The 72,089-nt window shown below is 42.3% G+C and overlaps 2 protein-coding genes and 1 non-coding gene across 3 annotated transcripts; all 3 read left to right on the forward strand.

Moving 5' to 3' along the window:
• The first annotated feature begins 22,407 nt into the window (after positions 1-22,407).
• On the forward strand, positions 22,408-41,256 carry LOC118669251 (cytosolic 5'-nucleotidase 1B-like). The gene is made up of 9 exons (XM_036335273.1): positions 22,408-22,542; positions 22,876-23,058; positions 23,635-23,769; positions 25,109-25,684; positions 26,052-26,219; positions 28,036-28,165; positions 31,382-31,504; positions 31,904-32,085; positions 40,867-41,256. Exons 1-9 carry the CDS (start codon positions 22,408-22,410, stop codon positions 41,188-41,190), a joined length of 1,956 nt encoding a protein of 651 aa, XP_036191166.1. The 3' UTR covers positions 41,191-41,256.
• Positions 27,042-27,145, forward strand: LOC118669520. The gene has a single exon (XR_004971998.1). It is a non-coding gene; the product is annotated as a U6 spliceosomal RNA (small nuclear RNA).
• A 2,892-nt stretch (positions 41,257-44,148) lies between the features above and the next one.
• Positions 44,149-48,948, forward strand: LOC118669252 (retinol dehydrogenase 14). The gene is made up of 2 exons (XM_036335274.1): positions 44,149-44,630; positions 47,894-48,948. Exons 1-2 carry the CDS (start codon positions 44,229-44,231, stop codon positions 48,509-48,511), a joined length of 1,020 nt encoding a protein of 339 aa, XP_036191167.1. The 5' UTR covers positions 44,149-44,228; the 3' UTR covers positions 48,512-48,948.
• The last annotated feature ends 23,141 nt before the right edge of the window (positions 48,949-72,089 follow it).

A 72,089-nucleotide genomic window follows, 5' to 3' on the forward strand; every position in this document is an offset into this window, starting at 1 on the left:
CTGTGCACTATGACTTTAAGGACTGGTAAGCCTTAGCACTGCCTGCGTGCTTCAGGAGAGGTCCCTGAATCAGTAAGTGGTGTCAGCAGGTTGTAGTCAAGGGACACCTTCACTAATTCAAAATGCAATGTGTCTATTTGGCTCTGGAATTTGTTGACTTTCAGTAGAAATGAGGAGTTTTCCGTTTCAATTGGATGAATTCACTCATGAATGAGGTGGTTGTGGTTGTCGCAAAGTTGTTCCCTTGGGCATTATGTTAATACTGGAGGCCCAATGCACGAAATTCATGCAAGAGTAGGCCTTCCTTCCCCTGGCTGCTGGCACCAGCTTCCCTCTGGCACCCGGAACCCGGGCTTTCCTCCAACTGCCAGCAGGCGCCCGGAACCCGGGCTTTCCTCTAAGCCCCGGCTTCATCCAGGAGGTCATCCGGAAGGACATCTGGAAGGATGTCCGGTCTAATTAGCATATTATGCTTTTATTACTACAGCTTATTATCATTAAGAGTTACCATTCATGATATGATGAACTGTATCCGAGGCATTACACTAAGCCCCTCACATATATTATATCATCTAATCCTCCCAACCACTAAAAAGTTATAACCATTATCTCATCTTGCTGATAAGGAAACTGAGACAGAGTTTAACCTCCAAGATCACATAGCTAATAAGTAGCAGATCTGTGTCTTAAACTCAGGTATGCTAGAATATATACGCTAAGTTCCTCCCTCCCAAATCTTTACTGCCAATGATATTTAGGGCATAAACAATTATTAACATAGAAATAGAAATAAATGCATATAAAATGTCTCTTTTTATGATGTAGTTAAATTAGCCTTCCCTCTAACCTCCAACCTTTATCTTGAGTTTATTAGAACTCTGCAGAAAAAACACTGGGCCTGGAATCAGGAGATATAAATCCTGGTTATAATTTCCACAGCCTTACTGTGTGCTTTGGGGGAACATGTGTAACTTCTTTGGGCTTTAGTGTTAAGATCTGCACAATAGTGGGATGGGCTTATACCATTTCTAGGGTCACTCGGCATTTAGAGAGTCTATGAGCTGTCCATTGGCTGAGAACGCCTTGTCTTTGTGAAAAGATACCCTTTACCTCAACTGAAATGATCATGGTTTTTTTAATGAATGGGATCTTAAGAAATAAACTCCATCTTAAAAATGAAGGCCTGGCTGAGGAAATTGGCCATCTGAAGAGTCTAGCTATAACGATGGAAAAGGCCACGTGCTGTGCTGTTTCACTAATGCCATATCAGTTCTGAGATGCATCCTTTATTGCTATTTCACAGAAAAGAAAATTAGGTCTCTATGAGGTAAGGTTTCTCTACTGAGGTTATGCAGTTAGTAAATGGTACAGCCTGGCTTGTGTGGCTCAGTGAATTAGAGCGTCCACCAGTGGACTGAAGGGTCCCAGGTTCAATTCTGGTCAAGGGCACATGCCTCAATTGCAAGCTTGACCCCTGGTCGGGGCACATGCGGGAGGCAACCAATCAATGTGTCAAACATCAATGTTTCTCCCTCCCTCCCTCCCTCCCTCTTCCTTCCACTCTCTCTAAAAATCAATGGATAAAAAACAAACAAAAAACACCCCCACACAAAAAATGAGTGGCAGAGCAGTGGCCCAGACCCAGATCCCTCTCGGAATCACAGACTGTCAGAGGAGGAAGGGGGTAGGAGGCCACCTAGCCTAATGTTTCAACTAAAATACGTTACTATTGGGCTGTTCATTCCTGCTTATAATTTAGGATCCTTTTTACTGGATACAGTTTTGAAATATACAAGTCTCCCACGATTTGGATAAAGAGAGGGGAGACGGGTATAAAACTCATTGAAAGAAAAAAAGAACACCCAATAAAAGGAAGGAAGTCCCAGTTTGACGCAGTGATGAGCAACTCAAGCCTCGGAAACAGAATGACCTGGGTTCAATCCTGACTTGGACACTTCGTAGATATGCGACAGGAAAGGCATTTATTTTGAATTCAACAAGCCTCAGTCTCCACAGCTGCGACATGGCAATATAGAACCCATTTATGTGTTACTATGAAGATTAAATGGAATAATCCATGTTAAGCTGCTTAGGAGAGTACTGGGCACACACATAAATAGGGTATTATTCTTATTTCTCTATGATCTAAAAGGGAAGAACATGAGACCTCAGCCATTATTCAGCTCTGATCTTGAGGCTCCCATTCTCCCTCATTCCCCACTGCCACTGTAAGGAAATTACATTTCACTAAACACAAATTGCATTTGTGGTTCAATAATTGACCTACATGCTTTAACCAGTCATTCCAGGCCTTAGTAGCAGCTGCATTAACAGCAAAATCTTTAAGAAAAGACCAGCAATACACTGGTAGCAAGCCTCCACTATAGAATCCCAGGACTTAATATAAATCTCAGCCAGATTGAGGGCATCATCACAGACCAGGTAATAACCTTTGCACCTCCAAGAAAAAGGTATTTGGCAAGAACTGGAACTGTCAGAAAATGAGGAGGAAGGAGCATGAGGTAAGAAAAGCGCTTGAGACTCAAATATGAATAAGATGGATGGTGAGCGATAGGGCTGTGCCAGAACCTGGTCGCGTGGATGATGTGTCTGAGCTGAGCCTGTCTAAAACAATAATTCTTGTTTATGTGCAATTTTTGCAGTACTTTCTTTGGAAAACAGGAAGGGTCTCAACACAGCACCTCAAGTTCTTCCAAGGTACAATTATCATAGTTTTAGGGGTACAACAAGGCTGACAAGGACGGGCTTAATCAGGGGACAACAAAGACAGTGGATAGCAAGGGAGAAAAGACACAGGAACAATAACCTTGGATGGATGGAGGTACAAAAAGGGAAAGAAGTCATTCTACTAGTGCTGGCTTTTCTCTCATTCCAAAAAGGGCCCCGGTATTCCAGATTCTCCCCTCCAGCCTTCTCTCTGTTACCTTTCCTTTTATACTTCACATTTTGAGTGCCTGAAGTGCTGGGACCACATCTTTCATCCCTGTCTGACTGAATGTTGAACTCAGTAAACACTTCTTGAATGAATGAATGAATGATTGAAATCTGACAAACCTCTGCAGTATAGAAATACCTAGACTTACAACTGTGCTTTGCTTGCTCCTTAAACTCCTAAATGATCATGTTCTACAAGTTAACATGGCTAAGTCTCATCTTTATCTTCCCCCTACGAGTGTCAACAACCAAACAGTTGTGGTCATGGCTCTTCTCCACTTGTGCAGGGTGGGAGGCCGCAGACCACTATTCTGTGCCCCAATGGTCTCCATGACCTTGGCCTCAATATTTCGTCCTTCTTAACACCACTACAAATGAACCTGATTCAAGTTTGAGAGGGTTCGAGTATATGATCGTATGCCTCTTTCAGTTGAAAGATTCTGTTAAGCTGTTTGGAGTATTTGGTTGGCTATTTATTTTAATGATGAAATTTTCACATAACTATACCTAAATACTTTTTTGGACACATTTTGGATTCTAGGCAGTCTAGCCTAGAATCTAAAATAAAAACAAATGCTACAGCAGTGCCCTGGGCGGTCCCGGCTCTGTCTCTTGCTTCAACAGTGTTTGGACGGAACAGACCCAGGGACGCCCCTTCTTCCAGCCTTGGGCCACTGTCCTGCATCTTATCCAGTCCCCACCTGCAGAACCACCTCCGCACCTTTTTCTTCTACCTTAACTCCTTATTGCTGAACAACCGTGAGCTCCCAAATCCGTCAGAATTATTCCCCCAGGTGGAGGCTGCGGTCACCGCCTGGCCACCTGCCTCTTCTGGCCTTGCACACCTACCTCTCCCTGGGCTTCTATTTCAACGGTGAGGATGGCTTTCGGGGGCAGGCGGGGGCCACTTCCTCCGTGAGCTGGTGGAGAAGAGTGAGCGCGCTGAGCGGCTCTTAAAGTTGCAAAACCAGCGTGGCAGCCGCCTTCTCTCCAGGACGTGCAGGAGCCGCCCCAGGATGAGCGGGCAAAGCTCAGGACGCCATGCAGGCCGCCCTGGCCTTGGAGAGGAGCCTGACCCAGCCCTTGGGGAGCTGCAGGCCCTGGGTTCTATCCGCACAGATCCTCATGTCTGCGACTTCCTGGGGAACCACTTCCGGGGCGAGGAGGTGAAGCTCATCAAGAAGATGGAGGACACCTGCCTCACCTCCCTCCGCAGGCTGCCGGCCCCCAGGCTGGGCTGGGCGAGTGAAAGGCTCACCCTCCAGCACCACCAGGAGCCTGTGGAGCTCAAGGCCTGTGGGGCCCCTCTGCATCCCCTGGGGCCTGGCTTTTACCTAAGCTTCTCCCCTAAACTACTGGCCATTCTTTTAACCTCCCTGAAGCCCCCTCCCATGCACTGGACCAAATGAAACAATAGAGCTTTTTGCAGAAAAGAAAGTGCTACAGGCAAGGTGGCATGGCATATCAAAAAGTCAATGAGCAGGCAATTAAGGGCATCAGAGTTACAGCCATGCCCCAGCTTTGTCTTGTCATGTGATATGGGACACACTATTCAACTTTTCTGGACTTATTTTCTGCATCTGTAGGCTGAAAGGCAGAGTATGTAGGATAACCTCAAAGGGTTCTTCACAGCCCTAAAACTGAGAGTCAATATGGGGCCATACACATATAAATGTTCCCAAATATAAAAGAATAAAATGTGTACTATATAAATAAGTCACTACAAAAAAGATGTAATGTTTATAGCTGGGCAATGAGATGCCCAATGAAGTAACTTTACTAAGGAAGGAAATGAAAATGAATTCAGATCAAAAGAAATAAATGAGTAAGGAAAAGATTTTGGTGACTTTCCAAAGCTAAACCTAAGGCAGTTGCTCAATAAAAATTTAGCAATATTTATTCAAGATAAAAACTTCAGGATTTGAACAAGTTGTTCTAATTTTAATATCAAATAGAGGTTTAAAATGGAAATTAATGCACTTACTCCCACAAGATAAAGACATCAAAAAATATAATTTTAAGCAAAATAGTGGTATTACAGAAGTATTTTAGTAATTTGTGACTGACAAACTGGTAAGCATAATACCTATATTAGAACTATTTCCTACCAGTACAAAGCACTCTGAAAAGATAAAGGGTGCTTGGTTTCCCAAAACAACAAACCATATAAACATTTCTAGGATATTCTTAGTAAAATACACATTTTTAAAATGCTGGTGAATTGTCTTGAAATCTAATCAACCTTCACATAACATGGAATCCATGGGAAATGTTTTCTTTTGTAAGTTTTGTAAATAAAAACAGACTTTAAAGTTAATTATGTGATTATGGCCCATTTTTCAGTTGAGCACTATAAATATCAGATAATGTTATCCAGTAAATCCACAGACGGGGTCTACTTAGGGCAGGGGTGGGCAAACTTTTTGACTCGAGGGCCACAATGGGTTCTTAAACTGGACCGGAGGGCCGGAACAAAAGCATGGATGGAGTGTTTGTGTGAACTAATATAAATTCAAAGTAAACATCATTACATAAAAGGGTACGGTCTTTTTTTTTTTAGTTTTATTCATTTCAAACGGGCCAGATCCAGCCCGCGGGCCGTAGTTTGCCCACGGCTGCCTTAGGTCATCAAAATTCCCCTATCTTTTGTAATTCCTTAGGTCTGCAAACCCAGCCTTCCCACCTGCCTCCAAGCACACCAGGTACAATGCAACGCTAGAGAGCCTGTGCATTCGCATTCTTTTCACTCGCTGTTTTATTTCTAAACCACTCTCTGAGATTGCTTTGTTGCAGCTAATTCCATAATGCCTTCTAACATCTGTCTACTAAACTTGCTGCCCATTTTCTTCCTTCCCTTACCTGCTCTATTTGTCACTTGCTACCACTTTTCTAGCTTCAACCTTGGTTTCTCTCAATAACACTGGTCTTTCAGTGATTCCAATGGCCACCTTACATGAGCATCCTTGAAGACTCCACTTGGCCCCAAGACCTCCTGCTCTACAGATGGGGTTACCATTAGCTCTGTCCAGCCCATTAGCAAAACAAGACCTACCTTTTAATAATATTCTAATAGGTAGGGTTCATTAACTGGTTAAAATCACATAATGTTGAAAATGCCTCAGCACTGCCTGATTATGTTAAATACTGACCAAACGTATAGAAACAAGAGCATATTCATTTGGCAAGATCATAAAGGACTGTTCACTTGGTCAATAAATAATTATTAAGCACCTATTATGTATCAGGCACTGTGCCAGGCACTGAGAGTGGTAAACAACATATATTCCATGACCCTGGACACTTTAATCTCTAATGGGAATAAACATTTGACAAGTAATTGTAAGATAAGGGAGAGATGCAAATACTTTAGAACTGAAAAAGGAGGCCTAGCTTATTCTGGGATGCTAAAGAAATCTGGGTGAGGGATGAAGTCAGGGAAAGGACACTATAAATTATTCCATGTAAACCCTCAACTCACAGATAGAGGCATTGGAGCTTAAAAGAAGTGACCAGCTTGGACCACGAACTAAAGGCTAAAGGGTAGTTGGCTCAGTATATACACTTGTCTCTCTATCTTCCTGCCTATGCCCTAATAATTTTCAAGCTGCATCGCTCTCCTACTTTTCACTCACCCCCGCCTCTGCCACCCATTTCATTAGCTATTTCTTATGGACTAAACTGTGTCCCCTAAAAATTAATATATTGAAGTCCTAAAGCCCATGTGACTCTATTTGGAGATGAGGATCTTTAAAGAGGTAATTAAGATGAGAAGTCATAAGGATGGAGCCCTTATCTGATAAAGCTGGTGTCCTTACAAGAAGAGGATGAGACACCAGAGCAAGTCTCTCACTCTCTTCTTCTCTCTCTCTCTCTTTCCACTCCCCCCCACCCCACTTTCATTGGTGACTATCTACAAGCTGTGGAGAGAGGCCTCACCAGAAACCAAGTCTGCTGGGGCCTTGATCTTGGACTGTTTCTCTTGTTTAAGTCACCCCATCTGTGGTATTTTGTTATGGCAGCATAAGCTGACTCATACATTATTTGTCTCTGTGTGCTCAGAGGAATCAGCTGCCCTCTTTCCAGACCATATTGCACAAGTATGTACAATCAGCACAGACATTATATTTGTGTTCTATCGCTCTGTAACAATTTACCACACATCTAGTGGTTTACAACACCCATTTATTATGTCACAGTTTCCATGGGTCAATAGGGTAGGCAGAATTTGTTTTCTTGCAGCTGTAGTAACTACAATGGCTCCTTCAAACTCAGCAGAGACTCTCAAAGTTTCCAGTTTCTTTTAAAGAGTTAATCTGATTAGGTCAGGCCTACCCAGAATGATATTTCTTTTAACTGATCCAAAGGGGACTGATTAAGGTACTTAACAGCATATGTAAAACTCTTTGTCACCTTTGGAATCCATTATGTGCAAAGCTCCTACCCAAATTCAAGGGGAGGTGATTGTACTTGATGTGTATACAGGGGATGAGAATCTTGGTGGAACATCTTAGATTGTTACCTATCATAGATATTAGTCTTTGATTATTCTTCAGCACTGAAGGCTATGCACAGAGCTTTGACATGGAGTTTCTGCTGTAGTCAAGCTTAAAACCATGTACAAATGAAAAGATGGTAACACACAGCAATAAGTGTGAATGTCATAGGAGTGGTGAAGATAATCTAATGTCATAGGAGTTCTAAGGCTTCTTGGGGCCCTAAAGATTGGAGCCCAAGGCAGAACCCCACTCTGTCCAGAAGGTAGTGCCTCTTCAACTCATAACCAGATGGGATTCAACAGAGAGTGCTGGAGTAGGAAGGAGAAGACAGGGAGAAAGGAGGGCATTCTTGGCAGAGGGAACTAAAGAACCAAAATGTTAGAAGGGTAGTAAAAAGAATGGTTAGGAAATGAGTAGTTCAAAAGTTTATTAGAAGCAGATTTACCTGCTTCTGCTTTGTTTTTACTTCTGGGAGGGTCTTCCCTCTTATTTTCCTCCTATAATCTCTGCCTCCTGAAACCTACCTGTTATGGGCTGAATTGCGCCCACCTCCATCCCCTGCAAATTCATATGTTGAAGTTCTAACCCTTAGTACCTCAGATTGTGACCATATTTGGAATAAGCATCATTGCAAATATAATTTGTCAAGATGATGTCACACTGGATAAGGTGAGCTCCTAATCCAATATGACTGTTGTCTTTATAAAAAGGGTAATTTGAACACAGAAACATGCACCAAGAGAAGACCATGCAAACATAAAAGCAGAGATTAGAGACATGGGTCTACAAGTCCAGGAATGCCATAGACTGCCAGCAAACACCAGGTGCTGGACGAGAGATGTAGAACAGATTCTCTCTCATAGATATCAAAAGGAACCAACCCTGCTGACACCTTGCTCTCAAGCTTCTAGGCTATAGAAGTATGAAATAATTTCCTGTTGGTTAAGCCACTCAGTTTGTGGTACTTTTTGTTATGGTAGTCCTAGCAGAATAGTGTACTACCTGGTCATCCACCTCAATGCTACCTTCTCCCAGAAGCCTTCCTCTTGTGGTCCCTTCCAAACCTCATTGTTACCTTCCCACCTTTCCACCCTCAGATGCTTTGTTGGCACTCCCCTTAGAATGGCAAGCACTTGTGTGGGAGACATGCCCGAGCTTGTCTTTTCTCTGATAGACTTGAAGCTCTAACTCATCTGATTGAGTTGGATTCATATTTTATTCCTGAAGCTTAACACACCTGGCACATGGTAAGTACTCAACACATGTTTGTTGATTAGAAAGTGACCTAAAGAAAAAACTTACAGGGAACAAAGCCTACAGGAATATGTTCTTGGTCAATGCCAGGTAAATTTCTTTTTTTCTTTCAAATATAGACCTTTCTTGAGGCTCAAATTTTAGCACCTACTAGAAAGAACTACTTTCTGAAAGATATTTTGATAGCCCCTAGTGATGCAAAGATGAATTAGACATAGCCCAGGAGTTAAAGAAACTTAAGGTTTAGTAAAGGAGATATTGTGAATAATATAAGTATTGGGTTAGAATGAAGCTCACGGTTAACTATACGGGAATTCCAAAGAGGAAGTACATAACCCACACAAGGATGTGGGTGGGGGTGGGAGAGGGATGAGGAAAAGCAGTGGATGAGCAGGATTGTAAAAGTACAACAGCTGGGACCAAAAGACTGGGCCTCCCCATCTCTTTTGGGGGTGATTGCTAACACATAGGCCGGTTTTGATCTTAGCTCTCCCAGCAATGTTTATTTGAACAATTCAGCATTTCGCTGAGTAGCAGGTGATTAGGCATGAATTTACAGAGAAAGGATCAGTAGGTGGCACAGTTAGAAAACAGCCACCGCCTGTAGTTAGTGGTTACCCCTACCAGGAATGAGTTCTGAAAAGGCGGCAGGAGGGATGGCTATGATGAGCTGTAACGGATCGGAATGCAAGTCAAGAAAGTGCAAGACAGAGGACAAGGAGCTGCCAGTGGGAGCTGCTCACCCAGAACTGACCCATTTCTTCAGAAAGGGCTCCTCAGGACACAGTGTTCTGCAAGCTACTGACATTCAGGATAACCCAGTCTTCCCTCCTGCTTGCAGTCTTGGAAGAGTTCTGATTTAGTGTGCAATCACACAATAAAGCAATGGCCCCTCCTTTGGCCTCTATCCCACTAGAGTAGTTCTCTGGGGCTGCTCTCACAAAGCACCACCAAACAGGTGGCTTAAACACCAGATTTACTGTCTCGGGGTTCTGGAGGCTGACAATGTGAGATCACAGCGACCGCGGCATTGGTTCCTTCAGAGCCTCTCTCCTTGGCTTGTAGAAGGCCACCTCCCCCCTATGTCTTCACTCATCCTTCCTCTGTTTCGTGTCCTTTTCTCCTCTTCTAATAAGAGCACCAGTCATATTGGGTTAGAGCCCACCCATATGACCTCATTTTACATTAGTTACCTCTTTAAAGGCTCCATCTTCAAATACAGGCCCTATCTCACATTCTGAGGTTCTGGGAGGTTAGGATTTCAACATATGAGTGGAATGGAGGACCCAATTCAGCCTATAGCACCAAGTAAAATGAGTACTTTTGTTCTATAGTAGGCTGTTTTTCTGATGATGAGGAATCTTGGGATTGCAAATGTGGAGAATCTTCTCCCTGAGGTGTGTAATCATCCCTCTGGACAAGGGGAATGCTCCAGCAAGGCTTTGCAGGCCCTGAAGAAACAGGCAGAGGTAGAAATGATGGAGCTCAATAAAGGTTAAGCATCAGGCCTGTCATTGTGAGTTTTGAGAGCCATAGAATGTTCTGGCAGGAGAGAAAATGCAAGGCAATAATCAGGGAGTACTTCTAATTAAGCATTTCCGATAAATTGGCAAAGTGATTTCAAAAAAAAGACATCAGGATCTCTAAGCCTCCAGTAATTTCTTGGAATTTGTCTCATGTTCTTAATAAATATTTAGTCATATTTAATTTTGTGTTCTTTCTCTTAAGCTTCAGACTTCCGCGAAAACTAGATCTACACCATGAAAGATGAAAAAGCTGAAATTCTTCCTCACAGCTGTGACACAGAAATGTCTAGAAATCTAGGATGGAACTCCAGAGTTGGGATGTTAAATAAGGAGAGGCAGGAGAGAGTTGGGAAATGTGTTCTGTCTCTGGAATTTCAGAAGATTGAGACAGAGCTCACAGAACCTGCCTCGTGTGTCTATGCTGCATGGAACTTGTTTATCTTAGAAGTATTCAGTCCTGGCCCGTTATCATCCATGCTAAAAAACTCCCCTGAAGAGAAAGAGAAAAAAAGCTTTCATCGGCAAATAGTTAAAAGCCTATAAACTGATTCCAAAATTATCTTTAACAGGACCTAAGAGACTCCTTTTCCCAGGAACCGAATTCCCATCTCACCCAAACCATACCTTTGTAAATCAGATCAAGGTGACACACAAGGGACCACACAAGTCAGGTTTACCAGAGCTTGTCTGCCCCAAATCAATTAATAATCCCAACTGCACAACTATAATATGTACTGTGCCAGCTGCCAAGCTTACAGGCCCAAACTGCAAGGCCTGTGCAAAGAAAGCTATATCGCCTTAGGTGAATGCTGGTGGTACTCAAAATCTTACTCTACTCATGTTATTATGAGGTCTAAATGCGAGGCCCTCTAACTCTGGCTCAGTTACTCCTGGCCAATGATCTTACATTTGGAGTTATTACTTGTGACAATCTAAGCTCTCTCCCCAATTTGAGTTTGGGACTAGTTGAGTATTAGACATGGCTATCAGAGAGATAAAGACCAAACATTGCATGTATTTCTTAAAATCACTAGAAAGGAGGATGTGAATTAGATGAATAGTCACAGTGGATTTCCCAATATGACCTCACAACTTCAATCTGCCATAAGCAGAGTAGATCACTCTAGGCTTGCTCAGCCAGCCAGAGACCACCCAGGTAATCTGACCACCTGGCACAGAGAATAAAACCCAGAGCTCCCCTCTATGTGGGCAGCCATATGTGAAAGAAACAGAACCTAGAAAGAACTGAATCAAACTGCCTGCTTCTAAACTCATCCATTCAGTAAGTCGTGCCTGTCCCTATGGGAAGGAGTGAGGAGAGATGGCAGGACAAAAGTGCCCAGGAGGATCCCTCTGGCTAGAACACTGAAACATACATGGGCTGTGTAGGCTGCCATCTAACAGCACTGGCAACAAATAGTTCATGTCACTTTAGATCAAATCACTGCACTTCCAGAAATGCTTCCAAAGAAAATAATCAACAACCTGGGCATGTGGCCTGACCAGGAATTGAACTGTGACCTACTGATTCATAGGTCCACGCTCAACCACTGAGTCACACTGGCTGGGCAACAATTATTGTTATTATGGGTGTTTCCTTTGCAATACTTGAGAGGATCCATGCAGTATTTGGAACATATTTACACTAAGAAATTATTCATTGTTTAATTGAAATGCCAATGTAATTAGCCACCCTGAATTACTTGCTCAACCTGGCCACCCTATTCATGATGCCATCTCAGAAAGCCACATTCTCTGCTGTGACTATGCATTATTCTAGTTCCAGCAGAGACTAGAACAATTGAATTAGCCAGAAACCAGTTCATCAAGCTAAAACTAGAGCTTTCCAATTCAGAGAAAATAACTCCCAGGGAAGACACTTGAAGAAAGCCCAAGCTTGTCAAACGTGCTGTGTGCTTCACACTATAATTGCCTTTGCAGACCTCTCCTTGGCCCCATTTCTGTTGGATAGTCCCAGATAAAACAAGAACAGCAGGGACTCCAATCGCCCTCATTTCCAAACTAACCCTAACTGAAACATGTGGGAGCTCAGCACTCCTTCCCCCACACGGAGAGCAGCCCTCACCGCACCTGCACTGGTTCCTCCCTAAAGCACAGAAAGCCAGAGAGCCTGGCTGTAGTGACCCCTGCTGCCACCGGCAGAAACAAGGCAGAGGGTCCTGGCTTCCTTCCTCTCCTTCCAAGGATGGTCATCTCACATGGTGCTCACAGTAAAATAGAGGCTGGGCAAGACCAAAGACGGCATTTGGACAACTGATGTATAATTATGAACCTGTGGCTTTCATTCCGTTGTTGTGGGAATAAAGATATGGAGAAAGAGATGCAGTTATTCCAACCCTCTGCCTCGATATAGACAAGGACTCAACGCCCAAGAAGACTTTGACAGCCAGGTGGCTCGCTGGATCCTTCATAAAGTCCTGACCCAAAATCTCAAAAGGTATCTACTCACCCAGCCAGCGTGTCTCAGTGGTTGAGCATCGACCTAAGAACCAGGAGGCCATGGTTCTATTCCTGGTCAGGGCACATGCCCGGATTGCAGGCTCGATCTCCAGTAGGGGGCATACAGGAGGCAGCCCATCAATGATTCTCTCTCATCATTGATGTTTCTAGCTCCCTCTTCCCTTCCTCTCTGAAATCAATAAAAAAATATATTTTTAAAGTAACTAAGATGACTGTGTCAAGCTACTTTCCCTTCCCAGAGATGAAAGCTGGGTTAATCTACTGAGTATCTCCCCAGGAGAGTAAAACTATTGCTGTGCATCACAAAAGGACCTACTGCCTCCCTCCTTTCGCTCAGGGCAGGATGGAGAGTGGTCAAGATGCAGAAAGTGTGGGTAAATCCCAGGGCTTCTCCTTGCTAGAGGCACTGGGACGAACACTGTTCAGGGCCTAGTGCGAGTGGTGCCTTCCTGGTCTACAATGCCCTAGGCCTATTATAGGAAATGGATGAGATAATGTGTGTGAAAATATTCCACAAAACTCTAAGGACCCCAATAAAATAAGCTCATGGCACGTGAGCTCTCACTACAGAGGAAAGGCAGACTCTAGGGAGTCCTTTAGTTGTGTTTCCAACAATGTCTATCCGCACCCCACAGAGAAGTTCCTCTAGAGCAGTGGTTCTCTCAACCTTCTGGCCCTTTAAATACAGTTCCTCATGTTGTGACCCAACCATAAAATTATTTTCGTTGCTACTTCTTAACTGTAATGTTGCTACTGTTATGAATTGTAATGTAAATATCTGATATGCAGGATGGTCTTAGGCGACCCCTGCAAAAGGGTCGTTCGACCGCCAAAGGGGTCGCGACCCACAGGTTGAGAACCGCTGCTCTAGAGAGCACACTGCTATTTTCAGTGCGTTTATTCCATCCCCTTCCTACCTAAGAGTACCGTTCCTGTCTCCATAAAGGCCTGTTCTGATCAATACTGTGTTTAATCTCAGTGTGGAGGAGGTATTTAAATTAGCACACGATTCTCAAATTCCTTTTTCCCAGAGAAGTTCCACAGACTAACTTTCTAAATATTGCTTTTGTCTGGGCCAAATCAGCGCGCGGTGCCAGAAGTACATTACTGCGAAGCTGCATTACAGGACAGTGCCATCATAACAGAATGGTGAAAACAGAGCAGCTTTTTATTAATAACAGCGGAGCCTAATTTCACGGGCTTTAATTTACCATTTTCACATTTTACTATGACATTATCCAGATATAAACTGTTATGATGAGAAGCTATTCACTAGGGACAAAAAAAAAAAAGTTACAACTCTGTTTCCAAAAAAAAAGAAAAGAAAAAAAAAAAGGCTGCATATATCAGTGAAGGACACACTAATAAAGATTGGTCTGGAACGTTTCTCTTTATGACGATTGACTTATCAGCAATAGTTACTGCAGCGGAGTTGGAAATTACATAATTGCCAGAAACTGTAGATATTTGACTTGGCAAGAACCCTAGGTTTATCTGATTTATTTTTGTAAGAGTCGGGCCCTGTGAATATTTAGAAATGTTTAATGAAAGAACAGTAGAATATAAATGAAACAACCCAAAATCCTCTCTTCAAAGGCTGCATTTAACTCCATCGTCACTGTTGTGATAACACAAATAAACCAAAGACAAACCTTTGGTGATGGCGCTGGGCAAGAGCGCTCCTCCAAATTGAAACATTATGAGCTACTAACATCTGGACATTTTCTCGCTCTCCATAGTCATGCTCGTCCATTCTCTGCTTACCATTTATCACTGGGCACTGCATAGTATGACACTGAGCCTTGGAACATATGCGCAGTAATAAGGAGTGCAAAACACGAAGGTCACATTCACGTGCAGGCGTGTTCTGACCTCTGTCTGCGCCCTGGGAGGAGGCCATCCATAGCAGAGAAAGGAAGACAGAGACACAGAGAGACAGAGAAAGACAGAAGTGTTTTGCTAACCCCAGGCACGTCTCTTGCCACTGGCCCTCCAGAGCCGGTATAATGCTTTATTACAAAGCTGATTCTCCAATAAGCATTTGGTTGTTGTGTTGAAGTAAATGAGAAAGACAGACTAACCTAAGAGAAAATGAAGTGAAAGAGAGTAGCTAGATTTAGTAGGAAGAGATAGAAAGACCTGGTAGTGAATCCTGAATGCACCATCAACTTGCTGGGCGGCTTGAAGTTCTTTCTTCTTTCTGGACCTTGGTTTCCTCATCTGTAAAATGGGTTCATTTCTCTTGATGGTCTCTGAAACCTCATCTACTCTATAAATCCATACTTCTAAAAAGCCTATTGTCCCAGCAGCATTGTCACACTTCCTCCCCAATACAATAACCTTTTGTATTCACCACTGGACTTACTTGATCACTTATTTTGGTGATGTACCACAACAGAATTTCCCCTACTAGTGTTAGTTAACTTCTCTGTTCTTGATTTCTCTACCTGGCTGAGCTCTGATATTCAAACTCTGTTGGGCAGTCACATAGCAAAAAGGGTTCAAGTGTGAAGCCAGACCAATCAGAGTTTGGATTTTGGTTCCTTCTTTTTTTTTTCAGGAAGTTACTTAGCTCCCATGAAACTTGCCTCTTCAAAGTGAGATTCTTATTTCCTTCAATGTTGAGTTGTTGTTAAGCTGAAATAAGATAAACACATGCAGCACTCATCTGGCACCTAGAAGTTTCTTCATATATGTTTTTGCATAGAATCCATCGGTTGCCTTGCAGATCCTAGTTCAGATGAATGCCCGCCCCTTCCTTTCTATACAGCAGCTTCACATCATGAGGTCTGATCTGGAAGTGAATTGGCTGAACATGTCCTAGAGCAGTGATGGCGAACCTATGACACGCGTGTCAGAGGTGACACGCGAACTCATTTTTTTTTGGTGGATTTTCCTTTGTTAAATGGCATTTAAATATATAAAATAAATATCAAAAATATAAGTCTTTGTTTTACTATGGTCGCAAAGATAAAAAAATTTCTATATGTGACACAGCACCAGAGTTAAGTTAGGGTTTTTCAAAATGCTGACACGCCGAGCTCAAAAGGTTTGCATCACTGTCCTAGAGAAAGGGGAAGCCACTCATTTCAGAAGTTAGCTACCCATCCTTCATTCCTTCAGCAACATTTATTGAGGCCTGTGAGGAAGGAGGACAGTATTGTGCATCAGAGTATAGCATACTAGGCAGAATACTAGTATCACCAAGGTGTCGCAGGAGAGACAGACACATAAACGACCAAGTGTCACGGCCTGTGTTTGATAGGATGTACATAATGTCCCCCGAGAATCCAATTCTGGTAAGAGCTGCCACGAGCGTGGCTGTTTCAAAACTTCCTTGTCTGCATTAGTAATAGAAAAATTGGGGCTGGGGAAATACCCAGATCTCCCCCTTGAGGCTACTTTTTAAAGCAGATGCCATGGGAGGGCGTCACTGGATTTGAAAAATATTAAGAAACTCAAGTAAAAGATGCTGAGGAGTGACATGAGGTGACAGGGAAGACGATGCAGCCGTCTATGAAACATCGTAGATTTAACCCGCGCTTCCAGGAAGATGGTGATGCCGCTCACAGGAACAGGAACACAGGAGTAGAAGCAAGCTGTTATTTTACTGGGGAAGAAGAAGTGCGCAGCCAAGGGGACTAACCAGGAAAAAAAAAAAAAGGAAAGTTAATCAATCTCAAAGCCAAAACTTCAAGAACTAAAAAATGTCACAAAAAAAAACAATTTTGTCCACAGGCATCATGAAAAATACAGAATCCAAGCTGGACTAGCCTGGGGGCTCTCTGAACTGTGCTGAACTGAGGGACATGCATCGCTGACCCACATTCTGCAAGGGCCTTGGGGGAGGGGCACCCCTAGAAACAAGCTGCTTGCTCCTCAAATAGCAAACACACATATTTTCTCACCACCAACGGGGCTGTTGCCAGGAAATCACACAGACCCCAAATAAAAAAAACAGGCCAAAAGAAAACAAAGAGACAAGATTCCGAGTCTCCTGTTCACGGGGCACTGAAGTTCAGGGCAAGGTCCTCCCTAGGTGGTCACATGGTCCAGATAAAATCCTCCCCGGAGGCCCTGCGCTGTGTTTTTGCAGGTGAATCAGGAGGCAGGGGACCTGGGAAGAGGGTGGGTCCTGAGTGGCTCTTCTGTGCCAGGCATTGTGCTGCGACCTCCAGGTTCCCTGTTTCCTTTCTCTCTGTGAGGTCGGGATTATTACCATTCCTATTTCACAAATCTGTGAGGTTAAGCAACTCGCAGAGACCCCTGGGCAGCAGCAGCCTGTAGACCACCGAGCTGTTGCTCAGCAACAAGCTTGCCCATTGCAAGAACACGAGCACGCTGGCCGCCCAGGAGCTCCTGGTGCCTGCCACCCATATGCAGGAAATAAGTTGGTGACAGTTCAGGGGATGTGTGATGTGTGTATACGAAGGCATCTCAACCGTATCTTTCTTTTCTTACATTTTTTTTCTCTTTTAAAGCCACCTAATAGAGAAAGTCTCTCTGTCCCTTTCATCCCTCTCAGGTCGTGGATTCTCTGAGCAAACTGATGGACAGCAAGCTGAAGGTCCCAGGCCAGGAGGCATCGCCTGCTTTGCTCTATGCAAGGCGTGCATCTAGAAAGCAGAGTCATCAGGACAGGACATCATAGAGACTAGACAGCTTACACACAGCCGCTGTGAAATCCGGGACGGGCGTCCCTAGCACGCCATAGTTCCAGATGCAGCAATGCATGTGACACGAACACAAGGAGGACACACATGTAAGTCCTACTTAGCACTTGTGCATCTGGCCTGCATACAACAGGAAACTGGATAATTTTTTTCCCCCCTTTGGATGAGGCATAGCCAGCTGATTAATGATGTGAGGGAGAGTGGGCTAAGAAGGGGAGTTCTACAAATGTTTCTTTTAGGAGAGCCGTAGCAGGCGCGGGGAAAGAAAGGTGTGCATTGTAAGGGGGTGGTAGGCAGTATTTGGCTAATTAGGGTTCAGTTAATGCTGGTGAGTGTCGAACATTCTTGCTAATGGCTGTTACTAATGGGAGAAATGGGATCATTTGTTAACTTTACTTAGGAAAGTGAGTGTTGAAGGCAGGATGGAGGAAAAAAGAGGTGAACATGGACCATTTTGGCTAAGCTGAATGAAAGGTGGAAAAAATGCCTCATGATTTTTTTAAAAAGAGCAAGACCCAATTTGACACTGGCCTTTATGAGAAAGTGGTCGCCCCTTTGTATTTCTCCTGCCTGACTTTTAAGCCCTTTGGCCATCTTCCAACTAACCTTTCCCCCTGTGCAACATGCAGACTTTTTTGAATGAAAATTGCCTTGGAGATATGTGGTATTAAAAACTTACTGTAAATTGTGCTATGTCCTTTTAGTTGCATGATTTTATTCAAGTTTTACAACAAAATTGTTCAATGTGTAGTATATTTAATTCCTAGTTTACAGATGGGAGGATTAAAGCTCAGAGCCCTTGTCTACACAGAAATTAATTGGCACTGCTATTTTCAAGGCCTTATATTTTATAGACCTTTATTACCTTTAAGACTCACCCCAGAACTTTTTCCAAAAATTATTTCCTAAGTCACAAGCGTCTTCTTTTATTTTATTTTCTAATCCATCAAACACATTCACTCTAGGGTCCCACACACACAGCTCTCTGGCGCTCTGAATCCGCAGTAACGGCTGAGTCATGTGGGTAATCAAAATGGACCAACTCGAGAAATATGAACTTCCACACAACTGTTCTTCACTGGTGAATTCTGAATGGCATACTCTCCCCTCTGGATAGTCTTCCCAGATTTTGTACTTTGCCACCTTGACCTCCATAAGCAGAATGCTGACATAAATGCCACTGGGCAGAGCCTAGGTACATGCACATCAGCCTCCAGTCAACATTTTGGACAAGGAATTGCCACTTATCAGCTTTTGGCAAGAGTATTTGCATGTACACCAGGTCCCACAAATTCCAATATTCCTCTTAACACCGCCAAGGGAATGGGTATATTCCTCTTAGTAACCATGGCAAGCATCAAAAATAGTTTTCAAAATGGATGGAGAGTGCTCACTTCGATGTACCCATGTTTGTGGTATTCCAAAATGCCTTTTAAGTTCCTTTTATGGAACTCCTTTTTTTAAAAAAATTATCCACAACCAGAACCGACAAAGATAATTTCATTATCAAAACCAATTTTGGGTGACTTGGAAAGGCTGCACGAAAAGGTCACAATTGTGTTGCATCTTGACTTTATTACCGAGGTTGAACTCAAGGAGAGAAGAGTCAAAGCCAAACAAAAAATACGCTGCTGTGATGGTTAATTTTATGTGTCAACTGGGCTATGCGAAGGGATGCCCAGATGGCTGGTAACAGTTTATTCCTGTGTGTGTCTATGAGGGTGCTTCTGGAAGAGATTAGCATTTGAATCAGTAAACTAAATAAAGAAGGTTGCTCTCACCAGTGTGGGCAGGCATCATCCAATCTCTTGAGGATCCAAATAGAACAAACAAGTTGGAGGGAGGGAAAACTCTCTCTCTTCTTGAAGAGACATTCTTCTTCTCCTCCTGCCCTGGAACATCAGAGCTCCTGGCACATGGGCCTTCAGACTCCAGGACTTAAACCAACATCCCCTCAGGTTCTCAGGCCTTTGACCTTCAGACTGGGACTTATACCATCATCCCGGCTGGTTTTCTGGACTTCAGACTCAGACTGAATTACATTATTAACTTTCCTGGTTCTCCAGCTTGTAGATGACATACTGTGAGATTTCTCACCCTTCATAATCACATTAACCAATTCCCATAATAAATCTTTTTTTATATGCCTATATATCTACATACCTATATATAAATCCAGATAGATAGGTAGGTAGGTAGGTAGGTAGGTAGATAGATATTTTATTGGTTCTGTTTCTCTGGAGAACCTTGACTAATTAAGTCGCCTGCATGTATGTGAAATTTTCCATGCTCAATAACGAAGTTAAGAATTAGAAAATAATTTTAAAAAACACGTAAGGAAATCTGAAAAAAACATACAAATCATTCTTTAATGTCACTCATATCATTTCGAATGAAATAATTAGTTATATATTTATATCTCAATACATAAAATAATTCAAAATAGTCATTAGTCTCATATTCTATCCTAGGTCGTGTGTGATGGGAGAAGACCAATAACCAAAGAACTTATTGAGCATATAAATGCTGAATTACATGGAAGAGACCAAAAGCAAAAGATGATTGTGGGTGTAGGCTGGAAGGACCAGTCAGAAATGTCAGAAATCAAATGCTCTTTCAAGCCCTCATCTCTGTAAAACCTTCCTGTTCTAATTTGTAGAACTTGAATCTCAGAGCTCTCCAGCTTTTGTTCCCAAATGCTGCTCGAGTGCCTGCCCTCTTGCTCTGTCATAACACTATGGAAAGAATCATTAAACTGACACTTGATTGGTTATAGAAGCACACAAATAATAAGTAATTTTAAAATTCTGTTCCTAGATTGCAATAGAGGTTAAATTAAAGATTTTTCTCTTTGAACTCTATAGTATAGCTGTGGCAAAAATATGAATAAAAGTAATAGCTAACATTGATTAAAGACTTATGCATGCCAACCACTGCCTTAAGTACTTCATACTATTTCAATTGTCACAGCTATCATTTGATGTTGAGACCATGATTATCTCCATCCTATGAGGAAATTGAGACTTATGAGAATTAAACAACCTGCTGAGGATCGAGGTGAGACATGGGACGTGAAAGGATTGAAACCCAGGCAGGGTAACCTGGAGCCTGCATGTTTCACTCTCTAGAAAACCCCTTAGAGGACTTTGATTGAGGCTGCCTAAAGCCTCTCCTGATATCCAAACTAAGCTTCAACTCCAATGAAGACAGGCCAGAAATCTATCTCAATCCATGATCATGTGACCAACTCAGGTTGGCATGGAACTTGGGTGAAGATAAAATCAGAACTAGAAGAGTATTATTGGAGCCTATAAACCCAGGCTGGGGGCTGGATTTTACATATGCTTCTCTGCGTGTACACAAGAGGGACATATGTGTGCTTAACTGTTTAAGCAGGACAGACAGTGTAAGTATCATTCTACCACACTGTCTGGCCAGAGGGAACATGCTTTGACCTTGTGAAGCAAAAATGGTCTTGCTGTGAAACACCAAACACTAAAGCTAAACTGAAGTCTAACCACCATATCTAGAACAAATTCTCAGCTGGCAAAAATCGTCTCTATATTCGCAGAAAGTTCTCCAAACTCTGTCAGGATGAACAATAATAAATGATTGGGTCCACAAATGGGTTTGTCATTAATTTTGACAGTACCAGAAAATATACAGACATATATGGGATTGATGTGCTGAGTGATATAGTAATGCTAAAAGATATTTAAAAAGGAAGTAGTAATATTAATATTGCTACACATTAAATATTTGGATGTTTAAGCCGAAACCGGTTTGGCTCAGTGGATAGAGCGTCGGCCTGCGGACTGAAAGGTCCCAGGTTCGATTCTGGTCAAGGGCATGTACCTGGGTTGTGGGCACATCTCCAGTGGGGAGTGTGCAGGAGGTAGCTGATCAATGTTTCTCACTCATCGATGTTTCTAACTCTCTCTCTCTCTCCCTTCCTCTCTGTAAAAAATCAATAAAATATATTTAAAAAAAATTTTTTTAAAAAAATATTTGGATGTTTAAGTATCAATTTCTAAAGACCCAGACAATGATTATGAGTGGATGTACTCAAATATGAATAAACAATATTTAATAGTCATGTATTCACAGTCAGTTTGTTACTATGGAGTCACATGTGATGTCATAAATTTGACATTCTATGCATGCCTAGACTGAGCAACAGAAAATGGCGCTGGGGAGATGAACACCTGCATAACAGCAAAATAATTTCAATAGTTAAAGAAATGAGTCAAACATCTCTGAAACAGAAAAAGAAGGTGAGCGAATTAAACATCCTAGAGTCCTGCCAAAGAGTCAAGGAAAGTTAGATATCCATCCATCATTGACCTCTGGGGCTTCTCTGAAATTATGGAATTATTTCAGATGAAATTATCAAATTATTTCCCTCCTACGTGGAGGGAAAATGGAGGGAAAAGTAAATGATAAAAGGGGAGAAAAAGGAGATTAAAGTATAAAGTATAAGTCAATCCGATAAATCAGCACTTAGGGAGTATATGCTCATGTTAGTTGTAAGAGGTGAAAACACAGTTGCTGACCCCTGTACGATTCTCCCACAGAATAGCCCATACGACAATTTTTAAAAAAATATTTTTAATGACTTCAGAGAGGAAGGGAGAGGGAGAGAGAGAGCTAGAAACATCAATGCTGAGAATCATTGATTGGCTGCCTCCTGCATGCCCCCTACTGTGGATGGAGCCCAAAACCCACGCACTTGTGCTTGACTGGAATTGATTCTGGCACCCTTTGGTTGGCAGGCTGACACTCTATCCACTGAGCCAAACCAGCTCGGGCCCATATTACAATTTTTAAATGATAAATGCCTTATGCCTTGAACCTATAAACCACTGAATTTCTACCTTAAAAATGATACAGTTCTTTGAATTGTTTTTACTCATGCTTAGCAGAACAGAGCAAATATATATATATATATATATAAAGATTTGATTAGCAAAGAGATGAATGCTAATTTTAATTTATCCTTTGTCCCTAAGCCCCAGGTTTCTAATGCCCTTGAGATTAAAATTAATAAACATTCTTTGTTTCTATATTAAGAATGAATCTGCAACGAAATACTCAAAAGAGAGTCTAGAAACAGAGAAAAGACGGGAATCTGAAAAATCAATTCGTCTCAGCACTCCGGTGAGCTGACATTTTTTATAGTTGATAAGAGAATAAAAAAGCAGAAAGCATAATAGAAATATTCGGGGTAAGGGAGTTCTGAGAGACTGAGCTATTGGGGTTTGTTTTAGGGATTATCTAATGTCCCTCATGGAGAGGTTAAGGTAAAGCTAGGAGAAGCTGGTCCCTGCCTTCCCTACAGTACACATCCCCATGTTCCCACAGAAAAATATGGTGTAGAAACCACAGCCGTCTCCTCTGCTCAGCCTTTGGGAGGAGACTGGTCTTTGTTCAAATCAGGGAGGGCAGGGGAGTCTGGCCATCACATTGACTATTTTCTGCACAATCTTTCAGATGAGGCATGCAATCAATCCGCATCACTGGCTGAGATGTTGCCCCATGCGTCCTCATCTGTCGTGTAGACACTGCCTTAGGGCAGCTGAGGGAACAGTCCTTCTTGGCCCCTGCCGCACAATGCGTATTTATATTCACATGTGCCTGTTTTGGAAACAGGGCCAGCAGGTCACCATGAGCAGGGTGAGCAGAGATCAAACTACTGATTTTGTAGGGGAGCCACAGTCAGTCTGGGTGAGGGGAAGGAAATGGGACATAGAAACTCTTCCCCTTGCCTCTCCATGGTCTCCTTCAGTGTTGTTCTGCTCAGAGGGAATGCTAGAGTGCTCTATTCCCTCTTACACTGTGGAGCCCCATCACAGCCTTGGTTAGGAACCATCTGCCCTCATCTTTGTAGTCTGGTCAAAAATGGGGACATGTCTTTTTAGCATCTGTTCATGGGCTTATTCTTAAGGGAAGCTGTGGGGAAAGGGAGAAAAAATGGTCAACTCCACGAATGACCATTGAAGAGTGACAGGTGAAAAAAGATGAGATGTCAGATTTGTGTCTTGCTTTTGGATGCTCTTCCAGATACAGCTCCACTTTATTGGTCCTCAGTGAAGTGAGGACTGGGCCAGATTGAATTAAGGGTCATAGTGGCCAGCGATCTTCTCAATGGGGTTTGCTATGTTTAGCTGGACATGGCTATTCTGTAGGCACAAGCCTGGGAGGATTGGGTGGTGGCATATTACAGCCCTGGATCTCTTCTCTCCTCAAAAGGGATCACAAGAAGCATTGCAAAAGACAGAGTCTCGAGGGTACATCGTGCGAAGCCAGTGGTCTGGAAGTTCACGGAACCCATCCTCCAGAGTCCCATCAGCAGAGGAAGCCAGAAGCAAGACCACCAGTCTTAAGGTAGAGATAGGGATGAAGGATGGAGCGCATGATAGCATAATAGTAACAACAGTAACGATAATACTGATGATGATGGTGGCTAAAAACTGTTGATGTTTTCTATGTGCCAGCCCCTGTTCTATGTACTTCACACTCCCCTGCCCCCCAAAGCCCTATTTTACAGCTGAAAACACACACACACACACACACACACACACAGAACAACTTGCCTAAGATTTCACATTAATAATGCTAACAGAGCTGGATTAAAACCCAAGGTCACTATATGTTTAATCGTTTACACTGAAATGATTCCACTCTAGGTTTCTCCCTTCCTACCTTTCTTCCTTCCACGAAATTGTTGAGTACTCACGAGTAAGAACAAAGGTTGGAAAGGTCAACAATGAAGATAAGTTGTTGAAGAGTCTTCGATTGTGTAGTGCTTTGGGCCCTCACGTAAGCCTGGCCACATAAGAAGAAAAAGTTAATTTTGAGATTAAGTCCTTGGTTGTAGAGAGAGGGTGGCATAGATCCAGCCACTGGGAAAACTTGACTTCCCATCAATCCATCTAGCTCTGTGCGGACCGGCTCAATAATCTAACCAAGAAAACGCCTTTCAAAATATGTGAAACCTTCATAAAAACAGGAATAATGTATGGATGCTTAACGATTCATTGCACATCTTAGTAAAGGAGTGCTGTCTCTAGAATGGTTCCTTCCTACTTTGGAAGGGTATTCTCTCCTGAGCTCCGCAGACACACACAGCCCTGCAGGCAAAAGGGAGACACTGGGCTACCCAGCCTGGCAGCCCTCCAGCAATCACTGCCTTAGTCACTGGGCAAATGTACAAAGAGATGTCTCCAAGGTGCTCTGTAGAGTCTTTGCGGGGGGCGGGGTGGGGGGACATCTGGTCTAGGTGCTCATGGGGTTAACTAGAGCTCACAGATGGAGGCAGTGGCAAGCAAGACCCCTTACTCAGGCTTGCCTAGAAGTCTCTGACTGGGCAGGTATACATACAGAAGTCCAATGACAGAAATTTGCAAAGGGTGTGCCATCTGCTGAGGGTCAGAAAGAGAGCCTGTGCCCCAGCTACTAAAAAATAAATAAAAAGAGTGATGGGGGAATGGGGTCAATGAAAGCTGACTGTGTCCGTATCCATTTAACAGAAACGACTAATATCTGGAGCCTTGAAATGGCTAAGCCCCTTGAAGCCCCACTTAAAAGAGCTGGGGTGAACCAGGAGCCAGTGAAAGGCTAGGGAAGGACCAGGGGCCAGAGGACAGCTTCTTGCCTCCTGCTGGATTGGGGGGAAGGGGTCCCAGACGCATGTGGAACTCAGACGCCCATTCTCTTGCTCCAGGGCCCCACAAGCTCCACAACCTCCCGGACTTCCTCCACTGCCTCCCACAGCCAGCAAGAGTCCCAGCACGAACTGTCCCAGCACGAGCTGTCCGGGCTCCCCTCCCCGCCCACGACGCCCGTGCTGCGCGCGTCACCTGCGCCTGTGGACTCCTGCCCCCCCACGCCCCCGGAGCCCGAGCCCCAGCCCCAGCCCCCATCCCTTCCCCAGCCCCAGTCCCTGCCTCAGTCTCTGCCCTCACCCATGCGCAGCATCAAGATGCATGAGCACCATGACCACTGGGGGCACAGCCTGATTCGGGATCGGGATCGGGATCGGGATCGGGATCGGGATCGGGATCGGGATCGAGATCGGGATTCCCGGGATTCCCGGGACTCGCTGCATCGGGATTGTCCACGCACGCCCCCCTTGGAGTGGAAGCCCTATTCTCAGCGCAGGTCCTACAGCTCCCAGGACCGCGACTACATAGTTGACCTGGGCCGGCAGCGGGAGGAGGATAATGAGGACGAGGAGGCCTACTGGTCATCAGTGAGGACACTGTATGAGAAGAACCCGGGCTGCTCACGCCCCCGGCCGGTGAGCAGAGCCTGCAGACCCTGGTACCCTGGGCGCCCCTCTGCGCAGCCCGAGCCCACGCCCCTCCCAGCATCTCTCCTCTCCAAGCTGGAGGGAAGTCCAAGTGCATCCCAAGCCCCCCTCCTGCAGCCTCAGTGGTGGTGGTGATGGGGTAGGGAGTAGGGGGTGGGAGGTGGCGGGTGGGGGGAGGGGGGGGTCCAGGCCTTAGCTGTGTCCAGCATCCCAGGGACCCAATCAAGGTCCCATCTGTTTTCTTCCCCCCCCCCCCCTTCCCTGCCCTGGGATGAGTCCTATTCCTGACCCCTTCCCGTCTGTGTGACTGCCGCCCCCCCCCCCCCTCCCCGCGCACTGGCACCTCTGTCTGCAGGCCAAACCCAAGCACGCCCTCACCATCGCGGTGTCGTCCCGGGCTCTGTTCAACATGGTGGACGGCAGGAAAGTCTACGAGGAGGAGGGTCTGGAAAAGTACATGGAGTACCAGCTCTGCAACGAGAACGTCATCCTGACCCCCGGGCCCGCCTTCCGCTTCGTCAAGGTACCAGGAGGACCCAGGCCGGCCTGGGGATCTCCCCCAGGTTCCCTCACAATCCCTGACCCACTTTGTTGTTCTTGCCCCTGGAGTTGACCCCAGTCCGGTTTCTGCGTTCACAGAGGCTCCCAGACCATTGAGGTTCACAGAGGCTCCCAGACCATTGAGGGAGGCTCGGCCCCAGAACTGAGATGCTGCGCTTTCCTAAGTAGAGTCCTAATCAGGAGACCTGTTTCCTCCTCGGAAGGAGCGGTAGCCAGAAAAAATGATGAATTTATAATTCCAAGCACTGGTAGAATAAAACGCCTCCTTAAAATGAGTTGAAATTCACTCTTGCTGCTTTTGCCCCAAACCTAGCATATTTTTAAAAAATCAAGATGTTCTTGGCACTTAGGGGCATGATTTTAATGAAGTAAAGTTATCTACATTTATACAGAAATGTATAGCACTTAACTGTGATCCCTATATAACTTCAACAAATATTACACAGTAGCATCATAACCAGGCAGAAACAAGCTGTAAGTAGAAAGTATGTATGGGGCATGGGAGGAAACCACACACCTATTCTGAAGACTCCTGCTAAAAAGAGAGAAAGTGCCGAAACCGGTTTGGCTCAGTGGATAGAGCGTCGGCCTGCGGACTGAAAGGTCCCAGGTTCGATTCCGGTCAAGGGCATGTACCTGGGTTGCGGGCATATCCCCGGTAGGAGATGTGCAGGAGGCAGCTGATCGATGTTTCTCTCTCATCGATGTTTCTAACTCTCTCTCTCTCTCCCTTCCTCTCTGTAAAAAATCAATAAAATATATTTAAAAAAAAAAAAGAGAGAAAGTGGTCTTTGGCAACACATACACTACAATTGGAACAATACACACCATTAACATGGCCCCTGTGCAAGGTTAACTATGCAAATTCATGAAGTATTCTATATTTTTCACAATAAAAGAATAATCATCAACCCAAGTGCCCATAAATAGTCAATTAGATAAAGTAGATGTGGTACATATATACCATGGAATTTTACTTGGCTATAAAAAAAAATGAAATCTTACCATTTGCAACAACATGGATGAACTATAAAGTATCATGCTAAGTGAAATAAGTCAGACAAAAAAAGACAAATGCTATGATTTCACTTACATGTGCAATCTAAAGAACAAAATAAATGAATAAAACAAAACACATAGAAACAGACACATAGATACAGAGAACAAATTAAGGGTTGCTAGAGGGGACGGGCATGGGGGGGGCTGGGTAAAAAAGGGATTAAGAAGTATGAATTGGTAATTACAGAATATTCACGGAGATGGAAGTACAGCATAGGGAATGTAGTCGTTAATATTGTAATACATATGTCTGGTGCCGAGAAGGTACTAGAATTATGGGGGGGATCACTTCTGAAATTATATAATTGTCTGACCACTGTGCTGGTATAAAATGATACTGAATGTGAATTATAATTGAAAAGTAATAAAATAATGATCAGATGATCAAGAAAGGCAGCCTTTACAAAACAAAAATAAAGTTATAAAAGGGCTAGCCTAATCCTTCTCTTTGCCTACCCCACAGAGATAATGCTAGTAGACCAAATGTAACAATTTCAACAAATACCTATAGATTCCCTAATCATTAACTGAAGCCCTATGTGTGAGAGGCATGAAGTACAGAAATGAATGACATCACCTCACCTACAAGGAGCCCCAACTCTCAGTGAAGTGTCTTCAAAGCTTGAATTTGACATTGATAAGATCCCTTCTCTCCAGACTCCCAGTGCCCACCTTGCCTGGCCCTCTTATACACACACGCTCATGTTTGTAACCTACAGGCCCTGCAGCATGTCAATGCTAGACTCCGTGATCTGTATCCCGAAGAACACGAATTATTTGATATTGTACTGATGACTAATAACCATGCCCAAGTGGGAGTGCGGCTTATAAACAGCGTCAATCACTATGGTAAGTAAAATAAATACCATGTGGAAGCACGGCTCGCTGCTCTGGAAGAGGGAGGCCATGTGATTTTGCTAACTGTGGCCTAACTAATGCAGTGTCTTTGATACTGACACCCCCTTCTGCGTGAGGAATGTTTATTTGCCTATGTCAGAACAAGAGAGGCCATGTTCATTTTTAACTTCAGCACAGAGTTGGGCCCAAAGCTCTGGACTTAACTTGTCAAGTGTGAATTTCAAAGTCTTAATCCCAGGTCCTGCGATGCATTTCTGTTTTATGTTCTTCACTTCTGAACCTGACTTCAAGGAGCCGTCACCCCAGAGGCTTTCACTGTGTGATCAAACTTCTTGCTCACCGCAGATACATGTGAAAGGTTTAAAGGTTCTCACCTTGCCTTTCCACTCTTAAACTCTGATTTTCGCTGGCTGTTCTCCCCACACATCAAACGTCTCTTCAGAGTATTTCCATCAGTGTGCTGGGGACTTTAAAAGTCCCCTTCTTCCTGCTATGGAATTACCTGACTTCTTATTTGGGGACTTTAGCCTATTTTCTAAATGACATCAGTTTTATGGGGATGGCAAGCCAAAATAAGGTATAAATTTGGCATATTTAAATGCTTGGTTGAAATTGGGCATATGTATAAATAATCAAGATATATTACAAGTTATAAATTGTATTAACCTAACTACATACTTTAAAAAATGTTTGCCTTTCGAAAATGCAGCTTTCATCGTGTAAGGACATGAAAATAACGTATGTAAAAGGTTTAGCATAGAGGACTGGCATAGATTAGTTACTCAATAAAGTGCAGCTATTAGATGACTTAGTAGGTGAGTTATGTCTCTCTATCCCTCATCACACTGAGCCCACAAAAGTAGTAGCATAAAAAAAGCATCGTTATTCACTGATTAAATCTGCAAAGTAACTGATTGAGCCCAATCTTCTCATGCAGCCTTGTTCATGGAATAACAACCTGTCACCTGGAAAAAGAGTTAGTCACTTGCCTTCTACGAGTGCTGAACACATTGTTTGCAGGTAGTTTTTATCGCGCGCTAACAGGTGGCGCGGGCCATTTTTGCTAATTTTTTGCGCAAATGGCAACGTTCAGTAAAATTACGATAACTTTAGTTTACGTATTTATATGTTACCCGCATTCTACCGCTAGTCTATAAAAAACGTATTAATACGTGTCCTGCGCTCTACTACACTGGTAGAACATATAAATACGTAAAACATATAAATACGTAAAACATATAAATACGTTTCCCGCATGCAATATGTGAAGGCAATTTGTATACCTCTCTGCTATGGTCTTTGTTATTTTATAATTATCTGTTTACAAGCCTGGCTCCTCAGTGTACTGTCTCTTTGAAATAAGGAACCATGTTCTAGGCATTTCTAAAGCTCCAGTGCCACCACATAATTTCTGTTCATTAAATCAATATAATTAAGGATTTGTAGGGTACAGTTTTGTGCCATGTTTGCCCAGTGCTGGCTTACGTGGAAAAGTGAGAGCATTTTGTTAATTCCACAACAAACACTTGCACTCAACTGTTGAAGGACTCTAACTATTCTCTAGGTCCATATAGGTGTTATACTCAAAATACTGCTTTTTGTTATATGCAGCTGCCCAGTGTATCACCTATCTACAAACACTCTGAATGGGTAAATATCTTGTATGCATGTCACGCTTTACTTAATTATTCACACATTATTTAACCATGTTTTGCTTTTTTAAATAATCCTGCACCAAAACATTTCTACATAAATCTTTATCAGAGTTTCAGATTATTCCCTTAAAATTAAGTCCCCCAAAATGCAATCTTAGGTCAAATTGAATAAACCTATTAGAAGTGCTTGATATATTTTGTCAAATTACTTTTTAGATAGCTTGTACCAATGTATACTCTCATCCATAGTGAATTTGGATGCTTATTTTACAAACCTCTCACCAACATCTAGTACTTTTTTTAATTGTTGTTGATTTAAAAGACATTTGGTGGTATATTAGTGTTTAGTCTGTTATTAATTCCATTTAAACTTCCAAGTCAGGAAATAGAGACAATTTCAAACCTTTTGTTGATGTTTTTAAAAAAATGTTCAATTCCCAGCACAACTTTTTATTACTATTGTATTGTTACTGAAGAAAGGTAGAAACAGTACTTAAAATAGAATCACACTTTAACTGGCCCTTACAACAAGTCAGGGGGCTGCAGTTGAAAGACAAGAGTCAACAGGAACCAGTGGGTTTAGACAAGCTTTTAGGTTTTGGTGTCCTTTTCTGTAATGAAGGTAATAATGCCTGCCAGTTATTGTGAAACTAAATTGGCAAGGTCAATGTGGATGGACTTCATAAATTTTTATGCATCAAACACATCAACTATTATATAAAACTAGTGGTCTGGTGCACAAAATTCGTGCACATTAAAAGGGAATTAATTAGAAGAAATATTTTAATATTTCTATTTGCTCTTTCTTTATAATAGAAATGTCAGAGGTGAAAGGAAATTAGTAAAATGTATATGAAAATCTTCCTCCTGTCAGAGTCTGGGGCGTGCCGTGGGACCCAGAGTCAAGTCCCTGCCCACCTGTCCATGCCTCGAAATCACATGAGACCCAGACCTGGCTGGCCCCACCCCCATTGGATGAGATCCAGACCAGGCTGGCCCCATCCTCCTCAAGCCCTGCTGGGCAAGGGGCACAGCCTCAGGTCCCCCATCAAGCCCCACTGGGTGGAGGTTGCAGCCTTAGGTCCCCCGGCACACCCTCAGGTCCCCCAGCCCAGTGCCAGGGTGGGGGGGCACAGCCCGAAATCCCCCGTTAAGCCCCACTGGGCAGGGGGGTACAGCCTCACGTCCCCCACCCCAGCCTGGCGCCACACAGTCTCAGGTCCCTGCTGATCGCTCATTATGGCTAGTTATGTGAACCCTGCCTCCGCTGTGGGTGCAGCCACCTTGTGTTATGGGAACCCTGCCTCTGCTGTGGGTGTAGCCATCTTGTGATGTAGTGAGGGAGTGAGGGTCAATTTGCATATTACATCTTTATTATATAGGATGCTGGTGCTAAGAAGGTAATTTTCATTTTCCCATATTGGTACTCAGAAGGAAATTCTAAAACCTCATTGGGCACTCACTTATTCCTAAGGTAACTCTCACTTGCATTTACAGTAGCTATATTGTCTTTAGACTCTGACATAAGGAAATCTCTCTCGCCCGATAACAGGCTTACTAATTGACCGCTTCTGTCTGACCGGTGGAAAAAGCCCCGTTGGCTATTTGAAGGCATATCTTACCAACTTCTATCTTTCTGCGGACTGTGAAAAAGTACAAGAAGCACTGCAAGAAGGTATAGGCTTGGTTTTATCCCGGCAGTTAACAGAGAGGTTTGTGCTAGTGCTTACTTCCATTGAGCTTCCCATACGACTATGTGGTTTATGCCCTCGTTGGACATAAGATGTTTCTGCAAGTGGCAGCCCTTACGTTCGTCTTTTAGAGCTTGACCTTCCTGGAGGTGGACATCCTCCGTGATCATCTTACATCCATTTTACACTTTTCCATCCCTTATAAAAATGCAGTGCATGGACAACTGTTTCGAGATGTGTGGTTGTGAAGAGGAATTGAGTCATCAGGAAATAATAGCTAGAGAGGAAATGCAAGGTCGGGGAGGGTTTATACTTTTTTTAATGGTAGAAACTAAATCTCATGGCCCTGAGAGTAGTATTAATCCGTCCCCATGGTCTTCTAGGGATCGCCTCTGCAACAATGTTTGATGGAGGGAAAGACACGTCTTACTGTGACTCACAGCTCCGTGTGGCTTTTGATGGAGACTCCATCCTCTTCTCTGATGAGTTGGAATATCCTACCAAGGACGGGCTGGAGAAATTCTTTCAACATGAAACACAATGTGAGACTAAGCCTATTGTTCAGGTGGGTTCAAGGAGCTCTAATTAACTTTGATCCCCCTATTTTCCAATAGATAGCATTATTTGTTCATTGTGATGGCTTTCAGATTACTTTAGGCAGCCACTCCTCAGTTCTGATCCTTTGCCATTTTCTCCCTTTCTTTTGTTAACTCCTATTTTGACTTTTTTTTAACAAAACATTCTTTTATCTAGCCTTTTGGAAATGTTTCTATGATCTTATGATAATGACTTCACCCTCCAAGTTATGAGTAACAGAGGCATTGTGGCTTACCAATAAGCCATTTCTACATAACAGGTTCTCAAAATAGTAAGGTCATTTCCAGTAGGTCAGTAAACATTTGTTGAACCTCTCTCTCCGTAACCTCAAACTCGATAAAGGCATTGCTTAATTGAGAAAATCTGCAAAACTGACAGCTTGAGTTGGATCAAAGAATGAGCCTCAAGTAAGTGCGAACTATGAAAACCTAATCAATCTGAAACTGAACATGAACTTTTTTTGGAACCTATCCATAAACTGAAGTGAAAGTGTTAAAGCCACAGTCTGAAATGAACCAAACTTCTGAACCAAAGGAAATTTGAAGAACTAAAATATTCTCCAAACTGAACTAATGGATCATTCTGTTTTAATCTATGAATCTTACCAAAAAATTTAATTGGCCTCTTTTTCTCAGCTCTTCTTGAAGTGAAGATACAGTTTATTATATTTTATTACATTTATAAAACTGTGAATAGACAAACTGAAAGCTGAAAAGTTTTATTAACTAACCTTACGTTACAGCAAGTGATATTTAAACTGTGTGTGTGTGTGTGTGTGTGTGTGTGTGTGTGTTTAACTTTATAGGCCCTTCCTAAATAGCCACTTTGGAAGACTTGTTCTCATGCTATGAAATTGTTCAGTGTTAAAAAAGTTTACTGTTGCAAGGAAAATCATTTGTGATATTTTATATATATCTGCTTTGCTAAAATTCACAGCCCATTTTATATTATCCATTAACTATTATTGAAATGTGGAAGAGCTCCAAAAAAAAGAACACACACACACACACACACACTTTAAAAAAAAAAAAGAATTACTACAAGATGATCTAAAAATACCATTTTCTCATCCCAGGTAAAGCAAATTTTTTAGATTTTGTATTTATCAGATACATTTTGCATGTTTTAAACCATTTTTCCCATTAAACAATTGAAATTGAGAAAACCAACAAATTTCTATTACTCATACAGGCTTTCACTATGCAGTAGAAAAAAAATACTAATTTTTTGCATAGAAAGGGTAGCTTTTCTATAAAGACCAGGCTTTGCCAGATGTGTTCCACTGATGAGAATGTTATGAGGGCCGATTCCTACCAAAGGCTTTCTAGTATGTTGGTCGTGGGGTTTGGCCATGGCAGTGTCCCAGTTGTCTCAAGTGAAAGAAATCTGAGGGTCCCTGGCAAACGACACAGTTGGGAAGGATTAATCTGGCCACGTTCAGTGTATCATATAAGCCTCCAATGTGGTATCATGACTAGTAATGAATGTCTCCTGATTTGATCTCTACATTGTCTCACCATTCTGACAATCACACCCAGGTGTGTGTGTATGTGTGTGTTTTAATCAGTTTTTCAAGTATAATTTACATACAATAAAATTCATCATTTTTAGTGGGTGGTTTAAGAGATTTGACAAACGCATATAGTATTGAAACCACAATCAAAATACACAACATACAAAATTCCCCGTGCTTCTTTGTAGTCATCCTTAAGTCTCTTATCGCCAACCACTAATCTTATTTCTGTCCCCATAATTTTGCCTTTTCCAGATGTCATATAAATGGAACCATACAGAATACAATCTTTTGAATCTGATTTATTCAGCATAATGCATTTTAGATTCATCCCTGTCATTCCATGTGTCAGTAACTTGTTGCTTTTTACTGCTGAGAAGTATTCCGCTCTATGGATATGCCACATTACGTTTATCCATTAACCTGTAGGAGGATATGTAGGCTGTTTTCAGTTTATTTATAAATACTACCACCCTAAGCATTTACATACAGGGTTCTGTGTAAACAATATATCTCATTTCTCTTGGGTAAATACCTAGGAGTAGGATTACTAGGTCACAGGATAAGTATATGTTAAACTTCAGATGATCTATTTTGAATTAATTTATATGTTTGTGCAAAATATTGGTTAAGGTTCATTTTCACTGCTTATAGGTATCCTAAGTGCTCCAACACTGGCTTTCTGTTCCTTTAATATAGGTATCTATCTTTTACTAATATTGTACTGTCTTGATTATCATAGTTGTATAGTAAGTCTTGAGATCTGGTGGTATGAGTCCTCCAAATACATTATTTTCCAAATATCTTTTGGACATTCTGATATCTTTACATTTGTATACAGATCTAAGAATTAGCTTGTCATTTTTGTGTGTGTGTGTGTGTGTGATTGTGTTGAATTTATATCTTAATCTTGGGAAAATAGTTATCTTAACAACATCAAGTCTTTCTGCAGCCCATTGACATGGTATATCTCTCCGTGTAGTTAGGCCATTTTTTATTTCTTTCATCAGTGTTTTGTAGGTTTCAGCACACAGATATTACACGTTTTGTTAGATTAGGGGGAAGAGACATTCTCTGTTGTCCTAGTTCATCAAATCTAAGGCAGTGCCTATATCTTCCTAGGTCTTAGGAGTAAAGTTATTTCATTGATCATGCCTCTCCCCCAGTGATGAGGCATTTATATGGTGTCCTTTGTGTGATTTTTCTAACTTATGAATTACCTGACTATTATATAATTGTCCCCATGTGATTTTGCTAACTGTGGCCTAACTAATGCAGTGTCTTTGATACTGACACCCCCTTCTGCGTGAGGACTGTTTATTTGCCTATGTCAGAATAAGAGAGGCCATGTTCATTTTTAACTTCAGCACAGAGTTGGCACCTTATTTAAAATTGCCCTTGGAGTTCACCAAACACTAATTTGAAATAATATGTGCACCCCTAAGTTCATTGCAGAGTTATTTTCAATAGCCAAGATATAGAAGCAATGCAAGTGTCCATCAATAGATAAGTGTATAAAAAAGCTGTGGTACCTATATACAATAGAATATTACTTGGCCATAAAAAAATGAGTCTTATCATTTGCACCAAAATATTATATTAAATTAAACTGTGGCTCACGAGCCGCAGTTTGCTGACCACCGGTCTAGGTGAAAAAGGTGAAAGCGTTAAGAAGTACAAATTGGTAGTAACATGATCGTCACAGAGATTTAAAGTACAACATAGGGAATGTAGTTGATAATATTGTAATAACTTTGTATAGGGCCAGGTGGGTACTGGAAATATTGGAGTAAACACCTTGTAAAATATTTGATTTTTACTATTTTGTCTGTCGAGAATAATATGACCCCAGCACTCAATATGAAAGTTCATATTGACCCTGCCAATAGTCACTAGTATCATTTTTGCTGCTGTTGCTCCCTCAACCCCTGCAACAACAACAACAAAAAAAAACAGGAGATTGCCGAAACCGGTTTGGCTCAGTGGATAGAGCGTCAGCCTGCGGACTGAAAGGTCCCAGGTTCGATTCCGGTCAAGGGCATGTACCTGGGTTGCGGGCATATCCCCAGTAGGAGATGTGCAGGAGGCAGCTAATCGATGTTTCTCTCTCATCGATGTTTCTAACTCTCTATCTCTCTCCCTTCCTCTCTGTAAAAAATCAATAAAATATATTTAAAAAACAAAACAAAACAAAACAGGAGATAGCTAATAGCCTGGGTCCATAACAGTCTCCTGTCCCTTTCCAAGGAGTGGAGAGTTTTTCCTGGCCCTTCCCTTTTGGTAGTGGATCTTTACCTGCGCATTGGGGGGTGGGGCTAGGGGCTAGGGTTTGAAGCCCTTCTTTCAACAGTTTAAGACTTTTGTTCCTTAGGAGGTAGGGGACAATGTCGAGTGCCAGTCTTTCCTCCTGGTGGCAGCTGCTCCTGTCTGCCAAGCCTGCACCACGGAGGACTGCATTCTTTCATCTCCTGCCCTGCCTGCCGTCTTTCTCACAAGCAACTAGCCAGGTCGCTGGCGGGAAAAGCCTAAAGGGAGTGTGCATTTCTTGTGTCTGGAGCTTCCAGGACTTTGATGCTCTCATTAGCCCACACTTGGCCTTTATCAATGTGTTCTCTAAAATAAGCTGCATTTTTCGCACTTGCTTGCACCTGGTATGTCTTCCTTCAGTGCTCTGCCAACGATGTGTCAGTCTGTGAAGTCCATCTGTCCTTGAAGAGACCTTCAATTTTTCCTTAGCTTTTTTCCCCCCTTAGGTTTCATGTTAGTTGGTTGTCCTGATAACTCAGCTCTCTACTGGGCTCAAGAAAAGTGACATTTTTTAGATGATCTGGCTTGTTGTACTGCTAGGAAAGGAGTAACAGTCTTTCCAACGGTGGATATCCCAAACAGATTCCAAATGCTTCAAATCATACAGCTCCTCAAAAAGGTATTTTTGAGTAACTTTTCCTCACATGTCTATAATTTTATTGATAAATTACATACTTAAACTACTGTACAGATATATAAATTATGAAACATACCCAAAAATAAAAGTAAGAAAGAAGGATATGGGTACCTGCTTTTAATATGGTCACATAAAATGACCTCCCTATTTATTCCCTTTGGAAGGGACTCAAAATCAGAAAGGAGAACTGTGTTCTGCTGGGTTTCAAAGTCCATCTGTGAGCAAGGTCAACCCTGCCAATAGTCACTATACCATTTTTGTTGCTGTTGCTCCCTCAACCCCTGCAAAACAACAACAACAAACCCTTACTTTTTTATTCATCTATGTGTGTGCCTTCCACCTTTAGGATATAAAATTTTCATTTTTTTCCTGATATATATATATAGCTTCATAGATAACAAAACTAAATAAATGATCACGTTGATAAGCCAAGTTTGCAGAAAACAGTTTGTCTCCATGATAACAGAGAAGAAGGGAGCTTTTAATTTGTGAAAACAAGTTAGTCCTAAAATACTATCATTACCTTTGACCTTCCCCTGAAACCACTACTTGTTCCCTGGTAAACCAATCAGTGATGAGTAGTAAAAAGAAAACTAGGACAGAGCATATGCAAAGATACTATAAGAAAAAGGCAGCTCTAGCCGCTTTGGCTCAGTGGATAGAGAGTCAGCCTGTGGACCTAAGGGTCCTGGGTTCAATTCCAGTCAAGGACCTTGGTTTCAGGCTCCTCCCCAGCCTGGGCCCTGGTCAGGCACTGGCAGGAAGCAACCAATGGATATGTTTCTCTCACATGGGTATTTCTCTCTGTCTTTTCCTCTCTTCCATTCTCTCTAAAAATTAATGGAAAAATATCCTTGGATGAGGATTTAAAAAAAAAAAAGGCAGACAAAGAAGAGAAAAATCTAATAACAGATAAAGAACTCTCATTAGAAATACTTGCCAAAGTATAGGTGAAAGTTGTGACTAAACACTATGACTTTTAAAAGCTTAATACAGCAGTGTCATAAATTGTAAATGCAAGAATAGAGAAGAGCCCAGCAGGCGTGGTTCAGGAGTTGAGTGAAGACCTATGAACCAGGAGGTCAGGTTTTGATTCCTGGTCAGGACACATGCCTGGGTTGTGGGCTCGATACCCACTGTGGGGGGTGAAGGAGCCAGCAGATCAATGATTCTCTCTCATCATTGATGTTTCTCTCTCTCTCTCTCTCTCTCTCTCTCTCTCTCTCTCTCTCTCTCTCTCCCTTTCTCTCTGAAAAATCAATAAAATATACTTTAAAAATATATTTTAAAGAATAGAGAAGAGATGATAAAATGTTAAATAATAACACTCTGGAAAGGAGGAGAACTGAAAAATAAGAATTTAGAAAGGAAAAAGCAGAAATAGATCACAGGTAAAGAAAATTCAAAATATGCATAATTGGAATCCTTAAAGAAAAACACTGAAATTATGTTTTTGGGAAGAAGATGTGTGTGGCAAATATAAACATGCATATTTATATAAAAATATAAATGAAGCCCTAGCCAGTTTGGCTCACTGGATAGAGTGTCGGCCTGGCGACTGAAGGGTCCCAGGTTCGATTCCGGTCAAGGGCATGTACCTTGGTTGCAGGCACATCCCCAGTAAGGGGTGTGCAGGAGGCAGCTGATCTATGCTTCTCTCTCATCGATGTTTCTAACTCTCTATCCCTCACATTTCCTCTCTGTAAAAAATCAACAAAATATATATTTAAAAATATAAATGAAAAGATCCTGAATTACCAGAAGATTGTCATTCATATCTTAAACTATTAAAAGATTAAAGGCCACATTATGTAACAGGGAAATAGAACAGAATGATGATGAGACATGCCATTGTAAAATTATTTGACTTCAAAGATGAAAGAATAATTCTTTGGGCAATCTGCACATACAAGTTGAGGGGAAAAAAAATCAAGCTGTTCTCAGCCTTGTCCACAGCAGCACTCAATAGTAAGACAGTTGTGCTCTACTACTGGTGGAAATGCTGACTGGTGCAGCCACTGTGGAAAACAGTATGGAGGTTCCTTATAAAAGTAAAAATGGAACTCCGTTATGGTCCAGCAATTCCACTGCTGGGTACATATCTCAAGAAACCCAAAACACTAATTTGAAAGAATATGTGCACCCTAAGTTCATTGCATTATTTATTCATTATTTTCAATAGCCAAGATATGGAAGCAATGCAAGTGCCCATCAATAGATAAGTGTATAAAAAAAACTGTGGTACATATATACAATAGAATATTACTTGGCCATAAAAAAGGAAGTTTTATCATTTGCAATAAAGAGTAGATGGACCTAAAGGGTATTATACTAAATGAAATAAGTCAGTCAGATAAAGTAAAATACCATATGATTTCACTTACCTGTGGAATCTAAAGAACAAAATAAATGAATAGGCAAAATTGAAATAGATTCATAGATACAACAAACAAACTGGTGGTTGCCAGAGGGGAAGGGGCTCAGGAGTCTAGGTGAAATAGGTGAAGGCATTAAGAAGTACAAATTGGTAGTGACAAAATTGTCACAGAGATGTAAAGTACAACATAGGAAATGTAGTTGATAATATTGTAATAACTTTGTATAGGGCCAGGGGGTACTGGAAATATTGGAATAAACACTTTGTAAAATATATGATAGCCTAACCACTATGCTGTACACCTGAAGCTAATACAAAATAATATTGTTAACTATAAATAAAAATAACATTTAAAATATATTTGAAGAAAAGACAGTGGAGCACTACTTATAAGATCATATGGAAAGAACATACAAATCGCATATTCTATATCCAGCCAAAAGTTCATTCACATAAAAAGGAAATAGGTCAACAGTTGAGAATATACAATATTCTGAAGGATTTTATTCCCATAAGATTTCTTGACAAAACAAGTATTAGAGAACATATTTTGGTTACTCTGTAGACTACTAGAAACACAAAGGCACACATGGGCCTGGAATATATTTAATCAGAGAACCAAACTAAAACAATCATAGGGATTAGGGAGTAGAAAAGAAAATGCATACTACATGCCCTTATATAGAAATTATATAACTAATGAAAGCTGGAAAAACACAGAGGAAAAGGTCTAAGGAAGACTAAATATGCTGATATATTCGGCTACAATAGCTGATCAAATCATCAAATGTAAAGCTGATAAATAGAAATCTGAGAATCCTTAATAATGCTGATATAAACAATTAAAATTGGATGGCTGAAGAAGAAATAGAGATAAAAGAGATAAAAAGTACCCTAATTTCATTATTTCTCATTATAAGAGATAACAGATCCTGGATTTAAAAAAATAAAGAATCCTTAATGATGCAAGTGTAAATAAGTAAAATTGGATGGGTGAAGAAGAAATAGAGAATAACTAAGAGGTAAAGAAGTAGCCTAATTTCACTATTTCTCATTGTAAAAAAAAATAATAAATCCTGGATTTTTAAAAAATAGAGTACTGGGGGTACTATAAAAATTTGTAATTATAAAGGTAACCAGTAGAAGAAAATAATATAAACCTTCCTAAATCTTAGAACACATACATACTTACACACACACCCCAAAAAAGACACTTGTTAGTGAACAATCCTTTAATATCTTTAAGCATGAAAAATACAATAAAGGTCATAAGACAGAACCATTACCATGTAATACCCATAAATATAAATGTCCTAAAAGTCAACTTTTGTTTTAAAAATCAAGACTTTCAAATTGGATCAAATAGCAAAATCCAATTCTATGCTCCCTAGTACTACAGCTAAAACTAAGTGTTTGGAAAGACTGAAGATAAAAGTGTAAGACAAGGTTGTATTCAAGCCAACAAGGTATGAAACAAAACAAAACAAAACAAAACAAAACAAAACAAAACAAAACAAAGTATACCTTATAAGATTAAATATGAAATTCACAAAAAAGCAAATTAAAAGAGTTGTGCTTTGGTAATTAACTGAGCTTTATTTAGAATAGCCCGCTTTGCCATCAATAGTTTATGTCTGTTGCCTTGGTTTAACTTTTCAATAGAAATTTCTTTCACTCTTAAAATATCTCTATTTAGACAATAAATTATACGATCATCCTACATTTATTCAAGGAATACAAGGATGGTTCCTTATAAGAAAATATAGTCACATAAATGTAAGGAATTTCAGCATTGTGCCATGGGCATCATGATACTGCATATATCCTTTCATAAGCTCTTATAAGCCTCTGCTTTCTCAGCATTCGCTTCATTGACTTCACTCGATCACAGCTCTGACGTATGTTCCTTTTACAGGGTGCCCTGAAATGCTTTCTGGAAGAATTAGGCAGACTGCAGAAGAAGTTTTATGCCAAAGACCAACGGTTATGTTGCCCGATCAGGACCTACCTGGTTACAGCCAGGAGTGCAGCCAGTTCAGGTGCCCGAGTGCTGAAAACGCTTCGCCGCTGGGGGCTAGAGATAGATGAAGCCCTATTCCTTGCTGGAGCCTCCAAAGGTCCCATCTTGGTGAAAATACGGCCCCACATCTTCTTTGATGACAGCATGTTCCATATTGAAGGGGCACAGAAATTTGGCACCAACACAGCTCATGTACCTTATAGCATTACTCAAAAATGAACAATTAGATATGGGGAGGAGAAATAAAGCAGTGAGTCTGGTATTTCAGAAGCCACTTCTTGTGGATCTCTAGGGTATTTAGTTAGGTATTTCAGAAGATTGGACCTCAGTACTTAAGTACATTTGGAAAGGTTCTCTCTTGATTTTTTGGAAAACATTGTGAACCTTCAAGTTGCCTTCAAGCTACATCTCTTTGAGATGTCAATGCTGTTGAATACCATTGCACCTGCCTTTGTGTGTAAATCATGATGATGACGCTTTAGGATAAGTTTAGACCTTGAATGCTTGAATGCTTAAAAGGCTATGTCAGAAGCCTAATTGGTCTTACAACGCATTGCTCATTTTTGGATGTTGGTAAATAGAATAAATTGTTACAAATCATCATTATAGAATGGTGGTCTTCAAAGGGGGGAAGAGTAGGATTACATACACTTTTGAAAGTTAGAGCTTTTTTGTCCTTTGCCTCTATGAACAGCCTTTGAATCAATGCAAGTGAAAATATCACTCCACACGAGTCATTCAGAAATAAATCAGCTGGTTATTCATACAGGGCATTTTCCATCTAAGTCTAGCTCCAAACAGAACCTCCTAGAAAGGTTTTTTAAAGCTTGTTTGGTGGGTTTATTGCCTGTGAACAACATTTTTGCAGTCCTCTGGCTTTGGCCCTATTAAGCCTTGGCCATGGCTTCAAATATGGCATGAAGCGTAGTGTCCTGGACTTTCATTGTTATCATTGTTCTGTTTTCAAAAACATGATTAACCATAATCTACTACATGATAAGGCATGGCAAGCTGGATATTTTCATGTTACCTCATTTTCTCATCTAATCAAACGTGTGTGATATCATATTGTTACCCTTCTTTTCAATCAGTGAAGAACCTAAGATGCAAAAGCAGATTAAGTAGCTTGTCCAAGAACAGCAGCTAATAAATAGCAGGACTAAGAATCAAATTCAGGTCTTATTTACTTCAAATGCTATATATATATTTTTTTTTTCCTGTGTTATATAACCTTCCAAACTGAGTTGTTCTTACTGATTCCATGGCCCATCCTGAACAGATTAGTCATTCCATTGAATTCTATGATTAAGCTACACAGCAGTTACATAGCAGGTCTCTCTCCTCTCTTCCCCACTCCCTCTCATGTTCCTTCTACTCCTACGTCCATCTTACCCCACCCACATATGCAATTTCCACCCTGCCTCTAGTTAAAGATGCTGCTGGCATACATCTTTTGATCTGCTTCCTAATTTGATGTAAGCCAGTCCAAAATATACCAGTCATGACACTTAATGAGTACCTAGTGTTTTCTATGCATTCCCCAATGTGAAATCCACCAGAGAACGCAGACAATAATCCCATCCTTGAGGAAATTTAAAACCTTAACAGTACCATAGAGGAAATCCATTGTGCAAACTCAAACAGCCAACACTAGAGGGCTGTTTGTTCTCAGTGCCAAATGAGGGTCACATATGAGGTTGAAGCAAGTATCTGCATGGGCTGGCAGTGGTCAGGAAATGAAAAGAACTGAGGTGGGCTTTGAAGGACAGAAAATAGATAAAACTGAAGAGAGAGAGGAAACAGATGTGTTCCAGGCTAACAGAGTTTGACAGGGAGCTTCACATTATAGGAGAAATAAAGGCCCCGATCCCTTCATGATTTCTGTTCCTGGTGCCTTGCCTAATCCTCAGTGATCGTGCTCTTTCCCACCCCTGTGCTTCATTCTCAGCACTCATAGGAAACTGCTTCTGCCATTCCACCCCTTTTCTCTTTGTGTTGTGACTATCGTTACATGTTATATCCTTCACAAATGTAAAGGAGGGTAGGAGAGCTTTATTATCAAAATCTTACAGGGATTGATTTCAACTGTTCACATTGTAAGTATCCTCTCTCGCTCTGGAGATTCTAGAAGGGGGCTGGGGCAGCGGAATATTCTGCACCAAACAAGTAAGCACCCTATTCCCTGTGACTTTCATAGGGCCTAAGGGCTGGCACATATTAGGTGGGTGAGTAGATGGACAAATGACCACTTAAGAGTCCATTGGTCTAAAGCCACAAGTCTTTGAGATGGGTCTCTGTGCAATAACCTGGCATTTCTGAAGCATGTTCCAGGGTATAGAGCACTTTCCGTTCCATTTATGCATTTAATGGTCTTATGCAGGGGGCTGGAAGTGGCCTGCTCAGAAGTCCATGTTTACAGTAAGTGCAGGATTTTCCTACTGTATTCCTGCCAGTGTCAAATAAGGCCATTTGAGGATGCCTCCTCCTACAGGGGCCATATCAGAATTAGTCGGGAACTTGTTAGACATGCAAATTCTCAGGCCCCATCTTGAACCAATTCAGTTCCTAACTCTGGTGCCCAGGCCCCAAAATTTCAGTTTTTGTTGTTGTTTTTTGTTATACAAGCCCTTTGGGTGATTCTGCTGCGATGCTAAAGTTTGACAACCATTGGCCCATTCTATTTCCAACTGATCCATGTTGCTCAGTTCATGGCCTCATTTATTGGAGGTGGAGTGGGGGGACGGGGCGGGGGGCGGCGGTTAGAGCCCTTCCTTAGGCTTTAGTGGGCAGGGAAAATTCTCCAGAGGGTGAAACATTGAAGGGAGGGTTAACATGTCCCAGGAGCCCTTAACGGAAAACACGCTACACCATCCATGAAGTGTGAGATTTGTAAACCAGCCTATAGAGCGGATTGGCAATTCAAAATACTCACTGAGCATTCAAGTGGGGAAGGCCACCACCACCCAGGGATTGCCTTGGGGAGGAAGCCCGCCCTGTGAAAACCGGGGACTGTGCTCACCCAGGACTCTCAGGCTGGGAGCCTGCTTCAAGGAGTCACCAGAACCCACAGAGCAGCCCGATCAGGGGTCCGCAGAAGGAAAACTACAAGTCCCAGCATGCCCCACTCCACCCCTTCGGGGACAACAGGCCGCGCCCCAGAGTTCCTCGCGCACAGGTGGCTGCCTCAGCCTGCGCGGCTCAGTGTCGCGCTTCCGGAAGTGCGGTGCAGGGGCGGGTGGCCCTCGGCCCGGGCGGCAATGGCAGTGTCCGGCGTGGCGGCGCTATTGGCCGCGCTGGGAGGGGCCCTGTGGCTGGCGGCCCGGCGATTCGTGGGGTCCAGCGTCCCGCGGCTGCACGGAGGAGCGGACGCCGGCCTCATGCGCGGGAAGACCGTGCTGATCACCGGGGCCAACAGCGGCGTGGGCCGCGCCACGGCCGCCGCGCTGCTGCGCCTGGGGGCGCGGGTGATCATGGGCTGCCGGGACCGCGCGCGCGCCGAGGCGGCGGCGGCGGAGCTGCGCCGCGACCTCCGCCGGGACGGGGACCCCGGCCTGGACCCCGGGCTGGACCCCGACGGCGGGGCGGGCGAGCTGGTCGTCAAGGAGTTGGACCTGGCCTCGCTGCGCTCCGTGCGCGCCTTCTGTCGGGAGATGCTCCAGGTGTGGAGCCCGCGGAGCCGGCGCGGGGCCGGGCGGAGGGGCGGGCCGGGGCCGCGGCTGAGCCCGGAGGGTCCGCCCCGAGCCGGGGGTGTGACCTTGGGAAGGACGGCAGCGAAGAGGAGGAACGATCCCATGATTTGGGGGCGGCTGGAGAATCGGGAGCTGGGAGGGTTGGAAGGGCCGTGTCCCGTCTTCCCGGGAAGCTGAGCGGGAAATAGGCCCGAGGGACAGCAGGCCAGTGTGCGCGCCTGTCCCCGCGGGCGGCCCAGGAGGCCCGCCGGGGCCCCGCACGGCCTTTCCCGAGTCCAAAGTGCGTGTGGACCGAGCCGTCTCCCTCCGGGGAGCCGAGAGCACGGAGAGGCTGCTGGCCAAGGGCTTCGAAAACCGTGTCCTTACCCTCCCCGCGGGGGTAGGAGCTCGGCGCTCGGCCCCCGGGGGACTCGTTAGCACCACCCTCACCGCCACCGGCCTCATTTCCACATAAACTGGAGCTTGGAATCCCAGCAGCCGGCCTCGTGCTCGAAACAGGGACAGAAATAAGGAAATATGCAATACCTGGCATTTATTGGAAGGTGCCCGATGTGCCAGGAGCTTGTTCCAAGCATTTCAGATACTAAAAAAAAATACATTTATTTAATGAGATGCAAGCGCCCTTGGCTATTTTTTTGTCCTGGAATCCCCACAGTAACCCTGTGAGGTGGGCAGTGTTATCCCCATTTTACAACACAAGGCGATGCAGGCATAGGGCGGCCAAGTTGGGTGCCCAGGATCTGTCTCCAGAGCCTTCGCTTTTAACTCCTGTATTCCTGCTGCCCTCCAGGGACCGGGAGGATGTCTTGGTTTAAAGATGGTAAATTTTCCACTGAAGTGCATGTCTGACATTTGACATTGACATCGAAGGGCTTCCTGCAGAGGGCGCTGGGGAGAGAGATTGAAAGTTGGCTGGCATAGGAAATGGGCCTGTATGAAATGGAGTCAGGTCTAGAGCAGAGGTTCCCAAACTGTCCTGATTTTTTTTAATTATTATTATTCCATGATGCCCTGAGGCCAAAAGAAATATCTGCCATTTTATTTCTATTCAATAATTAAGTTCAAATAACCTAGTAAGTGTTGATGTCATAACAACGTAGTCACTATTTGAAAAAAATAGTATACATAATGAAAGGGGGAAAAAGAGATATGCATTTCATTCTTCAGTAAACATAATTACTACAGGGAATGTGTACCTGTTGTTCACTCCTCTGACTTTGGAATCAGATCGGACTTTGCCACCCTCATTTCTTGTTCCAGATTGGTTTTTAACACTGGACATGCACTTCATTACAGCAGCCGCTAAAAACAGCTTTGCAGAGATGTGACATCCTCAAAAGAGAGAGCACAGCGTAATGTTGAAGCTGTGAGCCACCTGAAACTAGTCGTTTTTGAGATGTTGAGCGGAGTATCTGTTGCCCTTGAGCATTTAAAATATTCCAGAGGATCCTGGGAGTTCCTTGTGACTCTGGGGCATCCAGATGCACAGTTTGGGAGCTGTTGCAGGTCTGGAGAGGTTGGGGGGAGTTTGTTGGTTTGTTTTTATGTCTACTTCATTATCAGAAAAAACAGGTTAAGCATAAGAAATAATACTCAGAAGAGATGTTGGAAATATTAAAAGTGGATCTCCCTCTTTGTCGTTGAAATGAAGATGTGGCTGGGTATTCTTATTCTTAATCTGGTATTTTATTTCTTTGGCCACTTGGAGCAGAACCAATTAAAAGCTGAGATAAAGAGATAACTAAGTTGTCCTTGCTTCTAAGTATTAAGTTTCTTCCCAGCTCTCAAGTTCAGTGACCATACCAGAAATTTTTTTTTTTAATGGAAATGTAAATTTCCCACAGGTTGGTATTCTTGGTATTTATGTCATTTATCTCCTAGAATTAAAAAAAAAAAAATAGTAGATGATAAAGTCTTAAAATAACACAAGTCCAGCAAAGAATGATGGCTCCGAAATGATTAATACAGGAAACTCTTCCAAAGGATTACTGAAAGAGAACACTCCTTTCTTTCCCCCACGGGTGAACTTTTGCCTTCTTTTTGAAGCTGACTATTGGAAAAGCTGAAGGTGCTTAGACAGACAGAATGAGAAATAGTTAATCCTCTGACGGGTAGGCTTTGATACAGTTGTGAAATTTAACACATTTTTCTTTTCACTTACACTTGGCAAACGGGCCAGTGAAATGTGAAATTTGACCTCAAATTAATTCAATGGTGGGTCATCCCTCTGTCTTTACACCTGGAACATGTTGTACATTTATTTTTCTCTGCCCATCAAAAGAGACAGAGAGGAGCCAGGACAGGGCTGGAGAAAATCAACTTACCATGAATTACTAAATGAAAAGACTTCCCTTTCAGGACAGTCTAAATTTAATCTGGAAAGGTGTGGCAGGATCCGGTCACAGTGCAAAGTTCTGACTATATAGATCTAAGTTGAGAGCCCCTTGAAGCCTGAAAGCGGTAGATTTCACCCTATAGGGAAGAAGAACATGACTTCCAGTCATCCTCAAGTTTAAGGTGTTTGTTGATCCTATCTCCTCTGTTAATCTCCTTTGCTGTTATTGTAAGACTTAGTATTTAGACTTGTTTCTGATATTTTTATATTACCTGGATCATTTTTTAAAAAATATTTCTTTGACTTATTTATGATGTTGTCTGGCCTTAATTTACATCCCTGACCTACTCTATTGCTTGTCCTAATTTTAAGGAAACAATTTGAAGTTGCTCCATTCCCTCAGTACCACTTACCCTTAGAAAACTACAAAGTAAAGCAATCCTAACCTGCCCCTGGTGTTGATCCTGGCAGCTCTGGGAATAAACAATACTGACCTTCTGCTGTATTTCCACTCTCCAGCTCACCTCAACCCTCCAGCTTTTCTAATTTGAGAATCCCAATTAGAAAAGCAAGCTGGCTTACTAATTGAGAGCCCGGGCACTGGCATCAGAAGCGTCCATCTTCAGATTTTTGTCTGTCACTTGGGAGGCCTGTGGTACTGGACAAACCACGGACCTTCAGTGCTTCTGTGTTGAGAGTAGATGAGCTAACCCGTGAAAAGCAGAAGGCCACGCCCCTATTAGGCATACAAGTCTTTTTTAGTTCTTTGTCAATTGTTGAAGATTCATAGACATTTTATGGAGTTTTAGTAGTTCATAAGAAATTTAAAAATTTTTATTTGGGGTACATTTAAGGCCTGTGTCTATTAATTCTGCTGTTCCCTTTTTGACATTTACAGGAAGAGCCGAGACTGGACGTCTTGATCAATAATGCAGGGGTCTTCCAGTGCCCTTACATGAAGACGGAAGATGGGTTTGAGATGCAGTTTGGGGTGAACCATCTGGGTCACTTTTTGCTCACCAACCTTCTCCTCGGACTGCTCAAAAGTTCAGCGCCCAGCAGGGTGGTGGTAGTTTCTTCCAAACTTTATAAATATGGAGACATCAACTTTGAAGACTTGAACAGTGAGCAAAGCTACAATAAGAGCTTTTGTTATAGTCGGAGCAAGCTGGCTAACATCCTCTTCACCAGGGAGCTCGCCCGCCGCCTGGAAGGCACAAAGGTTACCGTCAACGTCCTGCACCCGGGGATCGTGCGGACTAACCTCGGGAGGCACATGCACATTCCGCTGCTGGTCAAGCCACTTTTCAATCTGGTGTCTTGGGCTTTTTTCAAAACTCCAGTAGAAGGTGCCCAAACTTCGGTTTATTTAGCCTCTTCACCGGAGGTAGAAGGTGTGTCAGGAAAGTTCTTTGGGGATTGTAAAGAGGAAGAACTGTTGCCTAAAGCCATGGATGAGTCTGTTGCAAGGAAACTCTGGGATATCAGTGAAGTAATGGTTGGCATAGTACAGTAGGAGCAAGAAGTGTAAGAGCCATTTTAAAAAAATGGATCTCACTCATATCTATGGTCAGATGGCTTGAGCACTTGCTACTTGAAAAATTTTGATTTTACAATAGTACTACTAAGAAGTACATATGGCTGTTTTGAAGTTATGAAAAGTTTTATTTGGGAAATGAAAATTTCAGAAAAGATGTTATAAATATACAATAAGCATAATGAATAATGAACAAATATGATAGATTTTAAAAACTGTAATTGAACATGCTTGGATTACAAATATTAAAGAACTCAGTTATTTAAAATAGATACCTTGAGAAGTTTTTGTCTCTGATTTTCATGACCAAAGTGTTAAATAGTTCTATTGCAATGCTGGTTTTTGTGTGGAAATAATATGCCTGGTGTGTGTGTGTGTGCGATCCTTACTTGGAATAAATTTACTGATGTAAATTCTTCATTGTCTGTTTCTTTAGACGCTTCACTGAAATTAGTCCTTACCACGTCATTAGTCTGTACTGATTTTGGAATACCAAGTGTCTTTTCTCACATTCTTTTTTGCTGCTCTAAGAGGTAATATTTCTAAAACCCAAATCTGTGTCATGGTGTCACTTCACTGCTTAAAAACCTGTGGTGATTTCCAGTTACCTATAACAGTAAGTGTCCAGTCTATCTAGCTAGCTAGCTATTTTAAGGCTACAGAATTTTTTTTCTTAAAAAAAAAAAAAACTTACTCAAATGCAGAAGCTGGATTAGTAAAACAGGCCATAGACGTATACCCAGGTGGAATCCCCCAGGCTATTTGTGAAGGGACTGTAGACTATAGTAGTTTATGAACCATTTCTACTTAAAGTTTGAACACTCATATACATTTTAGATTCTCCATGAACTGCCACAGGCTTACCTTGTACTTTTCTACACAGTGCTGTCCAGTAGAACTGTACAATGATGGAGATAATTCTCTACACTGTCCAATATGGGAGACTTGACATATGTGGTTATTGAGTACTTGAAATATGACTGAGAACTGAATTTCTAATCTTAAATTTAAATAGGCACATGTGCCTAGTGACTAATTAATGTCTTATCACCAGTTATTCCATTGGATAATCCCGTCCTCAGTATAGACCAAACACTCGCCTCCTGGCATTGTTCTTTCAATCTGGAGTACCCCTCTCCCTTTCACTGGGAATACTACCGACCCTTTTAACATTCTCTTCAAGTGTGTTCCTATTTCCAGTCCCTATCGGCTGCACTCATTCTCTTTCTACTTTGTTTTCATTGATCTTGGCAACTTTAGTAGGGATTTAGTACACTGATTATTTGTTCACAAATCCAGTTAGACAATTGGAATAGAAATTTTCCAAGGGAAGGTTTTATGTTTTTTACTATATTTGTATTAAGTTTCCTTCCTCAAGAGTCAAGTATAGTATCTGACACACAAACATTTGGTAATGATGTTTGAATGAATAAGTAAGGAATCAATGGTGTACATAAAAATAAAGTCTACATCGGAATGTTGTAGGCATCTGTTACAGCACCAAAAGTAATTATTTTAATTATTTGTCTTAATCATCTCTTAATATTGGAAAATGAATTATGGTAAAGAATAGACTGCACTACACCAAATGTAATGAGCATTTTGGTCAGGGGTGACCTTTGGTTATTTTTTAAGACTTTTTATAATATCAGTTCTTTTTGAGAATGGCAGGATCTTGGCAGATCACACAGCAGGTCTGTTTTCTGTTAGAGCTTGGGTTGTGAATATGAGGAACACTTAGTGTTTGTATCATCACAGGTGTGTCTTTGCAGGTGTAGTGGGTATAGCCACATCATGTTCTTTGAAAAGTATTAAAACAAAAAAATAATCCTGCAAAGAGATCTGCTGAACTTAGAAGTATGGGCAGGAAATACACCAGAATGCAACTTGGAAAAATGGAAGCTAATAAATCTGTCCTACACCTCGACTTCATTAAAAAGGAGCCCATATTTTTTTCTTTTAATACCATCTTTTCTGGCTGCATTTTGATACCTGATGCTTTTCAGGGGATTTGGGCCTTTTGTAAGAGTTGAGCCTTTCAGAGTTCTTGTTTGTGGCACCATAATAAAATAGGATATATTAATTTATCATGATGGAAAACTAGGAACTCATCTGGAAACACCAACTATTAAGGGAAAATGAGCTGCCATTTGGAAGATGTCCTTCCCACCCGGTGTTTGATGGAATCGGGGACTAATAGCTACAGTATGACTACTTAGATTTTAAAGATTATTTAAACCTTTTTTTTGCTGCTCTCTTCTTTCTCCCTCTGCTCACTGACTTCTAACCATTTCACTCAGCACAGAAACAAGTAAAGGGCAATTCTGATACCTCCTCTGACCTCAGCAAAATATTGTGGGAGACAAATGTGTAATGTGCCAGATCCTGGAATAATTGAGTTGGAAACCCATTTTCATGTTGGCTATTGGCTTCATCTTGTGAAATAATTGATTTCTGTTTCAAACAGCTTGTTCTGAAAAGGGGTGAGGTCAGAGTAACTTTTATATAGTGAGGTTCTAAACAGCATTTAATTGGAAGAGTGAGTCAATTTTATATTAGTACAAATGATGGAAAGAAAACTAAACCAAGGAGTCAGCAAATTTTACAAAAGGCCAGAGTGTAAATATTTAAAGTTATTAGGCCATATACAGTCTGTGTTACATATTGTTTTATAATCCTTTACCAATGAAAAATCATTCTTAGTGCACAAAGGCCATACGTACTGTTATACTTATGCAACATCCCAAAGTGCTCAATTATTTGTGTTTGAGACACGGTTTATGGCAGCCGTTCTCATGTATATTGTACCTCCTATTTCTTAACAAGGCCCCTGCTGCTTCTCCTCCTCATTTCTAATCTTGTCTATTTGCTTGCAGACCCAGGAAGTCTAGAGAGTATATTTTTTAAATCGTCAGCTATAGATTTTGGTGTGAGGAGTAGCAGTTATCTGCCTTGAACTTCCTCCCCTCCCAAACTTGCTGGGCCTGGCTAGAGATCTGAGAGAATCTATATTTGAATATTTAATTGATTCCAAATGTCCTAAGCAACACTGAAGAGAGAACATGTCACTAATCCCCCTTCAGGAGCTTGGCCCCCCCAGACAGCTTCAGATGTTTCATGAACCTTCTCTGGACAATGTAGAGTTAAATTAGTCACAGGTTAGCATGGAAGAAGGTGGTTTATTCCTACAGGAAAGTTAGATGGAGCTCAGTTTATGCCCATCTTAAGGAAGAGTTGCTGCTCAGTTAGATATTTAATCGAAGCAGTTGCTGTAATAACTGATTCTCCTTATCCCCCTAAAATGTACTGACTGAGGCCCGTAGCATGAGAATGCTCTAGGCTGAGAGTGTCCCCTCTTGCCTACCTGTTCTGTCACATACATGGGAAGAGTGAGTTATGTACCATTCATTTGTCATTTCATAAATACAATCAAATGTCCAGTCATTAGCCTAGCCCAGTGATGGCGAACCTATGACCCACGTGTCAGAGGTGACACACGAACTCATTTTTTTGGTTGACGTTTCTATGTTAAATGGTATTTAAATATATAAAATAAATATCAAAAATATAAGTCTTTGTTTTACTATGGTTGCAAATATGAAAAAATTTCTATACGTGACACGGCACCAGAGTTAAGTTAGGGTTTTTCAAAATGCTGACACGCCGAGCTCAAAAGGTTCGCCATCACTGGCCTAGCTTCTGGGCTCATAGGCGGCAACAGAGAAAACCTAGCCAATCCTGTGTGTGTTAGCTGTGCTAGTTATAATTTAGAATAGAACTTGTTAATCATAATGCAAACTAATAAATTATGAGTACAAAAAGAACTTGTATGAAAACTAAGCTGAATGTTTTGTGAAAAAGTGAATGAAGGCAAATCACTAGAAACTGTTGAATCATGTTTCAAAACAACTAAAATAAATATTATAGACATCTAAACAGGTCTATATTTAGTGCTCTGCAAATGACTTTAAACTTTGACTCCATTTTAAAGGCACAAAGGCTGGAAGCCATAAACTAAGTGAGCACGATATAAGGAGATGAAATTCCAAGTGAACCCACACTCAGAAAAACAATAGACAAGCCTTTAACCTTATGTCAGAAGATAGGCAGATGAATGAACACCTCATATGTTTTAAGTTTAATTAATAATTAAGTTCAATTACTACTCTTTATGAAATTCTTCTTAAATCAGTTTTTTTTTTCCCCCCCATGTAACCAGCTGATTCCAAATCAGAGAGCTTCTATTGCATACAGTAGAGCTTTTACTGACGCACCATAAAGGCTTCAGTCTGGAGGAACCGGCAATCACTGTTCTGTGTTGTGAATCACATTTTCCCGAAGACTTCTAATCTAAATCTGGGATGTTTAATTTTTTAAAATGTCCCAATATACTTCATGGGGTATTTGTTGATATCCTGAGTGTCCTAAAATTTATTTTCGTCATCAACCTGTGTTTGTTTCTCTCCCTCATTTAAAGCATCTACTAATTGTGTTAAATAAATAAGTTCCTTAATATTTAATAGAATTATTTTTCAGTGTGTCATTTTATCTTTAAAAGTTGCCATATTGCATATGATGTATTATAGCCTGGTCGGTCTTAAGTTACAGCTTTTAAAGTTTACTAAAAACAACCAAATGTTTCTAACTTCTTTTATAAATTCTGACTTAACAAAATACTTGTACTTTTCCTTCCTTCCTTCCTTCCTTCCTTCCTTCCTTCCTTCCTTCCTTCCTTCCTTCCTTCCTTCCTTCCTTCCTTCCATCCCTCTCTTTCTTTCTACCCAAAAGATCTAAATAGGCATCTAGTCATTAGCAGAATGGTTCTAAATAATGGTACCTTTCTTGTCACCATGAGAACAGTAAAGTGTGCAGGAGGGTGAAAGCATCAGTAGAAGTTTGAGTTGCCAATACATTCAAAAGGTTTTAATCTGTGCAGACCGACATACAGCACTGGCCTTTCGGGTTGTACACACTGTTTGAGGAAATGCTGAGCACGGAGAAATAAATAATCATTATTAGTCTGTGCAAAAAGCAAAGCTAGTTTCTGCCACCAGCCCTTGAAAGCACAGGAAATGGCTTCATGCAGTAGGTGTTGGAGGCGAAGCATTCTGTTGACAGAAGCGGGTCCTACCCAGGGGTTTGAGCTAATGTAATCAAACACTTCAGAGCTGCGGCCTCGCGAGCTCCAGTCCACCCACCTCGGAGTTTATCTCTGGCTCATCTGGAAGAGTTTATTTTAAACATTGAACATTGTTTGCTGCTGTTGAAATGAAAGTGAGAGAGTTACAAGCTTTCTTCCACTGCCATCTGGCAGATTTACTGATGGGTCGGGTTCTTTAATCCATGTAGCCCCGTGTGTGGGAGCTATTGTCTTTGTGCTGATCATGCAGCTGGCTTGGCTGAACTTTAAAAAGCTCACACAAAGCTATCAAGAGCCATCCTATAGATAAATGAACTTGGGGGTGTTGCAAAAGTCACTGGAGTCTTTTGGAGGAGGGCGGAGAAGGCTCCAATGTGTGTACTTTTCATTTTTCTCTGAATGCACGTTCTTATTCTAGAATTCTCTGTGAACTTGGAAAGAGGATAACTGTATTTGAATATCTCGATATATTCAAATATTTCAATATTTGAAAGAAATAGTGGAAGCTACAAAAATGTGTCCATACTTAAATTAGAAAAGTATTAGCAGCAGCAAGGCAGCAGACTTGGGGGTCTCTGTCTCACTAAAGTCAATGTGAATATCAGAAGTCAAACGAGTGTTCCCTTCTCTTCAGAGGGCCTTTGTCTGGCTTCACACTCTGTGTAATATGGGGACGTTCAAGGATATGCACATTCCACACTTAATCGTAGCTACAGTCTCCTTTGGGTACGGAGCTATCCAGGATCCCACACAGTACATAACACTGAGTACAACTAACGTACAACTCCTCCAGTGCACAGCTTTGATGCTGTCCCCATATCCATACACATGCACTAAACAATCACATCTGAACAGTAGGCTATATGCAAGATAGGATGCCTTCAATGTTACTTACATGGAGCTTATAGAAACATACGACAAGAAATAGAACCTGAATGACATGCGTGACTGGTGTTCGGTGTTCCTACCGGGAGAGTGCTCTTTTCATCCTGCGAAGGCTGGAGAGTTTCACAACAATGAGCAACAAACCCTAATGCCCATGTGCTGGGTGCACACCAGCTACCAACAGATAGATGCCCCTACAGTGAGATTTTGAAGGGAGAATGGAAAAGAGGGTCTTCTTTCTACTCTTCCTGGCTATTTTCTGTGGGCAAGAAAGGTTGTGGATACACAGCTATTTCTTTTTGTTTAGTTTTGCTGTTTTTTTTTTTTTTAACGACAAGAGGCAATTGGGATAGACCCCCAAATTCTGCGTCCACTCATTTCTTAGTGGAGATAGAGAGGAGGCTGCAGGGTTGTGGCATCCTGCCCGTGTCTGGATCCCTGCGTCCTAGCTGTGGTGCTGTGGGTTGTAACTCAGTATTTCCATCGGAACCCTGGAGGTCCCCACCTTCCTGATTGTGGCAGAAGCAGTAGCTTCCCCTCCTAGGTCAGTTCTGTAGTATTTTGGGAGTCATTCCTATTACTATAACCTATCTTACTTTTCCAGCCCTTTCCATGAATTTGTAGGCATCTTCTACACTATCTTCTATCGCTGGCCACCTAAAATATTTGGATGGATTTTGTTTCCTATGAAAAAAGTAGATTACCAGGATTACTGACTAGAGAGAAAAAAAGCACACATATAAATTTGCTAATGAAAACCACCTTGCAAATGAGCCAGTGAAACCATATATAGAAGGCACAAAGAAACTGAGTATTATAGCTTGAAAAGGGAGGAGGGGGGCTGATGAAGGAGAGGCATTTCTTTGGTGAAATCACAATAATACAATACTTGGGCCATCGCTTAGCAGCCTCAGATATTTAAATTTGTCAAATTGTCAGTTGACAAAGAGAAACCACCAGAGGAACTGGAAACCTCTTTCCTTCCCATAGTATGTTGTGTCTCACTGGGAAAATCCATTTGGGAAGCCAAATTCTAATCAGAACCTTGATTAGTTATTATAGACTCAGAGGAGAGGGAGCTAATTCTGAGGTTGAATGTGGGTGACATTAGCAGTGATACTTGCATTAGGCACATCCATAAGCGGGAGATTGATGCTCTGGATGGACATGGCTTTTGAAATGAGCCTTGTACACATGTGTTCTGTGGTTGCCAACCATGCCGCCTTCTGAAGGCCATTTTCTTTTTTATTTCTTAAAATATATGTTTATCATTTAAATATTGCCAGTCTGGCTCAGGAAACATTTCGCCTCCAGTGTACCACACAGAGAGGTAGAAGGGGCCAAGTGAATTAGCCACACTCAGTGATACAGGTTGCTGTAGAGGAATATATTATTCATAGTTGGAAAGACTGACAGTTGAGAATCATTCCTAATATGAGATTTCTGGTGAACATTAATTTATCACAGCTGTTTTCCATTTAGGAAAAATGTAATAAATACTAGGCTTCCTTCAGCAGGCAATTTGATTAAGATTGTAGAATGACTTGTGATGGATAATCCTGCATAAGTGCTGTGGGTAGTGTGAATGGATTAGAAAGACATTTATAACTGAAGCCCTGGCTAACCCAGGAATATTTATTTCTGTTTATCTGCTGCAAATCTAATCAGAGAAGTAAAGGTAGAGGGGATTCAAAGGCTAGATGTGAGTTTTCAAGAACCAGACTGCAGTGTGCTGAGGACGGGGGCATATATTTCAACATGCTCTGCCTCCTGCTAACATCTGGCAAAAGGCAGTAATATATCAATTACTCACAAGATATTAGGTTGATTGTTTAATCAGTTAATTAATGACCTAAAAACTAACATGTCTATCATTCTATTGATGGCCAGGGTAGACCAAACTAATTTAACTGGTTTCTGCCTGCCCCTCTAGACAATATGTTCAACCCTTACAGAGAGAAGAGGGCCCTGCTGGTTTGTGAAGGTGACGCTGAATTGTCCAGCACACTCTTCCTCAAAATACGCGATGATAAGTCTGAAAGGCTCCGGGATGTGTGTCATTTTGACAATGAGAGTCGGTGGTAATTTGGAATTAGTATGAGAGAAGCTAGAAAGAAAGCTCACACACTGAAAAATTTTAATCTGGCCACAAATTCCCTTGGAAGCTTATATACCAGTGATGGAGAACCTATGTCACCTCTGACACGCGAACTCATTTTTTTGGTTGATTTTTCTTTGTTAAATGGCATTTCAATATATAAAATAAATATCAAAAATCTAAGTCTTGCCGAAACCGGTTTGGCTCAGTGGATAGAGCGTCGGCCTGCGGACTGAAAGGTCCCAGGTTCGATTCCGGTCAAGGGCATGTACCTGGGTTGCGGGCATATCCCCAGTAGGAGATGTGCAGGAGGCAGCTGATCGATGTTTCTAACTCTCTATCTCTCTCCCTTCCTCTCTGTAAAAAAAAATCAATAAAATATATTAAAAGAAAATCTAAGTCTTTGTTTTACTATGGTTGCAAATATCAAAAAATTTCTATATGTGACATGGCACCAGAGTTAAGTTAGGGTTTTTCAAAATGCTGACACGCCGAGCTCAAAAGGTTCGCCATCACTGTTCTATACAGTTCAGTCAGATTATTGACTACTGCCTTCCAGCTTTTTGGGGGGTTTCCTTTTAGTAAGCAGTCTGCCTTCGATTAATTAGATATGATTTACTAAAGCCAACACAATTAATTCTGCCATAGTTTGTATGCATTTACTTTGTCCCCTACTTAATTTTCAAAGATGTATATATTTTTGAAAAAAAAAATTAAAGGAGCTTATTTTCTTTTTAAAAAGAAGGCCACATTATTGAAAATCCCTAAGACCATAGTCAGGGGTGGGCAAACTTTTTGACTCGAGGGCCACAATGGGTTCTTAAACTGGACCGGAGGGCCGGAACAAAAGCATGGATGGAGTGTTTGTGTGAACTAATATAAATTCAAAGTAAACATCATAACATAAAAGGGTACGGTCTTTTTTTTTTTTAGTTTTATTCATTTCAAACGGGCCGGATCCAGCCCGCGGGCCGTAGTTTGCCCACGGCTGCCATAGATCAAGTATATGACAAATTAGGAGATATGATTAAACTCACCCCAGACAGTTCTTTCTAAAAAAACAAAAACTACTACGTACATAAGCTATTTAACCTATATTATCTCTAATCCTTGTAACAACACTGCCAGGTATTCTTATTCCCAATTTACAGTTAAGGGATGTGAGTGTTAGCAAGCCTAATGGCATGCCTGATGAGACCAGGAGTTGAACCAAAATTTCTCAGATTTGAGACCTTCTCGACCAGTGGACACTTCTTTTAGTGAACTAAAATAATGTACATGAGGTAAATTTTTATACATAAGTTAAAATAATACACAATGTTAAAATTCTCTCTAAAAAATAATAGATGTTTAAATCTCATATTTATCATCATTATTATTTTCAATATTCCCCTTTAACATATTTTCTTATGTAGAGTAGATAATATTTTCAGCAATAACTTTTTTTGGTGCCCAACAGGTCAAGAATGTGTTAAAACAGCTTTTTCATTGACTACTATATTTAGTTTCTCTGTCAACACAAGTTAATTGAAAAGGTTTCTGCACAATATCCCCAAGTGTAAATTATTTATCAGGGTGGTTAAATAACCCAGTGCCAATCCAGAGGGTCGGATTCATGCCAGAGGGACATATATCACCTTTCATGGGTTTGGAGAAATTGCACAAACAATAAAGATGTCTGACTTAAATCATAATACAAAGATCAAAAGGACCATATTACTATGCTTTCTAGCAAATGCATCCATTTCTTTTGAAATGCAACAGTTTTAACTCTTCAAATTCAGACCTTACACATATCCCATTAGTGAAAACCCACTAATTAAAGATTTCAAATACTTAGAATAGTTTTCCTACTATGCAACTGATTACACACTTGACATATCAATATTATTTCATGTAAAGTTTTCTGAATGAAGTGAGTGGCGACAGATAAAAGATGTCTTTATGTTTCTTTTTTTTAAAAGAATTACTTCAAGGACTCTTTGGCTTCTGGAAATGACAGGCTAGGTTACTTAGACTAATCTTTACTTAAGGACAACTAACAATTCTGATGAAAATAGAAAAAATATTTTTTTTTCCCTTAAAAACAGCAAAGTGCTGAAAAAAAAGGTGAGACATTTTTAGATCAAAATCAAGTAAACATGAAGGTAAGAATCTCAAAAGTTAAGAGAAAAGGCAAAATTACTTTTGCCCAGAGGACATTTGTCACCCTCAAAGAAGCAATGATAATGTGAAGTTGTGTTTTGACTGCCTAGAACCTGAAGGACAGAAATTAATGTCTGCACAAAATCTGGGGTCTGATAGACACTGCAATTCACAATGAGCTGCAATTCTAAACGACTACACAGTTAAGGTAGGGGTGAGCAAGAACGAACAGTATATTATATTCCCAGCTGTCCCATGGACTAGGGGGGGTTGTCTCAACACTGAGCAGCAGAGGGAACATATAAGAGGAGAAATCTGTCCCTGCAAGGCTGTAAACTAACCCCTACCCCCTGCACAAGTGCTAACTGATTTCACCAGAGCAAGCCAGGAAAGCTCAAACCATCAACTTGCTCTAAAATCATTAGAGATTAGTAATATCCTAGATGACCAGCAGCAAAAACAAAACCAAACCCAAATCCTCTTCAGAGGAAGGTCCTTTGGGCAGCCTCTGTAAATAATTTTATCGAGGGCAATGGCAAGCAGTAAGGTACAAGTTCTGGTGCCATGAGTAAGGACCAGCAGCACTGATCCAAACATTCAGATATAGGAACCATCAGACATGGATGACAGAATAACTATGCCCACTATGTTTAAAGAAATAAGAATGAGCTTGAACATTTTAGCCAAGAGAACATAACATATAAAAGTGAAAACTTTTGGAACAATATATAACTTCTAGAAATGAAAAGTACTATAACCAATGAAAGGCTCGGAGGGTGGATTTGGCTGCACGCTGAACGGCACAGAAGAGAGGAGGAATGAACAAAAAGGACAGATCAGGAAAATGATCCAAAATGATGAAAAGAGAGACATAAAGATGGAAATTTTAGGAGAGAGATTAAGAATTGTGGCAGGTAGAATAAAAATATGTAATATGTATTTTATTGGAATTTAGAAAGAAAACAAAGAGAGAATTGGGACAGAGGCAATATTTGAAGAGATAATAAAAAAAAAACAACCAACTTTCTAGGACTGATGAGAAACAATAACCCACAGTTTCAATAAGGCTTAAGCAGGAATATTAAAAAGCTATACATTGAAAACTTAAGTCCACACAAGAAATCTGTAAATAGATGTTTATAGCAGCTCTGTTCATAAATGCCCAAACTTTGAAGCCACCAACATGCCCTTCAGTATGTAAGTGAATAAGTAAATTGTGTACATCCAAACAATGAGATATTATTCAGGGCTAAAAGGAAAAGAGCTATCAAACCATGAGAAGACTGAAGAAATGTGAAAATCCATATTGCTAAGTGAAAGCAGCCAGCCTGAAAAGACTACATATGAAATACATACACATGTGAAAGAGAGTGGTGGGCTGAATGAAAATAAATGCCAATCTAAAATTCTATACTCAATCAAAATATAGATCCAGAATGGCTATAAAATAAAAAATGTTCACAAACATACCAAAATGCAGAGAACTGGCCACAGCTGCTCACATCAGAGGACATTCTAAACGATTCACTTCAGGCATAAGGAAGGTAATTCCAGAGGGAAGTCCCGAGAAAATAAATGAAGATAAAAAAAAATATTATTTAGTAATTATAAAACTGATAATTATATTTGAAGATAAGAATGATATAAACATCAGATAAAACTAATAAGACATATGAAATAATAATGTAAAATAGTAGACTTAATATACCTGATGATATTTAGATAGAAATCAGGAAGGGGTCATTTTAATTAAAGTGTTCGAAAGGTTTTTCATTATCAAGGGAAAGATAAAAGTAAAGATTGGCATTCAAATTTGTTAAGTCTAGGATGCATGATATAAATACAGGGTGACCACTAACAAATAATTTTTAAAATGTATAATCTCCAAACTAATATAGCAGAAAAGAAAAAAAAAATAACAGGCTGGCACCCAGACATCCATTTGCACCTGAGCTTCCCCAGGTGCTAGCCCAGAAATTCTGCTTTAAATGGTCTTGGGTAGGGCCCGGACATTGACATTTTTTTTTTAAGAACCAAAAGTGTTTTGAATCTGTAGCCAGGACTGAGAATGCGGAGTTACAGAAATCTCCGCTAGTGAATGGCGTAGGGACGGACGGGCTGTCCCGCGGAAAGCAGGCCATCTTTCCCTGCACCTGAGCCGGCTCTCAGGAGGAGCTGGTCTGTGGGCCAGGACTCCACTTCCTGCCTGGCTCTCTTGTTTGTTTCTCTTACCTGCCATCACCTCTGAGGTCCAGTGCTAATACTCCCTTCCATTTGGTTGCTGCCGTAACCAAAATATTTTAGGTAGAGATTTGGTGGTTTTCAACATTTTTACCATCTATATTTTACACGGAAGCCCTTAAAACACAGCTCCTTGCTGAATTTAACTTTCATCACCAGTCATGAAAGGACATTTGAGCCATCCCTTGTGTATTGCTGCCAGCTAGTAGCTCTGTTTAGCAGTGGCATTGTCCATGATCTGCAGTGTTTGGGAACTTATTTGGATACGGACTGTATTTTATCAATATTTTAAAAAATAGGCTGAATTTTTTTTTAAAAAAAGCAAAGTAACAAATCAACATATTTCTCATAATCCTAATCATTTGAGACTAAAGTGCCAAGTAATGGGTACTAATTCATATATATATGTGTGTGTGTGTGTGTATATATATATATATATATATATATATATATATATATATATAATATATTCAATTGAATGAATGAAATAACCATACTGAAAACAAACAATCTGTAACCTCAATCACATGTTCATTGAGCCTAAGCTCATTAGCTCACTAATGTTTTTTGGTGTTTTTTTTTCCGGTTTTAAAAGCAAATATATAGGGTGTTTCCCCAGAAATATATGCACACTTTAATAGCTGATAACATGCTTAATTTTACTCCTTTTCAGGTTTAACTAATTTGAAATAATGGGTGAAGCCAAACTAAGCTTTGAACAAAGAAAGCTCACCCTAAAGTGCCACGAGACTTTTTTTTAATAGGGATACATACAAGATAAAGCTTACAGTACGAAACCTGCAACAGTCAACGAGTTGAGGACACACAAATATTGAATGAGAAAATTTTTGATGTTTGCCATTCCATTGCTTTGTGTTATCAGCGGTGCCAGGACCAGAACGGTCATCAGTTTGAAAACAGGCATTGACAAAAAATTTATTCATTTCTGCAGATTATTTTAAATTTTGAAAATAAACTGTATGTTAATAAGCACTGACTTAATGATCATTCAAAGTATGTATACATTTTTGGGACACCCTTTTTATATATATAACACAAAGTGCTAAACTATTATATCTGACTTTTATCAGAACAGTAAGATCTAATTAGGGATTTTTTAGTTTATAATGATCGAGGGCCTGCTGTTCAGTCGTTTGGTCGTCCGTCACTAACTCCCCTGCCTGTGTCCAGTCTTCCGTCCAGTTGTTTTGGTCGTGACGGCCCCTGGCTTTTTATATATTATGATAATGATCGAGGACCAAACTTTCCTTATAATATTTCTATATTGTTTGTTCAATGGAAATATATCTGACTTTCACACACATCTAAGAAGCATATCATGTATGGAAATAGGCATCTGAATTTGCCTTTTGACCTTCACAGTCCTTTGTGACGTAGGTGTGATTGGCCCCCTTCTAGAGATGAGGAAATCGAGGCTCAGGGATTCGACAGTTGATGAATGGCATGTAAGCAGCCAGTCTCGAGCCTCAGTTACTGTGGTCCTTCCACGTCACAGCATGTAGGCCTTTCCCTGAGCAGATTGCCCTCAATCTCCATCAATGTGGCCCAATAAATCCTCAGGTGTGACTCACCTCTGTCTCAGTTATTTTAATTTTTTTTAAAAGGCTCTCCAAGACCCAGTTGAATGATTATCTACCAGTAGAACTTCAAAAACTATAAATTAAACTAGAAGGGTGGGTGGCTACTTCTAAATCTCATCTTTCTATACATTAATCCCAGTTATCGGGGGCGGGGGGGGGGGGGAATGGTTCAGAGAAAAAAGCACCAGCCTCTTTTGAATAGTGGGAAACCTTTTCCAACTAACTGCTCACCAGCGTCTTAGAGGGCTCCCAGAACTGCTTAATACCCCCTAAATTAAATAAATTACACGTGTGGTTATGAGAAATTTAAGCACTTATTTATCCACATCATTAGTCATCGAAATTCTTGTAGGGAGTAACAGCCCAGCCGCGCAGGTCAGCCACTTCATGTTTCCTTAACACTTCCACTGTTTTTTAAACACCCGCTTCTTGATTTATGACTGTACTGTGGCCTCAGCCTGGGCCTAATAATGCAGCACGTACCACCCCCGATCAGAGTGACACACACATTCCCTCGCACCAATTTAAGTCATCCCATATGTGGGCTCTCGCCTTCTATCCTGCTATCTGGAGGTTCATAGAAACAGGTGACCCCCGTTGCAAGCCAAGGACCTTCGCTTCAACATGAAGACTTTCAGCAAATGATACTTACTTCTCGGCGAACTCCAGTATTTTTGAAGCTTTTTTGGCTGTACCTTCTTTTCCTCCAACTGGTCCGCTTACTTCCACTGGGAATGCTTCTCTTCCCCTTGTTTTTACCCTGCATGGGCAAGAAACTGTTTTTCACTTCCTTCTTAAACCTACTAGGCCTATGATGAGCCCCAGCCACATGCCCCCTCCAGTCAAGCCCTAATACACTGCTGTCAGTTGTGTCTGTCTCTAGGTCAGATCCATGTGACTCTCTAGGCCTGGCACATATTAGGCATCAAAAACATCCTACTAACTGTTTTTGAGTATTTCGTATATTCTAGGTGTTGTGCTGGGTATTGGTGATACATGGATGAACAAGACCAATTTTTTCCCATCAAAATACTCCCAGTCTAGCAGGTGTAGATAAATACATGCATACAAAAGAGCTATAATACAAATGATCTAAATCTATAAGAAAGAGCTCAAAGGGCAATGGATGATGTTGGGTGGGTGGCTAACCATGTGGTTTTGAGTTAGCCTGGGGAGCATGGTTCCTTGGGGAAGAACGGAGAGAGGGTGTTACAGGCAGTGGGAGAAGGACAGGCACTGGGTCCTGGTGTGGCAAGAGAGGAGAAACTAAAAAAGACACTGGAGAGATGGATGAGGCGAGAGTCATGAGTGGTGTGAGGGTCACATAAGGGAAGTCAGGGTGACCTAGTTTCCTGGACAGGGGGCATCTTGGGGTTTTGTAGCAGATGAATGGCATGATTAGCTCTGTATGTCAGGTGGATTATGATCACAAGAACAAGAGTAACATTGAAGTGGGGACAGTGGTGGCAGACAAGCGTTAGGAGGTTGGTACTCTGGTCCAAAAAGGAGCTTAGTCAGAAGTGGTAGCTCAGTCCGTGTCTTAATGGCCCTGCCCGCCTCTTCCCCTAGTCAGGTTGCCCCAGTCCAGCACAGTCCTGCCTAATTGATGTGAAAATGAAAGGGTTTTATGGACTCTTCTAAGCACCCCACATGCTTTTTAATGATTTTTTTCTTTAGTTTCCTTTACACCAAAATGATGTTTTATAATGTATTTGATTATGTAGATCAAATTGTGTACATAAATGTATTAGTGAAGATCACTTAGATAAATCAAACACTCAAAATTCTCCAGCATGCTCATGAATGGCATTTCTGGTCCATGTTAGCATAATTACTATTGTCAAACATGTATACTCCTTTCCCTCAAGTCCAGGTCTCCACCGTCAGTGCGCTCCATGCTCCTGGAGAGCTGGACCCGTCCCTGCAGAGATCCTGGGTGTGAGGGGACGGAAGGTGGCCGGGCAGGAGGTGAGGGGCCAGAATGAGATGTCCCTTCTCTCTGAAACTGGTTGTGAGTGTCACCTCAGCATAGAGGCCTTGAGGTGAGGTGTCCTCCTGCCTCCGATGCCTCATCACCTGTGGATTGGAAGCTGCACGGTGTGTGGGTAAAAGCAGTGGCGCTAGAGCCACGTTAAGCTCTTCTGTCATTAGTCATGGGCCAAGTCACATTGTCTCTTTAAATTTATCTCACCCGCATGCAAAATGAGTATAAATGGAATAACATGAGTAAAAATACTCCACGTAGGTTGTGGCACACAGTAAGAACTCTGAATATTAACGATATCGATAGTCACTTAGATTTAATAGCCCAGTCCCGCCCCTTCTCAGCTTTGAGAACCTGGAGAGGATATTCTCTCCCTGAGTCAGCTACGGCATGGGGTTAACGAACCCTGACTATCTTCAAGCATCACTTTGGAGACTGTGTGACATCACAGACGTGCAAGTACCTTGCACATTGTAAAGGGCTATACAGTATATGGGATTCTTACAGCTACAAAGCAAATAGTCTCATGGAAGCTTTGCACTTTCAGAAGCTGCTCATCTGGAAAACATGCTTCCCAGACTTGGCACAGTTAGAGCAGCAGGCAAGAGCCAGGCTACTCATGGCCTGGGACCCCCAGGATTTCAAATGCGGGCAGAATGGAGTGGGGCCCCATATCTCGGTTATACGATTCAGTGGGTTCCATGTGTTACCTGAGTCCTGCAAGCACCACCTTCAAGCATGCTCCCTAGCTGTACTACTGCACGGCCCAAATCTCAGGACACACTTACCATCATGCAGTGCAGGAGCGAGGGTGCAAGGAACCAAATTGCAAATGAGCAGGAGGTAATGGGTATGTAGTTAACCAAAATGAACTTTGGTCCAGTATGTAAGAGGCTCCTATGGGAATCCAGGCCAATCTAGCACGTATGGAATCCCTTTCAGAAACCTAGTGTTGCACAGGGTAGAGAAAAATACAGGATCCTAATTATTATGGAAATACAAGATTATAATTCTTACGGAAATATAAGATCATAATTATTATGGAATATAACTAATATTCACTCAAAAAGCCTTTTTGAGTGAACATTAAGTCAGGCATTCTGCTACAGGCATAAAGGTATCAATCTTCACAGCATTTCTATGAGGTAGCTATTGCTATCTTTACAGATGAAGGAACGGGTGCAGAGATCACACACTAGCAAAGGTTGAGTCCACTGTCCGACATGTCTACTTCCAGGCTCGGTAGCACGCCACTGCCCTGGCCTCAAGGCGCTTTGAGTTGATCAGGGGGACAGAAGACAGAACACAGCTGTAGACCATACCATGGGCAGCAAACACTGGAAATGGTGGATGGAGATTTTCAGAAGAAGAAGTGGCCTTTGAGAATGAGGTCTGGGTAAAAAGCCTTCCTGAAGTAGGTCAGAAATGAGCTTGGCTGTGTGTTGGGGTAGTAGAGGAGGAGAACAGTAAGAAGTAACTAAACCGGAAGTGATCACCCCCTCTCCTTGCTGTGGAGGAGGGATGAGGGCACTCATGGGCCTCCACAGAACCTGTTTGAAGAAGTCACCTTGGGGGTTGGTGCCTGCAAGGACTGCAGGTGTGGGTCAGGTCCGTGGCTGAGCTTGGGATAACTCAAATCTCCAAAATTTATACAGATTAAGAATCGCACTCGATCAGTAGTGCTGAATGAGTTGTGACCCGTGTTTTTCCACGGCCCCACAGCACGGCTACGTTCCTCACACGTGCCAAGCCCTCACCTGTGCCTCCTGTTGTTGAGCCAAAACGTGGGGGCGGAGAGCCTGCTGCCATTTCTTCCGCTGCTCCGTGTTCTCATAATTTAAAAGCTTTCCTCTATCTCATATCAACGCCATCCCAGGGAGTACTGAGTGGCGGGGACCGTGCTTTTTCTGAGAAACATTCCTGAGGACAAAAACATTATGAAATAGATTGAGCGGCGATAAAATACTCTGAAGATGACCAAAGCTCTGCCAGGATAACTCCAGCCGTCACGTTACAGTGGATTTAGGAAAACATTCGAGCTCACCCCAAGAAAATAAAAAGAATCATTGAACAAACATCTCTAAGTTTCCTGGACGTCTTTACTCACATATTATGTATTTATTGTTTCAAAAGTAAATTAAAAGCAAAAAATGAGTTATATTCCTTATGGTATTTATACATTTACAAGTCTCCAAGTGCATCCTCCCTTCTGTATGCCTATAAGAAAATTAGTTTTGAATTATTTAAATTTGCAATAATGGAGATTCTGTAGTAATCAGTCACTTGTATAAAAAGGGGGTCACCCTATACTGACCTCCACGCTGGTTCCTGTAACCCAGGCCCAGGGCTCTGGGTTGATGACTTGTCTTTTCACCCAGCCTGTGCCCCTTCACAGTGCCAGGCCCAGGGCCCATGCTCAGCCCCGGGAGTTTTCCTAGAACGCCTCTCCCCGTCAGTCCTTGGCTCCCACTCCTCCAAAATCCTCACCCCGAGCCTGGGGGGACGAGCCTAAGATTGCAGGGCTCCCGATGAGGCAAATAAAACTGATTGACTAAACTTTGAGAAGTTCAAGTCTAGGAACTCGATAAGGCGGTGAAAGCTCAGTGCAAACCAAGGCCGTGTTCCAAGTCCTGATAATTTCAAGATGTTTCTCAAACTCTTCAGATAAGTCCGGCCTCCAGCCAGGCTCTCGCCATGACCTTGAGGAAAGGCAGCATTGCCCTTGGATGTCCCTCTGCACAGAGAACCGGCTCACAGAGGAGCATGTGTAACCGTTTAGGCAAGGACAGCAGGACAAAAATGCAACCGGGATTTGGGGGCGGGATCAGCTCTTCTCCTCGAAGCCTGTTGAACAAGCCCCCTCTTTGACCTCCATTTCCCTCTGTGCACAATGAAGCCTGCGTGAGATGATTCCTGAAACTCCATCTTTCTTTATGGGCCTGTGAAAATAAAAAGGAACTCTCCAACTAGCCTCTGCCTCTTCTGGTTCCCCCCCTACCCCCCCATCCCCACCCCCGACCCCCACAAATTGGACATAAATTTGCAGCACAGCGAGACCACACTAACTCGTCCTTCTCCCAGCCCTGCTCCCTGCTTCCTCCGCTGGAAAACGCTCAGAGATGTTCCCTGTGCTTTCCGTTTTATGATTTGAACTTGACAGAGTCCAGAGAAAGGGAAGAAAATGTCTCCCTCTTTTCAGGACCATCCCTCTGTCTGCACGTGCTCGGCTGTAAAAGGAGAATCACGATCATTACCATAAGGAAATACTTATCTCCCAGGGATATGGGGAAAGTTCATGTTCATGAGATAATGGGGCCTGTAGTGCCAGAGGGGGCGGAAGGGCAGCAGGCCCCACCCCGGGGGGCAGTAACTCTTTCGGGATCAGAGGGGTTTGATCCAGGGGCCCAGGTCAGACAGGGGTGGGAGCATCAGGCGTGTGGAATCACACGTCGGCCTTTCTCAAACCTTCAGGGGTTGGTACACCCCTCCTTCCCTGCCTGCTGGAAGATGCCAAGTCAGAGACCCCACACGCCTGCCTGGACACGCCCCCTCTCAGTACTGCTGCGCCTGACATCTCTTTGGGACCATTGATAATATTTTGGAAGACACACTATATGGACATCATCCCCAGCAAAGTTGCCTCTGAGTTTGTATTCAAGAACGATGATTTTCACAAAATTAGAATCGCATCTCAGGGCCCTCCGGGATTTCACAGCACCCAGTCCAATGTTGGGAGAGGCCTGTTTTATTTTTAGGTGTGGAAACGGCCTTGCCTTTCACGCACAGAGACTCTGACGCTTTTGGCCTGTGGCCACACAGATGTGCTCAAGGCCTCCCCATGGCTGTCCTGGCCCAGTCACACCTAAGCCAGTGCCTTAGCCTCTACCCACACCCTCCCATCCTCAATGCGCATTCCTCCCTGGGCACCTGCCGGCCCCACACACTTTCACATGCAACCTGCTGCCCCTCCCAATTCAGAGAATCGGCTCACCTCTACCTATGGGTTCCTGTGCGCAAGGGCTGCGCTGGGGCTTTCAAATACATTTTTCTTTTTCATCATAATGACCTTTGGAGGGAGGGAGGCGGTCCTCCCATTGCTTCCATCTTAAAAAATGAGAAAAGTGAGGCGCAAAGGCTTGCCACACGCAACTCCAAGCATGATACAAGCCAAGATCAGAACTCAAATCCAGGACTCATCCTACCCCCGGGGCCTTATTATAGCCTGCCTTCTTTTCTCGGTGGTTTTCAACCTTTATTCAGCATCAGTCATCTGTGACAGCTTAAAATATAATAATAATAATAATAATAATAATAATAATAGCTCCAACCCATGTCCAGAGATTCTGATTCTGTAGGTCTGGGGATGGGGATATTTATTTTCAAACAGATGATACTATGGTTCATCCTAAGTTGAAACTGCTGTCCTGCCAGGTACAGACCGAATTCATTTCCTTTCTCACTCTGTGCCATCTCATCTAAACACCAACCTTGGCTCAGGCGGGGCTGGCAAACCCCCTGAGTTCTGAGCTTCCCTTGTTCCATCGGCCTGTGCTCCTTTGCTGCGGGGGGACCTCCTGCCTGCAATGCCCCTCCCAGCCTGTTCCTGCTCACGAATGCTTCTTCCTGGGCCCCGTCAATTCTCTGCTCCCATTGGGTGTGCAAGGCCCCGGGGATTAGCCCCGCATGGCACCTTTCACACACTCGCACCCTGGATCTTTGGCTTTGGCCTTCATTGCTTACTGCCTCTGTCACTACAGATACGCTTTATAGGTTACTCTTGCCACTGCAGAGGGACTGAGAGAGTGTGTGTGATGAGGCCCGGGGAACCGAGCAGTGAATGTCAGGAGCTCTGGCTGACCAACTACTGGCTTCGGGACCCTGCGGAGACCATGGCTTCTTTATTATTGTTTTGTATCCTTTGCTTTGGCCTTTGAGCCTCAGTTATCTTCATTATGAAAAGGAGATAACGTCATCCTACCATTGCAAGGTTCTGTCTCAAAAAGCACCGAGCACTATTGCTGACACCTGGTGGGCTCTCAGTATTTGATAATCTTCAACCTGAGACCTCACGCCAGGCCTCTGAGCAATTCTGTTCTCATCATACCGCACGCAGGTCTAGAGTTGGGTCTTCAGAGGAAATGGCAACTTGAAATGTGACTCCTCGTGACATCTAGATCCGGGACAACACCAGCTCCCCAAACACCTGTGAGTAAGTGAGGAAGAAAAGGATGGACAGATGAAGTACAACTGGAATCCCACGGGAGAGAGGCTAAGAGGAAGAGGGAGGGGGTGAGTATGCCTCCTAAGGGGAGTCGGAGGCGGCTCCTTGGAAAATGTGATATTTGGGTGTTGAAGTTTGTAGATAGAATGAAGAACCTCTCCCCTCCCCCTCAGGATTCATAACCAAGGAGGCAACCGAGATGGAATGAGAACGAGGAGCTAGCCCCTTCAGCATACCTGCTGTACCTCTGGACGGAGAAAATGAACCATCCCCGCCATTGCAGCCTATAGCTTGGGAGACCCCAGTGAGGGCAGGGCGGGGCCTGCAGGCAGATGCGCTTACCCTGTGTCCTGCAGGGGGCAGCACTGCTTCAGGCCAGGCCAGTCCTTGTGGAGGGTCAGGTACAGAGAGAGGGGACTCCTGATGCTTCTCAGAGGCAATTCCAAGCCCTGGCCAAAGGGAGCAGGTAGGGCCAGACAAGAAGGCACTGATCTTCAGGCAGATGCAGCCCTACAGAGAGGGGGGCGAGGCTGAGCCCTGCGTGCTTATTTCCTGGCCCCAGCTACTCCCCTCCCCTTCAGAAAGACGGAGAGAAGGCCTAGCCACGTTCCTCTATCTTTTCATCTCCACCTTGCGCTCCCTCTCTATGGAAATATAAGGGGCATATAAACATTTTGCTCTAAACATGCTCATGATTATAGCAGGCAGACATTCCAGAAAAAAATATTTCAGGCAGAAGAAATGTATGCATGAATGCTTGACATGAGAAAATGCGGGCCGTGTTTGTGGAAGGGGGTGCCTGAAACCCCGGTGTGAATACGGAAGTGGGGGAGGATAAGGCCAGAGAGCTATTGCGGGACGTGGAGCGCCTCGGATTCCAGGCTTAGCAGCTTGGCTTTGATCAGGAGGCAGTGCAAATCTACGCCTCTGATTGGAAACATGACGCCAAGCATCTGCCTGCACCAGAGCAGGGAGCAGGGCTGAGCCGCCCTCCACTTCACCTGCTTATGAGTAATGCTAGGTGCGGAAGTTCCCTTAAGCTCCAGGATGAAATCACTGTACACATTTACCTAAAATACAGCGTCAGAGACCTGCAACCAGATATCCTTGAGACAAACACAGAAACAACAGGAATACAAATATGCAAACAGCAGATGACAGAATGGGACCCATTGGAAGGAGGGGAGGTTCGAGGGAACAGAGCACAGAGAGCCACCTATGGGGTGTCTGTCCCCAACCCTGGGCTTGTCACCCCACATCCATTCTATGGATAGAGGAGAGCTTTCTGGGAGCATTGAGTAAGGGTCAGAGGTCACTCGCAAACATGAGCTTTGGACTCCTTAACTCAGTAAGAAACATTACGGAAACTAAAAGTTGGGCCCATCAATAGAGGACTTTAATCAAATACAAAGAGAAGCACCCCATTCGTGCCAGCAACTTAATGAACTCCTAGGAGGACTATTCCTCCAGGTTCAACCCCGAATCCATGGCATTAACTCGTATCCTTTCTGCACAGGGCAAGTTACAAAGCCCTTTCCCATGGCATTATCTCATGGGTCCTCACCAACAGCCCTACACAAGGATAGCCAGGGCAGTGGAACCCCCATTTTAGGAAACTGAAGCCCAGTTCCATGACCAGGTCCCAAACCAGGCCAGCTGTTCCTCTGGCTCCAACAGAACCTTGCAGTTTTGTTTTGGGGGCTTTTTGGGGGGAAGATGAGGCAGGGATGGCCATTAGCTCATCATCTGTGTACCAAACAGAGGTCTGCATGAGAGGCTGTTGCCATGATCCCTTCTTCTATACGGTACCATTCACACATCCTGTTTCTAAGGAGACTAGGTTTACTTCATCCTAAGTGGTAAAAAGACAAACTGAACTGTATTTGTGAGCAAAGATGGGATATTAAGATCAGGCTTAACTGGGCAGACTGGGGACTCCCTATACTACCACATACATTTTCCTTCCTTCTTGGTCTTTTATGCAGGCCTAAAATATAAAAAAGTGGATACAGAGGTACAAAATCAGTAGCCCTTGGGCCAGAAGATATTTAAAGTATTTTAAGGAGCGATAATTGGAACATCAACGATAGGGTATGTACCTTCCAATTTGGCATGGTCCCCACCACTCCCTAATGTCTCATACCAGACCCGCTCTTAGTCACTCAGTCAACAAATCTGCATTGTGCACCCCTCTCTCTCAGACATGCCCTCGTTATGACATTTGGATGACCTGCCTGGGCCT

Source organism: Myotis myotis, unplaced genomic scaffold, assembly GCF_014108235.1.
Source record: "Myotis myotis isolate mMyoMyo1 unplaced genomic scaffold, mMyoMyo1.p scaffold_m19_p_14, whole genome shotgun sequence".
Classification (NCBI taxonomy): domain Eukaryota; kingdom Metazoa; phylum Chordata; class Mammalia; order Chiroptera; family Vespertilionidae; genus Myotis; species Myotis myotis.

Coding starts and splice junctions, on each gene's coding strand:
- LOC118669251 (XM_036335273.1), top strand. CDS start 22,408: ATGCCCTTGAGATTAAAATTAATAAACATTCTTTGTTTCTATATTAAG. Junction 22,543..22,875: donor CAATTCGTCTCAGCACTCCG/GTGAGCTGACAT, acceptor ACAATCTTTCAG/ATGAGGCATGCAATCAATCC. Junction 26,220..28,035: donor CCGCCTTCCGCTTCGTCAAG/GTACCAGGAGGA, acceptor TGTAACCTACAG/GCCCTGCAGCATGTCAATGC.
- LOC118669252 (XM_036335274.1), top strand. CDS start 44,229: ATGGCAGTGTCCGGCGTGGCGGCGCTATTGGCCGCGCTGGGAGGGGCC. Junction 44,631..47,893: donor TCTGTCGGGAGATGCTCCAG/GTGTGGAGCCCG, acceptor TGACATTTACAG/GAAGAGCCGAGACTGGACGT.